A 58,343-nucleotide genomic window follows, 5' to 3' on the forward strand; every position below is an offset into this window, starting at 1 on the left:
CAGAATTTGGAAGGCCTTGAAAGCCAACTTAGGGAATTCAGGCAACACGAAGCAGAGGCATCTGAACGGATGGGGAACAAGATCAGAATGAATTGGGGGGCCCAATACTCTGAGGTCAGGTGGAGGGAAAGCAGAGAGAGGTGAGGGACAAATGTCAGGCCCGCGGCAGGAAAAGGAGCCAGATACAACAGCTCTGTCCTTATGGGGTTTGGAGCTCACTGGAGAAATAGGGCAAGTGTGTCAACCTCTAAGATCACAGAACAAAGCCACAACTACCTTCAGGTCAGTGCTAGGGAAATGAGTTTTCATTTCCTCAACTGGAAGATGTGACAATGGCAATCCATTTGCCCTTCTGGGTTTATAAGGATGTGATCATGCCAGGACAATGATATGTGGAAAGCCATTTGCAGAATGCCAAACAAGTTCTGTTCAGTATTACCCAGGTGCAGGTTTCAGGTCTGGTTGGGCCCAGGAGTGGAGGAAATTAACTGCATGCTGGTTTTATTGCAGGAGGACTGAGGAGGATGTGAGCCTGGGAAGCAGGTTGGGGACTGAGCTAAAGCTGATGCTTGGGTGTCTTTTCTTCCAACTCCTCTACTTCTGTCTCCATGACATAGCTCTTCTGTCCCTGCCAGGGGACCTGAGACTTTCCAAACTGTGAGACACAGGTGTATGGATGAGAATAACATTGAGAAAGGGTTTGGAGCAGCCTGTTAAAACAGTAGCTGGAGGGATAGACTATTTCTAGAACCTTCTTTGTTTGCATGTTACATGCATGAGGATGTTGTCTGAGCTCTCTGGGCCTCAGCGCTTCTTCCTGTGGGTGAAGAAGACTTCGGGCCCAGTGACCCCTAACATAGGCGAGCCTTAGGCTTTGTCCAAATGTGAGCTGTAGGAATTCCAGGACACTGCGCACATAGCTCTGTTTCATCTGAGAAGAGGGCAGGTGACAGCAGACTTTGTAACCTGTAATTTTGGCTTGAGATGAGTATCGCCAGTATGGAAAAGTCTCTCACCTGTCACTCCAGGGCACGGCATTTTAGGCTCTTATGACCCTAGACTCGGGCTTGTAGGAGGAAATGAATACTTCTGGAACAAAGCAGAGATTGCGGCGTCTCTTCTGTGGATGCAAAACAAATCCACGAACTGAGCCCCCCACTCCAACTCCAACGGGATTCTGTGGGTTGAGCTTTATTTTATAGAGGAAGAGACTGGGTTATAGAGGTTAAGACCAGAATATACCACCACCAAGCCAGAGGATAAAATTCTGGACTGACTCAATCCAAGATAGAACTCCCCATCTGCTGTGATAGACAATGTCTCAAAACAATACTTTTCCCCAAATCTTTGTGGTGTGTGTGTGTGTGTGTGTGTGTGTGTGTGTGTGTGTGTCTGCTCAAGTTCTAGCACATGCATGTCACAGAGTGTATATGGAGGCTAAAGGACAGTCTTGGATGTCAAACCTCACCCTCTATCTTGAGACAGAATTTTCACTGTGGAATGATCCCCATAGGCTCACTGACCCTCAAATTTCTGGGGATTTTCTTGTCTTGACCTCTCAGTTTGATCTAGAAGTTCTTTTGATTACAGAGTGATGCTACTGCACCCAGCATTACATGTTCTTGTTTGTTTGTTCGTTTGCTTGTTTTTATTTTTGGCGTGTGGGGAAGGGGGATGGAGAGATTTGAACTCAGGTCCTTTCCCCCTGAGCCATCTCCTCAGCCCTCAACTCCAAACCTTTAGCAATGACGTTCTTCAGCTTACGATGAATCTCACTGTCTGTGCTTCTTCTAGCTTCTCCTTTTAAGCTACCTCCTTCTGCCTAGATCACATCGACCAAAGTTTCTCTGATTTTAAGATTACACAGCTCATAAGCCTTTCCTTGACTCCACATTCTGCGTCACTCCCCACCCCACATCTACGTAGTCCTTACTTCCTGTCCTCAGTTCAACCCCTCCCTGCCAATTCATTCTACTTAATGGGAACCACACTGGCTATTGCATTGCCAGATTCTGTCAGTGAGTCTCAGCACTTACAGCAGGTGACTTGGATGACTCCTCCCTCCCCCCCCCTCCATTTTTTTTGTTTTTGTTTTTTGGCTTAGTAGCTCAGGAGTGCATTCTCCTCAGCCCCTCCCCGCTTCTGCAGTCCAGCTGTGAAAGTGGATCTTTTACAGGCTCTGCCTCAGTCTTTTCCAGTCTCCTCTGAAACTCTCCCGAGTACATCCCCATCAGTCCTGCCTCAACTCCACCTGTACCCTGAGGACCCTCCTATGCCTGCTCTTGGTCCTGACCTCTGTCTGAGCTCCAGTGTCACAAATGGGACCTTTAGATATGACTCTGAGTGTGTCACAAGTCCTTAGCAGCATATCTTGTGACTAGACATTTCTTCTCCCAAATCTGCTTTTTTTTTTTCCTTATCTCCTCTATTTCAGGAATGCTATCACTCTTCCCGCCCCTAACAACCTTTGCCCTCAGATAGCCCACCTAGTAACCAGCAGATATCTAGAACTCAGTCCTGCCTTTATGCCACAGTGCTCCAGACACTGCCACTACACCATGCCTACATCCTATGCTCCCCAGATACCTCCTGTTTACAACCTTCACCTCATTCCTGTCTCTAGTGTTTGAATTCAAGGCCTTCTGGACCACTGAACTGGATTCACGTTATGCTGTGGTCCCCTTGAGGTTACATCTGCTCACCCATTCTAAGTATGCTGGCGATAGGATGATTGTTTTTATATGGAAAGCTGGTCGTTGTCTCAAAGATATTAGCTGTAGTCAGCTCTCTACTATCAGGCCCTAACACTCTGCAAAATTGCTTTCTGCTTGGGAGTTGAGGGGGAGGAGATCCCTGCAGATCTCAGCTCCCAGGCTCACCAGGACCTCTCTCCTCTGTCTCCCAAAATGCTCTACCTTTCCTTCTCTTGGAAACCTAGCCAGAGTCTCACATCCCTCCTCCTGGAGCCTGCCCTAACCTCTGAGCTGTGTGCCTTGGTCTCTGCTGCCCACATAGATTTTACCACCGCTACCCATGTTTGTGTACAGGTATCACTTCTCCCTGAAGAGAGAGGATGCTATGCCACCAGTGTTTGCATTCTCAGCACAGTGCATAATGTCTGGCACACCGCCTGTTACAGTAGACACGGTCAAATAATAACACACTGGGCATGACTTTGGAGTGAGGTTCGTAATTTAAGCCCCAGAGAGAAATTCATAGAATTAGAAAACTTGGCAGTCAAGAATAAAGTGCAGCTTGTATGATAAAATTCAAGCACATCTTTGTCTGTTTATCTGTGTGCATTTTCTTTGGATAAGGCACTATCTTCTGGGTCCTGCATTTCAAGATAAATGGAACACCACTCTGGCCCAGGATCAGAAAGCCCATGTAAGCTATGATATGGTCCTTTACACAGGCATCCCTGGTCCTTTATGCAGGTACAGAGAATTGAGGTGCCACGTGAGTGTATTACATCTTAGTAGGAGATGTAATGAGACAGGGTCTGTCCTACCTCAATAGACGTTGTGAATAAGGATCAAAGTCTTTCAGGAAGAGGATCAAGAGGGTTTACCAGGTTTGCATTTAGGGAGGTGGTCAGTTGCATTGTCAAATTGCTCCTAACAGGGAGGAACTGACAGGGACAAGAACACAATTTTAAGCCTCATGCCATAGGTTCCTCATGTTATGGTTGCAAGCTGGCATGCATGTCTGCATCAGTAGGTTAGCAAATATAACAAATATATATATATATCTTGTGCTGCTGTTCTGGCTGCTCTGAGGAAGTAAAAAATAGACATGGAAGATCATGTTAAGAGGTTTAAATCTACTAGGGGCATGGGCTGGAGTGTACCTCAATGATAGACTGCTTGCTTAGCATGCACAAGACCATGGGTTTGGTCTCACAGACACACAGAGAGAGAGAGAGAGAGAGAGAGAGAGAGAGAGAGAGAGAGAGAGAGAGAGCGCGCGCATGGATACTAGTAGCTAACATATGGGGAACAAGCATCTGTAAAGGGCATTGCATTGCAGTTACAATCTTGTATTCCAGACCAGAGAGCTCACTGTGCAGACGGGGCCAGGGCTTCAGTTCAGCTGAGAAGAACACTTTCTGTTGGCCTCATTCTGGAAGGTCCATGCTAAGTAAACTGGGGGTCCTAACATACTGGAGATGGGAAACCACAATTCTGACTTTGCAGTTTTTACTGCAAGTTTGCTTGGTTTGAGAAGCAAGCCTTTTCTTGGCATTAATGTTGAGGAGAACAGCGCTAAAAAAGACCATCAAAGACACACACACACACACACACACACACACACACCATCCCAGCGTATTCACAGGGAACACCCTCTGTCTTTCTCATACGCAGCGTGGAAAACCACGCCAGAACGATCATGCAGAAACTTCCTAGTGAAAACAGCCAGAAAGGTCTTCCCAAACTTGAGGCCCACTACAAAGACACCCCAACCCCGCTCCCGCGCTTCCTAAGTAACTTCACGATGATGCTGAGCGCAGCCCACTTGAGAGGTTCACAAGGTCCACCGCCCTTGGGATCCGGGAACAATCTCTCCACTTAGACTCATCTGACAGAAAGACTCCGGATTAGCAACCCAGGAGTCACGTGTGACAAATTTTCGCCATCTCCCTTTGGTGTTAGCCTCCCCTCCCCCTTCAGTCTGTATCCCGGCGCCGATGATGTGCCACCTTTGCAGCGGACTCCATAGAGTCTGCAGCCCTCAAAGGCCCCCAAGCTGGGGTGAATAGGATGCGAGCTTCTTTGTCCTTTCACAGAGTAAACTCGGTTTGATGAGATTCTCCAATTCCGATCTCCCACCTCAGGTCTACTCATTTCTCACGAGCGGAAGACTGCTTCTTTCATCAAGGCTGTCCAAGATCCTGGCCCTACGCTAAGTGCTTCACCCAAGCAAGTGTTGTTAGAAGTGTTGTTAGCAGTTGTTGGAAGCGTTTAGTCCTGTTTCTCGTATGAAAAGAATCGAAGCATGTAGAGTGATATTTAGCACAACTAGGTTTTGAGCCCAGGTTGGGTTTCCAAGGCCCTTAAATCTCCATTGCTGCTTTTTATTCAGTAATATTAATTCTTATGAAGCAATTGCGGTATTACGGGCAGTGTGCACAGTATTTTTCCAGATTAGTCTTAGAGGCAGCGCTGCTATTTACCACCTAATGAATCTTAAACAACTTTTTAAACCTTTTTTAAAAAACTCGATTTTCCTGTCTGCAAAACGAGGCTTAAAAATATGACTGCAAGCGAATTGATACGTGCAAATCACTTAGAACACAGACGCGCACGAATTAAGCGCTGAAAATTTTGCCTTAAGAGTTACGTCCATTTGTACATCGGTGGGAGAGGTTAAGAAAAACTCTGTCCAGATGGTACGGTGCTCATCCCAGAGCACAGACTTGCTTGGGGATTGCACGAGATCCAGACACCTGCTAGGTAGGGGACCTGCTTCCTTGGCTCTGCGGCAGAAGGCGCTGAGGTCTGGAGGCCTGGAAGGATCGGTTCTTAGCGGAACTTCCAGGCTGGGGATCTGTGCCTGCGTGTAAGGGCCGCAGCATTATGGAGGATCCCGACTGATCCCATGCAAAAGCAATGCGTAGGACATCGGCGGCAGGGACTGATTGTCTGACAGGGTCCCTGGCGCGCGCACAGCATGAGCACAGATCCACAGGCGAGCACAGCATGAGCACAGATCCACAGTGCGCGCGCGCGCGCGCGCGCACACGCACACGCACACACACACACACACACACACACACACACACACACACACACACACACACACACACACACACACACACACGAACGGCCGGGGACCGCCAGCCCCTGCTCCCCCGCCCGCCGCGCTCCAGGGCGGAGTTTCCTCCTCTGCTTATTGTTCGCAGCCCAGCGCCCGCCCAGCCGCCGCCCCGCCCGACCCCGCCGCCGCTGTGGGCGAGCTCCTGGGGGAGGGGGCGGAGGCCAGCGCGGACGGGACGGGGCGGGAGTCATCGCAGCAACGTGCACGAGGCTGCAGCCGCGCAGACACCGCCCGGGCCACAGCCACCTTCGCTCCTCGCTGCTGGCTCCGCGTCCCAGACCAGCTCTGCGGCAGGCAGGAGGAGCCACCGGATCGCGACTCCGGAGTTCGCGGCTGTCGCCAGGCGTCCCCGAGCGGCGCCGACGCTCCCGCCGTCCAGGCGCGCGACCCTGCGCCAGCGCCGCAGCCACCTGCTCTGAGTCCCCGGGCGAGGCCAACCATGCGCTCCACTCTGGCGCTCTCCGCGCTGCTACTGCAGCTGGTGCTGCTACTGTCTCCTCCATCTCTCTCCCAGTCTGCCGGTGAGTGAACAAACACGGCTCTGCCGGGACCCTTGGTCGTTCCCCTCCGCCCCAAGCCTGGTGGGGTTCCTGGGAAGCCGGCTGCACCGCGTGGTCCGACCGCTAGTAGCCTCTCCCGCGTGGCCGCACGCAGAGTCCTGACCTTGGCACCATCCACGCCCCCTCTAAATTGGAGAACGCCGCAGGTGCGGGGCCAGATCGTGGATTTACCCCTAGTCTTCACTGGTGTAGAGTGAGCCGGAGCGTGTGAGGTTGTAAAGGGGCCACTTGGTGGGTTCTCTGGAAAAAGGGGGAAAACTTTGGGTTGTTGGGAGGTCCTAGATTGCCTCGGGACCACCGGAATGCGACTTCTCTTTCTCGTGTTTGAGGCGACCAGGGACCGAATTGAGAGGTCGTTGAAACTAAGCAAAGCGACGGACAGGGATCACAAGAAGGAGCCCCTGGAGCAGACCGTAAACCTCTAAGTGCCCAGGAGCGCAGCGTGTTTCTCGTCCAGGCGCTTTTTCTTAAGCCTGTCCCGGCACAGGTGGACTAAGTGCTCCTTCTACGGTCCCAGAGCCTGGTTCAGTGGGGACTTTGCCTTCCTGTTGCCACGGGACCTGATCCTTTTTCAGACCGTGGCCAGGATGGTGGGCCCCTCCCACCCCTTTGTGTAAACAAGAAACTCCTTTCACAAATGAGGTTTGAACTGTGTCTTAGGAATACCTCAGGCACCCATCTCCCATCAGACCCAGCTTGGAGACAGTCCCACTATCTTTTTTTCTGAAGGTGGAATGTTACTTTCTGTTTAAGAGGTCAGGCAGTGTCTGCAAACGTAACCAGAGCAGGTGTCCCAAAGTCCCTGCCAAACAGCTGAGAGACTCAGCCCAGGAGAGAGGGACATTTCGTAAACCGAGTAACCTATTCTTCCTGAGCAGGTAGCTACCGGGAGAAAGTATCGAGAGGAGGCTTTCCAGGGTCAGAAGTACTGTGGTGACCGCCCAGACGAGGAAGGGACTCTGTCGATTGTGGGAGTTAGTGTTGGGGGAACAATGAGAAGAGGCAGGGTGGTGAGGGAATGGAGATTTAACCTTCAGCGGGTGGCCTGGGGGAAGGGCTGTGTCCCTTGAGGAGGGGTGCAATTCGAGGAAGATGGGAAGAGCTTGGAGGGCCACAGTCTACCGTTGACATGATCAGAAGGGACAGCAAGTTTGTGGAGTGCCTTGGCAACTTTTTGGTGCGTCTTCACACGCAGTCTTTTGGAGGGCGAGCCCCTAGTACCATTCAAAAGCCAGATGGGCTAGCTAGCCCGCAGTGATTCTGATTGTATAGAAGCCAAGCTTGGAGAAGATACAGGCTAAAGGGAGATGCCTCGAAGCCATCAGTGAACTGCTCCCAGCCTGGTCCCTGGACATCAAGCATCACTGAGCCCCGGATACCCGAACCCCAAAATATCATACTTACAGTATGTGGCAATATAGAGATGTTCTTTGACAGTGTTTGGTGGCAAGGAGGAACGGTCACATTGATGACGAGGACAGCAAACTGATTATGATGTTGGTGAATTATATCCAGGGCAAAATGGCTTAGAGAGCAAACCTGGGATGGGTTGTGGTGATTTTACACACCTTCCTCTAGGCCAGCTCCCTTACTGGCTGATGACAGCCTTCCTCAGCCCCATTTCTGTGGAATTCTGTGATGAGATGCAAAACTGTAAGCTTACTGTGCAGGTCTCTGTAACAAAGGAATATCCGGACAGGGACAGGTCTCCAGCGTTCCTCCTTGTGACTTGAGCACACCCTGGAGGTAAACAACCTTTACCCTGGGATCCTTTCTGGGCTTTTCCTTTGCCACAGGGCAAGTCAGACCTTTGCACTCCACTTTCCTATCTGTAAAGTAGAATGGAGGAACAGAAGGGGACCTCTGTTTCCGCTGTTGTAGATGTCTTGGCTTCCATGTTCCTTGGCTGATGAAAAGAGAGACTGATTTAGTCCTCTCCAGCTGATGGCCATTTGATGGATAAATTCCTGGCAGGAGACAGGTGGGTTGACACCATCTCAGACTGGGCCCCACACTTGTGTGCCTGTGGATGAGGCAGTGTGCTTTCCCAAGCCTCAACTTCCTACTGAAGTGATCACAAACCTGCTTCGAGGGTTGTCTTCATCTGATGAAGCAACAGTAAGGGTAACAGGTTTAACACAGTAGCCAACTCACCAGTATCAGCAGCGGCTTGGTACTGCTGTGAATTGGATGGGTGTATTGGGCACTTGATGGGCTTGAGACAGCCAGAGCATCGGGATGCTGCTGACGTTGGCGAGTGGCAGTCGTTGTGTGACTGCTTCCTACAGGCAAAGGGAGGCTGTCTTAATGAGCCCAGTGTGGGCTGTGAAGAGCTTCCTGGAGTGTTTTCGTATGGAGATTTTTAAAGTAAAAAAGGATCCGCAGGGGGTGGGAGAGCTCCTCCTAGGGTCTCTAAGCTAGGATGAATTGTAAGGTGTAGGGGGAATGCAGGCTGGGGGATGGGAGCCAACTCTAGGGAGTTTGAGGTGGGCTATGTGAGGAATTCTATAAGGGGAGGGAACCAGCCCCTAGGTTGAAGGGAAGGTTCCAGAAGTGGGGACGGGGGCAGGGGTTTTCTGACAGGATTCACTCTGAGGTATGCATCAACAGAGGTAGCCAGACTGCTGCTCTCAGTCTGTGCTAAAGGCACAGAGGCTTCAGAGGGGTTGTGGCCTCCCGGGGTGGTTCAGAGACCAGCAGTTTAAAGTCTTCTGGAGGTCACACTGCCTGTGTGGAGTGTTAGACTCAAGTGAAGACCTCCTGAGAGTCTGCCTCTCTTCCTGGGGGCCCCTATCCACAAGGAGGAGACTACCTTTAGAAGCTGAGGGGGGAAGGCATCATGGGGTTAGAGTCCCTGGGGAGGAGGCTGCTGAATGAGTTATCTCTTGAGCCTGTGGAGCCCTGTTGGGCTCCATAGCCTGCTGTGCCTCTCCACGAGTAGAGCCCTTAGAGAACTCGAATCTTGTGCGAGCATGTGCTTCTTGGCTGTTGACCTGAAAGGGAATCCCGGCAGCTCGGCTCCTAGGCATAGATGTCTATAGTGGACCCCTTTTCCAGCTGTGTACAGTCTCTGCTCCAGCCAGTGCTGCTCTCCACAGCTGGAGACAGGATGAAGTTGTACTGCTCACCCGCCTAAGCTGGCCTGGAGACCCAGCAGACCTAGGGCAGGGGTGACTTTCAGCTCTGGGCTCTATTCTTATTTGTGCCCAGAATGTCTGAGGCAGGGCAAGCAGCTCAGCTGGTAGGGTTTCCTGTCACAGCCTGTTCCCAGAAACATTGTGGGACAAATCTTTCTGTCGTGTGTCTCGTCCACTTGTGAGGCTGTGAAAGATCCAAGGAAGTGTCAGATCTGGGACTGTGACTCTCAGGCCCACAGAAGCCTAAGAATGTTCTTTAAGTAAAGACTTAAAAGCTGGATATGGTGGAACATGTCCTCAGGCCTAGCATTCAGAAGTGAGGGGATCTCTGAGTCCCAGGCCAGCTACACAGTGGGACCATGTCTCCAAAACAAACAAACAAACAAAACAAAACAAAACAAAACAAAATAAACCTTTCAAGAAAATAATCTACTCAAAAGATACGTTATGGGATGAGGACATGCTTGAACTCTCAGTTCATCTCCTAGCACTGAGTAAACCCAGCATAGCGGCACAAGTCAAGCACCTGGGAGGCTGACACAGGGCTATCAGAAGTTGAAAGTCATTGGTTTCATAGGAAACTGGAGGTCAGCCTGAGATACGTGAGACCCTGTCTCAAAAAGCAAAGCATTGTAAGGAGCGTCTCACTGGCAGTAATACTTGAGATAAGGCTTCTGTAGGCCGCAGCCCACTACTTACTCAAAGTGGGATCCAGGACCTGGGGACGGAGTTCAACTTGTAGAACTAAAATACACAAAGTCCTGCGTCTGATCGCCAGTACCACAGGGAGTGAGCATAGCTGCACACCTGTAATTCTAGTATTTGGGATGTGGAGGGAGGGAGAATAGAAAGTTCTAGGCCAGCCTAGGCTACAGGAGACCACATCTCAAAGTAAAAGAAAAAAAAATGTGAATAACGGACTCCAGTTGCCCAAGGATAGTTTCTATACCATCTCTGTATAACTGTTCTAAGACTCTCAGGGCTGAGAGACACCTGGGACTCACCTGCTAGAACTCGCTTACTTTCCAGATGAGAGGTGTAGACCAAGAAGGGACATTGCCTCTTTCTGGGTGTTCCCAAGGGCTTGGCAAGAGACAACAGGTGTGTGTAGCTGTAGAACTGAATTCTGCCTGTTTGGTGCCGTTTCTCTTCTGGGGACTGGAGGAATTTGGTGAAGGTTGACAAATGTAGCCTTTAACCAAATCTGTCCCTTCCTGTCTGCCATTAAGGTGACTGAAGCTTGGCGTGATCTGGCCGGACAGAACCTCCGAGTACAGTCACAAAGCTGGCAGCTTGAGTTGTGATTGTGTGTGTCAACGGGCCTGAGAGTTCCTGTGGCATCCACAACATCCAGCCAGTACCTGGAATAAACAGTTGGTCAAAGGAGGGATCATGGGAAGAGTGGCCTCATCCATAACTTTCTAACCCTCACCTCCCCGAGTCTGAGACACAGGCCCACCAATATAGTCATCGCGTTGGCCTCTGGGCCACCAGCTCGTCCCTTCCTTCTCTGGCCCCTACCCTCTCAGCACATACCACCACCACCACCCTCTCTCTTCCTTTGTACCCTCATCCCCCTCAGGTCAGCCACCTCGCATTTCCCTAGGGCCAGGGTGCAGGGTGGCACCCCGTCCGCCAATTGTCATAGCCGGAAAGCTACATGCCTCAACCCAAGGGTAGAGAATTGTGAGGAGTGGCTGACCTAGGATGGCATACAGCCCCACGTTGGGGTGCGGGAGGCCCCCCTCAAGAACCAGGCCCCTGGGGGGTTTTGGGACAACTAGGGGCCTACAGCTGTGTGAGTTCAAGCCTTGAACTGACTGGTCAGGGTAGACAGGGCAATACTGTGACAAGTCCCAGGCATTCTGTGATCCCTAAGTACTTAGCCAATGTCTGAGGCCTCCATCATGGAGCTCAAACCCACAGAACTTAGCCTGAGCTGCAAGTCTCTTGAGACTCTGTCTGAATGGATGCCCCTGCTGCTCTCTGAGAGCGCCCCACTAGTGTCACAGAGGCTAAAGCTGGCGAAGCACAGAGTTGTCACTGGGTAGCCTCTATTTCTGTCCATTCCAGAGAAGGGAAGTTGAGGCACAAGGAATTACAGTTGGTCACCTAACCATGTCGTTCCTCAAACATTCTCAAGGCTCCTGCTTCCCACTTCAAAACTTCTTTTATTTTTTAGACAGTTTCACAGAACTCCAGCTGGCCTGAAATTCCCCTATGTAAGCTTGATTCTTATTCTCCTGCCTCCACCTCTGGGTGTGTATCACGGTGACCAACAGTTTACACAGTGCTGGAGATTGAGTGGCCAGGCTTCATACATGCTAAACAAGAATTCTTCCAACTCACCCACACCCTGCCCAAGTGTTACCTTCTTGAGAGAGCTTTCCAGGACACATAACCCAACCCCATTCCTTGCCTTCAATACTTTCTCCCATTCTCTCTCTCTCTCTCTCTCTCTCTCTCTCTCTCTCTCTCTCTCTTACTAGACCAGCGGTTTCCAGCCTGCCAGTCATGACCCTTTAAAAGGGGTTGCATATCAGATATCCTACATATCAGGTATTTACATTATGATCCATAACAATCGCACATTACACTTATGAAGTAACAACAAAAATAATTTTTTGGTGGAAGAGGTCACCACAACGTGAGAAACTGGACTAAGGGGTTGCTGCCTTAGGAAGGTTGAGAAACACTATATCATGAGGTCAGAAACTTTAGTTAGTACTGTAGCCACGGCCTCTAGAGAAGTCCCTAACCCATAGTAGATGTTCAGTAAATCCTTGCTGAGTGAGTGAGTCTTACGTACCAGCTCTGTACCCTCCACTCCTGACCTGAGTCCAGAACGGTGGAGGTGGCAGGCAGGAGCTGGCCAGGGAGTTTGGAGAAATAGACAAGTGAGCATGATCCAGAACACGGAGTCTCCCAGGAGGAGAACCACAGGAGCTCAGCAGCCTCAGGTCTCCGGTGTGGCTGTGTGGTCCTCGCTCTAAATGTCCTTCAGTGGAGACAACATCTACGGCAAGTTAAATTGTTCTCCTATTGGAAGTTCAGAGTACTGCAGTGTCGGTTCTGCCCTCATTCGCTCACAGACCTATGGCTTGTGATAGGATTCCACCTGTCAGGACAAAAGGAAGAAATAAGAACATTGTAGCTCCTCCTTGAAGGTATCTACCCAAAACTATGCATGACTTTCCCAAGAGCATTTTGCTGAACTGAACTTAATCACACTCTGATGTCTAACAGCAAGAGAATCAGGAAAGAGTGCTTTACTTCAGAAAGAATAACTTTTATTTGACCAAAAATAGTTAGTTACGTTATAAAGAAGTAGAGGTGGGTACCGGGATAGGTCCTGGGCAAGGTTCCTCTGGAGTGCTTGTTTGTGGCCGCCTCAGGCTGCTTGTGGCTTTAGTCATCCTCCTTTCCCTGACACGTCAGGGTCCAGTCGTCAGGGTCCAACCCTGCAGAAGGGAAAGAGAGTTAATTGGTTTCTCCATGGCCTTAGGCTTTGATGCCTCTGACCTCAGTGCAGTCTGAAATCTGGAGAACCTAGGTGTGGGCTATTGAAGGAGAAGTACCTTTGAAGGCAGAGAAACCAGTTTTCCCATCCAGGCTCCTCTGCCCCCAGCTAGGCCACTTGAGCCAGTTGCCCTGAAGTTTCCCATGAGCTGTAGAGCAGGCATAGGGGAGAACCTGGGTTCCTGCACTGGCCTCGGGATAAGACTGGAATATCTCTGCACGCATGTGCATGAATACACACTCGGACACACACCACACCACACACACACACCATTTCCCCTCATGTTTCCATGGATACATGTATAGGCAAAGGACAACATCCTCTTAGGAGTCCCATGCCGAACTGCACCTAGGTAGGCACACCTGTGGCTTCAGAATAACCCGGATTGACAAAATGCCAAAAGATGAGAAGAGTGCCCCCTAGGGTCTTTGTGTTGGGAGATGAGAAACATCTGGGACCAACGACTTACAAGCCTGGTAGAGGTGCTTTGGGGAGCTACTGAGGGGCTACCAAGAGCTTAGGGAATATACTTGAAAGAAAACTAAGAGTTTTCTTATCGTTTTCATCTGGGGGCTAGGTTTGTGTCTATCCATTGAGTGTAACTGCATTTGTCTGTTCTGCATGGGAGTTCCTTTGAGAAAGATGTTTTACTGCCAGAGAAAGGTAAATGGAGACATCCTGATACAATGTCCGGATGTTGGAGTTACAGGCTTGGGATTTAGCCTCCATTTTGCCTCTCACTTGCTAACCCGTGACCTTGGATTTGCTCCTTGGCCTTGTTTTCCAGTCAGTGTAATGAACCCATTCCCCAACAGCGCTGGTCAAATAGAGTCACAGAAGTGGTGTATCCGCTGCGTGGCAAAACATAAGTATGTCCCTTTTCTCAGGGACAGTCCTAGCTTGTTGTGGGATGTGATTAAATAGATCCCACTCCTGGCGTCTTCCACCCATGGTAACTTCATAAGGTCAAGCTTTGTCCTTCAAGGTCATGGTGACTATCTCATGGCCAGGTTATGTAGGGCCACCGCTTGAGGGTTAGTTACAACCCCAGGTGAGAATGTTCAGAGGAAGTTGGCTTAGTAGGTGCTCTGGATTCTAGCCCCCACCTTCGTGGTCCCCACCCAAATGTTTCTCACCCCAGCCCTGGGCAGTGGGTGCTCTTCTCACCTTTAGGTGTTAATTGTCAGTGCAGGTTTTCCTGAAGCCACAGGCGTGCTGACCCTGGGAGCCCTCAAGGGTTGTGGTCTGGTCTCTCATGGCCCCTTTTCTACCAGGATAAATGTCCATGTGATTGGCTGATGGTTTCCTTGGCCAGTCCTGCCGCATATCTATCTGCCAGCTCCCTTTCCAGTTTCGCCAAGCAGCTTCCTTCCTGGTGTCAGCCCACCCTACCCAGAATCCAGCTTCCCTTTCCAGTGATATCTTCCATCTAATCTAAGCATGGTGCAGTGTTGGGCTTGTGGGCTTCCGGCTCCACATTTTCCTTCTCTGGAGATGGGGCGGGGCAGATAGAGGCTGGAAAGGGAGATTTAAGAAGCTGCAGACCTCCAGCTGGAAGCCTGAGGAGATGGGGGAGGGGATATTTTCCTACGAAGCAGAGAAGAGGGAGAAAGGGAGAAAGACAGTTTAATGTTCTCATAGATCCGTGTGCCCCAGCATTGCAGTCGGGGCACCATTGCATGCCTCAGTTTACCCAAATGGTAAGTCAGAGCAAGCATCATAGGGGACTGTGTACTCTCACAGTGCATAAGGCAAGCTGCTTACCAAACTGTTTGCAAAGAACACTAGTGGCCCCTCAAGATTTAATAGGATGGCTCTCAGTGAATGCTTGGTCAGTGAGCTAAATACATGTCCTATGATTAAAAGGGAAGCCACGACGCAAAGTTGGAGAAATGTCACTCATTCTTTCCCTTCATTGAGGCTCAGTGCCAATCAATCAATTGATCAATCAATCTCCCTTCCTCCCTTCATCACCCCCCCCTCTAGTTTTTTGAGACAGGGTCTCTCTTTTTGGGCTGTCCTGGAACTTGCTGTGTAGACCAGGCTGGCCTCAAACTCAGAGATTCATATGCCTTTGCTGGAACTAAAGGCGTACACCCCTGTCCCTGGCTCTAAATACAGTCTCATGTTTTCATTCGTACTGACCTGACTGTAGCCCAGTACCCCTCATATACTGTAGCACTGAATAGAAATTATGTTTTTCTTTTTAAGAGAACATATATATTGCTGGGGCATGGTGGCACGTGTCTTTAATCCCAGCATTTGGGAGGCAGAGGCAGGCAGATCTCTATAAATTTGAGGCCAATCTGATCTTTATAGCCAGTTCTAAGCTAGCCAAGGTTATATGTATGTGTACACACACACACACACACACACACACACACTTTTCTAGGAAATCATGTGGGAGACTGAGTTCATGAAGGTGCTTGAACCAGGCACATGGGAACAAGTTAAGTCTTGCAGCACTCTCTGGGTGTTAGCCAGGCTGGCTCCTTAGCAGACTTGGGAAGTGCTAAGTGCTATTAAAAGGAGTAGGGGTGGGGGCAGGGATGCCTTCAGTTGGTAGAGAGCTTGCTGGGTGCACAGGGCCCTAGGTTTGACCTTCAATGTCACATTAAGCCCAGCATTGCATCAACCTGGCAGTGAGAGGCATGTACCTGTAATCCCAGCACTGGGGAGGTGGAGGCAGGAGGCTCAGAAGTTTAAAGTCAGCCTTAACTACATAAGAGTTTGAAGATAGCCAAATCTGCATGAGACCTTGTCAAACAAACAAATAAACACTGGGTTTGTGGACTCTTGTTTCCGGTGTTTGATCTTTTGAGCTCCTTGCCTGCCAACACTTCTCTGGTTGCTATTGGCTCCTCTTTCCCTCCCTTGCCTCCTACCCCAATTCCTGTAAACTCTCCCCCCCCTCGGGGCATCTCAGGTCCTAGGTGTCAGAGGGGAGGAGACATTCTGGAGCATGGAGACTTGCTGTAAAGCTGGTTAAGCCAAACAGTAGCCACAGGCTGGCATTAGCTTTCCTAGCTGCTGCTGTCCCGTATGCCACTTCCCCAACTGAGGCAGTGACAAGGAGTACCCCTTGCTTAAGCAGGTTCAGTTCCCACCCAAGCCTGAGCACAAACAAAGTGCAGTGTGTCCCCTGTCTCCCTGCCTTGCACTGTTGGGTAACAGTGCAACTAGGAGCACCCCACCCACTTGCTTCTTGTAAGACCACCCTGGTTCTGGCTTTGTGGCTTCAGAGGGCTAAGGCTTCGGAGGACCAGGGCTGTGTGCTCGGGAGATGCAGGAGATGGGACCCCCATGGTCTGTTCTCCTTCCCCTGGGCTTCCTGGGGGTGGGGTGGGGGTAGGCACTTAGGCAGGACATTTTCTGAATTTATTCCCTTAAGCTCTGGCAGAACCTGAGAGTGCTGTCCTGTATGCTCACAGAACATGCACGATGATGGATTCCAGGACACCTTAGGACAATCACAACGACATGCCAGCCACAGCTCTTCCCGGGCCTTCTGTAACTATAGCTATGGCTGTTCATGTGTGCAGTTCTGGGATGCTGCCAACCACTGGATCACAGTGGAGTGCCTGATCATATAGTGTCATAGAAGCCTCCCTCCTTCTCACTGTGGGTCAGATGAATCCCTTCCCCGACCAGTCCAAAAGCTAAAAGAGGCAGGAGCTGGGGTTGGCAGCCCAGGGCTATTCATGTTTCAAGTCAAGGATGAATAGCTGTATTGGATGGACCACAGGGTTTCTAGATGGCAAAGAAAACCAACTCTGACCATCTGTCACAGTCAGAGTCTATTTCTCAGTTGTTGGGGTGGGATCAAGTGGTACCCAGGGTCCCCTGGCTCTGATATGACTGTGAATGCAGAGGAAAAATAATGCCAAGGGTAGGACACAGAAGTTTGCATTCCTGATACTTCAACTTCCCCAGGCCCTCTGTAACTCTAACTAGGGCTGTGTTGCAGGGGTGTATGTGGTGGAGGGGCAGGGTAAGCAGGGAAAATGAGAAGAGATCAATCATCTGAACTCAGGATTGAACCACAGTCCAATGTGTGATGGATGAATGTCAAGTGCCCTGTCACTGAGCTGTATTCAGAGCTTCATTTCCTGGATTTTTACTGAGAATGAAAGTACCTAGTCACTGACTATGGAACGTTGTGGGCTTAGCCACAGCCTGCCCTGGCTGCTCAGTGTCTTCCTGCCTGTCCGTGGCTTACCCAGCCTGAAGGATGGGTACCAGTTCCTTTGCCTGGATAACTCTGGGCATATCACCCTGTCCCAGCAGGGACCAGGCTCAAAGAAATGCAGAGACAAGCTGAGGACCTCCTTGTGCTGTTGGTCACTCTGGAATGGAGGAATCTTGATGTGGAGCTGTCTCCACTTTCCAAATGGGAATGGGTAATGGTGTATGTGTGGGGGGGGGGGGGGAGGGGAGGGTTGTGACTTTCCCAGTCATAGCCCTTGGTTTTAGATTGGTCTGAGTGGCCCCACACAGGTGAGCCATTGAATAAGCTTGGCCTGGATTTCTATCTGGGCTCTGCAGCTACTTGAACGGAAGCAAACTGGAAATGTAAGAGATGCAGAGATGGAGGTGAGGGTGGGAGTGTGTGTGTGTATGTGTGTGTGTATGTGTGTGTGTGTGTGTGTGTGTGTGTGTGTGTGCGCGCACGCGAGCGGGGGCTGGGAAGGGATGGAACCTTCCCTACCCACCTCAAGCCAAACTTCAAAAGCCAGCTTAAGTGACGTGAGATGGCCTGGCCCTTCCCATGACTTGAGAAACTTCAGAAGGAACATTCAATGCAGCTTCCGATTCCTAGGAAAGGTAGAGCTGTAAACCAGCCCCCGTCCTGTGTATGCATTTGTGTGCATTTACTGTGGTCACGTCCTCTGTGATGTCATTAAACCTCGACACTCTTAAGGGAATGAGCATGTGCTGTCTGGAAATCTGGTTTCCAGTGGCTGCCCGGATTCTTGGCTCACATCCTAGGCTGAACCTGTAGAGAGCAAGCTTCCTAGACTAGCTCTGACCCTCCAATGAGTTAAGACCTGGCTTTAAAGGGAGCCAGCCCTGAGTGGCTTAGGTATAGCCATTGGCTTGGTTTGCTCACTCCTCACACACTCCCAAAGAAGGCCAGGCTTTGTGTGCTCTGGTGGGCTGTCAAACTTTCCCCTCCTGGGTCCAGCTGGGGAGTTGGGCGATGGAATGTTCGCTTTATTTTTCTGCCTCAGGATGCATTAGTTGGGGACGCTGAAGAAGCCAGGCCTTAGCAAAATTGTTTCCCCCACACCACACTGCCCCAAGTACAGGCATAGGAAAGGTGTAACGGTGAGAATTATTCTTCAGTCAGAAGCTCATGAGTGTCTTTCCTGGAAGAGGGACATCTGCAGCACAGAACACACAAAGCTGGGAAATCTGGAAAGCTACCCTTGAGGTCACTTGTGGTCACTTTTGGTCATGACCCCTGGCTTCCACCTGATGAAAGGCAGTCATTCCCAGGGAAATTCACAGGCTCCATTTCACAGACGGAACTTTCAATCTGGTTCCCAGAGGCGACTGTTCCACAGCTGGGGATGCAGGACTTCCCTCTGGCTTCATGCCTTTGTTTGTGTCAGGCCAAGAGTGGAGGCTGGTCCCTGGCAGAGGATTCCAGGGTCTACTTCAAAACTGTACACATCTGGCTATGTTCACGGGCCAGGGAGGTAGCGTGGGAATGATACCACGCCCCTTCAGGAAAATATTTACCGAGGTTGTTTTTGACCGAACTGTGAAAGGAAGAGTGGGGTGCTAAATGCGCATGCGCCTTGCCTCTGGACTTGTGAATGAGCCCCAGGTCGAGTACTAGGCGCTCTGCTGGGAAGAGCTGGCACCACAATGAGCCAATACCACAGTGCCCTGCATAGCAGTCAGAACGAGTGTTGCTGAAGGAGAGTGTAGTCCTCTGGTCCCCCTGTGTTGCCAGGGTTTCTGTCCAGCTTCCTCATCTGGCTGAGAGACCAGTCCCACCTAGCCACCCGAGTCTGTAGTCTGCTTCTCCTCATATACAAGGGAAACAAAGTAATAAAGCAATGGTTTGGTTGGTATAGAAAGGCTGTGTTTGGCCCAATATAAGAAGGCTTTAGTAAATAAAACCTTGGTGGTTAAGTTTAAGAGGTAGACTTTATGGTTTTTTTTTTTTTTTTTTTCAAGACAAGATTTTTTTTTTCCCTGCATAGCCCTGGCTGTCCTAGAACTTGTTTTGTAGACCAGGTTGGCTTCGAAGTCTGAAATCTGCCTACCTCTGCCCACTGAGTGCTGGGACTAAAGATGTGTGCCACCACTGCCTGGCAAGAGGTAGGCAGGCTTTATGATAGGGGAATGAAAAGAAAATTACACTGAGAGAGAGAGAGAGAGACAGAGAGACAGAGAGAGAGAGAGAGACAGAGAGACCCTCACCTGTGCCTTGGCGTCTCTGTGTCATAGGTATATCAAGACACACACTGTGGTTTCCCCGGTCCACAGTAGGGTGTTGGATCCTGAATACCTGTCTGGCTCCTCTTGCCTCCAGTCTCTGTGGATCTGAGAGTCTTTTGTTGCTTTATTCAAAGTGTATTCTCTCTCTCTCTCTCTCTCTCTCTCTCTCTCTCTCTCTCTCTCTCTCTCTCATGTTCGTTTTGACCCATGGTTACCAGACAGGAAATCCAGGCTCTGGGAGATCCCTGCTCATATAAATCTCAGGCCTCCCTTGCTTTCTCTGTGGTGCCCATTGAAACTGTGCTATGACAGGGTGAAGGGATCCTTTGGGAAACACTTTTCCAGGTGCTGTCTTCTGCTGTGGCTTTGTCCAGCAACCTGTGTTGGCAGATGGGAGGCCAGGGGAGGCAGCTGGGCCTCACCTCTGTCCCTGCCCACCACTGGCAGTAGGCAGGCTGCTCCTGGGCACCTTGCCCAGACCGACTGACTGGGATTCACATGGTCAGCCACAGGCCAAGGGATTAGGAGGCCCTGTGAGGGTGCTGTTGAAGGACGCTAATGGCTCACTCATTCCTCCTCAGGAAGAGCCCAGCCCCTTCCCTTCTCTGGGTAGCTGGACAGGCTGGCATCCTTAGATGAAGCTTCCAGTAGAGATGGAACAGCTGTGACTGGCAGAGAAGCAAAGGCAGGGGCGGGGGGGGGGGGGGGGGGGAGAGCTAGAGGGAGCAGCTTTGGGGCAGCCTCACAGGTAGCAGCAGGACAGAGCTGGGCACAGGATGGCGTTCCAGGTTCTCTTCTTACCCTCCTCTCTGAGTCACAGAATGTTCCTAAGATTCCTGCTGAGGGCTAAAGGGTAGAGCTGGGGTGAGATCTGGGCCTTGACCTCCCTGGAGAAGCACCAAATGGGTGGGATATTGCTCACCCTGGGCCTCTCTGAGTTTTATCAGAAGAGACAGGAGAGATCACTGAGCTGTGACCCTAGCTAGCTAGCCTTACCCTCAGTGCCTTATGTGGAAATGGGGTTGCTCAGCTTCCGAGTCAGTCTTAGAGCAGGTGGCTGGCTCCACAGAGCTCTTCCTCTGTCCCTAACACTGAGTGACAGCCAGAGGGTGTTGGGCAGAGCTGAGAGTGGCCAGGTAGAGAAGACCTGACTCCGCTGGGGCCCAGTGTGCTTGGGAATGGGAGGCTCTGGTATGGATCTTCTATCTCTGCTCTGCAGGACCTCACCAGCCCTGTCACTGGACCGCCTGAAGTGCACACAGATGTTCATGGGACACAGCCTGTGGTGTGCATTGCACTGCTGTTTATAAAAGCCTAAAGTAAGCTGGAAATGATGGGGCAGTCAGCAGCAGTAGGAGTGGTCCAAGCCAGGTCCACTCACCTGTTCTTAATAAGCCAATTAAAAGTGGAAGGCAGAAAAAGACTTTATTGTGACCACACTGGAAGGGGTGGGGGACAAAGAAATTCAGCAAACCCCCAAGTCCATCTTTGGGGTTCTGAAGTGAAGGGCCAAAGACGTACACATCTAAGTGGTGCTGGTCACTACTGATCCATCACTGGGCTTCAGTCATCCCGCAAGAGGCTCTGACAAGTTACTGAACTATGAGAAACCTCTCTGGAAGACAAGTTTTCCCTCTGGCTGGTGCCTTGTCCTCCTCTCAGCCCGAGCTCCCCGGGGGAAATCCCCATTTCTTTGGGGTCTATTGTTTGAACAGTTTGATGGATTGAGACACAAGAATGTCTTTAGACTATCTTAATTTCTGTCAGACTGGGTACAGGATACATACAAATAAGGGGTGGGTGTACTTTCCCAGTGAAACACTGCAAGGGGAGTTAACGATCACAAACCATGAAGTGCCAAGTGGTGGTGGTGATAATGGTAATGGTGGTGGTGGAATTTCAAAAAGGCACAATGGGGCTGCAGATATAGTTTGGTCACAAAGTGCTTTACTAACTAGCATGTGTCCTGGGTTCAGTTACCAGCATCTCCTGCTTCGGGAGATGGAGAGGGAAGACAGTGCAGGCTTAAATGTATGTCCAATTTTATAGTCTTTGTGAGATGTGATGTGTCTGTCCTTTTTAATCTCCCCTCTTGTTTGTGTTTGTGTGTACGCATGTTCATGTGTGTGAATGTCTATGCCAAGGTATGAACCCTCATCTATTCCAGTTACATCATGTTGTTAGGCAGTGTGGTACATCACTACTGCACACTCACCTGCACACTTTCTGTGCTGGGGGCAGTGGACCTAGAGACAGAGGTCTCTTAGAGGCAGCTCCTCCACCATCAGGAGAGCAAATGCTGTCACTTGCCTATTGTAAGATAGCCAGGCCAAGTGGATTCTTGGTCCGTCAAGCCTCTCTTTCCCAAATTGTCCACTGGAGTCAAATCCCCATCTTGGTCACCCTAATGTGTCTTGGTTGGGGTTCTCATGAACATGGGAGAAATGAGAATCTGGCCTGGTAAGAAATTGTGGCACATAGGAGGACTCTGCTTGTGGTGGGAGATTAGTGTGCGGAGGGAGCCTTCTGACTGGTGGGTTCAAGAGCGCACGAGGGTTGGGAAAGCTGCCGCAGATGTGAGGATGACACTCCTGAACCAGCCAGGTCTACATGACTGGAGTTAGCTGACAGTTCCTATTAGAGGTCTTGCCTGCCAGTTAACGTGACATAGGACACCAGGAAGTCAGGCACCTCAATGGGACAGCTTTATTTATTTATTTATTTATTCTCTCATACATCACATCTTGAGCATAGCCTCCCCCCACTCCACTCCTCCAAGTTCTTTCCCCTATCGTGCCTCTCCAAGCCCAGAGCCACTGCTCCTCCATTTCCCTTCAGAAAGGAGCAGGCCTTGCAAACATTAGGTGGAGCTTGGTGAACCCCTCCAGATAGAGAGAGGAAGGGACTGTAGAAGGCAGAGGGGTCGAGGACCCCAAGAGAACACAGTCCACAGAATCAACAAAGCAGGGCTCATAGAGGCTCACAGAGACAGACTCGACAGTCACAGTCACGGCGCCTGCATGGGTCTGCACTAGGTCCTCTGCACACATGCTATGGTTGTTTAGCTTGGGGTGTTTGTGAGACTCCTAACAGTGGGAGTGAGGGTGTCTCTGACTCTTTTGCCTGCTCTGAGGACTTTTCTTACTGGGTTGCCTTGTCCAGCCTTGATATGAGTGGGGCAGTTTTTTAAATTAAGGAGGAAGAGGCTATTGTGAAGCCGCCCTGGGACCCACAGCCCAGGGCTCCAGTCACCTATTCTGGAGGGAAGGGAAGCAGAAAGCTAGTTAGGTGCAGTGACCTGGTGGAGCACTGGCTGTACCCATCCCTGGTGCCAGACGGCACTGATAGTCCCTTGAGAGTCAGGAGGTATGGTCCCTGTTGGCACCTTCCCTGGAATACACTAGGTGTCTACTGGGACAGACACCTTGCAGGTGGCAGGGCTGCAAGGTGAACGGGCACAGTCCCTCCCAGCTAAGCAGTGGGGAGTATTGCTGTTGGCAACAGCCATACAGAGGGAAAGAATCTTACAAAGTCCCATCACGACACAAGTCTAGGTCTGTCGCTGAGCTGTAGAACTTTTCCTCTTTGGGGGGTTAGGTAACAGGTTGGTTGTTTTCTCAGGGGTTGAGTGTATTTTCTCTGTTTGTATGCGAGGCTTTGGCTCTACTTCTAACAGCAGGCATACGAGTGACACAGTGCGGCTCTAGGGAATTCATAGAACAGGATTTGTGGCTGGATGAAAACACAAGCTTCAGTCCCCAGACCCAGGAGAAAAATCACATCAAAGGTCTGCCAATAAACGCTTGGCTGTATGCAGTTGTAAATAAAGTTTTATTGGAACACATTCATGCTTAATTGATTTACACTATCATCTCCGATTGTGTTTGGGCTCACCCTGGGCAGAGTTAAGTGTTTGTAAGAAAGACTTTGGGACTCACAGAAACCTTTGCTCTCCTCTTTGGCATATTATTGTGTCACAGTGGCTTAGTCCCTCCTCTAGGACCCTCCTTGACAGCAAACACCACCCCTTGCAGTGCTAACAAGTTGGCTCCTCCCAGAAGCACAGGAAAGGAGAACACTGTGGGTCTATGCAAGCCAGAGCCTCCCTCCACGTGCTAAGGATGTTGAAAATGTGAGGGATGAAGGCAAGAGTGGTCTCCACAGCTCTATAGCAGGAAATATGTAGGGACCAAACTGAGGTCTGGACATTGGAGGTGCCTCTGGGCATGGGGACACAGCATGGTAGTTGAGCCTTGTGAGTCCACTGTTCTGGGTACTTAAAGCTAAAGAGTTATCATTCTGCCCTTCCTGCCCACTGCTCACTTAGATACAATGGGAAAAATGGAAAGTGGACAATTGCCTGGCCACACAGCTACTGTGGAGACTTAAGTCAGATGCCTGGGCTCCTACCTACCCTCTTTCTCTGCCTTAGTGTCGGTGGGACTAAGTACGGTTGTGTGGCGTATGGGAGCTGGGGTATCCAGCAAAGGAAAAACTGAGCAGGCCCATGTGGGAAGCTAAATAGACCAGTGGAGAAACCCTCCCAGGGGATGTCCTATGTTTTCCGTGGTAGAGTGTCCCCTCAAAAGACAAAAGAATATAATTGCTGCTTGATTTGGACAAAGAGCCTTAGCTGCTGTGACAGTTAAGGTTTTTGAGATGGGATGGATTGTGCCTGGGTGGGCTCTGCATCCAGCCACAGTTGTCTTTTTCAAGAACCAGAGAAGGTGGCCCTCAAGGCCGAGCTGAGGATGGTGTTGCTAGGAGCTGCAGGGAATGGATGATGCTGTAGCGCTTTCAGAGTTCATGCAGACACTGATTTCAGACTATCCTCTTCCAGACTGAATATGCTCCAAGGCTGCGTCAATGTTTTTGTGCCTCTAAGAACCTGGCTGTAAATCAGGGGCCCAGGGAAAAATGGGCCCTGGAGACGGGGAGGACTCAGACAGACCTCACTTGCCTGAGCCTCGAGCTGCTTCCCCCTAGGTCCTTCCTGGGGACCAGCAGCTTCTCCTGGGAAGCTAGGATCTCACGGAGTGGGTGTCGCTTGAGCATAGAAGCAGGCAGCTCAGAGCAAGCCTTCCTTAGAGGCTGCATAAGTCCCAGGAAAAGCTGACTTACCTGTGTATGGCACAGCGCTACACAGTACCATACAAGGGCATTGCTCATATTCTGAGGGACCTTGGAAACTATCTGTATGTTTCACTGTGCCTGGGTCTCAGGGTCAGAGGCGGGGGGGGGGGGGTGGTCTGTGTCCCCATCTGCGTGTGCTCTTTGATCCCACCAAGCCCAAGGAAGACTGCCTCAGGTTCAGCTTGGTCTCTGTCCTCTGTCCTTTCATTTCCCTGGACATATTGGACAGCTTGGTGAGCTGTGGGTGAAGGAAGGAGAGGCCAGGCGAGTGTCCGGGTGGAGTCCAGTCTTGCTGCCTTCCTGCCTGCCTTCCACACGCCCTCTTCCTGGGGCATTCTTTCCAGTTTCCTTTCCTGCTATTAATAGTGGAGTCAGTCCCAGGTCTGGGAGCAGCCAGGAACAGGAGGAAGCCAGCCCTTATGGAAGGTTGAAGCAGCACCCACCTCTCCCTGGGGAGGAGGCTGAAAGGGCCTTCTCCTGCTTGTCCTCCACCCTGCTGGGGCAGCTAACCCAGGCTGAGGTAACCTTTCCTCCCAGCAGGCATCTGCCCTGTTCTCCATCCCCTCTCTCTCAGGGCGTCTTCTCGGATAGGCAGAGAAACAGTCTGGCCCATTTGCAGAGCCTTTTCCCTCTGCACCTCATTCAGCCATTTCCTTTCCACACCTCGAATCTCACCACCAGCCCTGAGTAGAATGCCCATGTTCTAGCTACAGACTGCTGTCCCTCTGTCCCAACTCGTTTGCAGAGCCATCCTTTGGTACTTGCAGGAGGCTGGTGCTAGGACCCTTCCCTTTCCCCACTTGGTGGAATCGCTTAGTACACAGCATAGTGTTTGCGTAGTCTGCATAGACCTTTCTGTATGCTTCAAGTCACTGAGACCCAGGGCTCCTTATGGTGCATCATTCACTGGGGTTGCAAGTCTGCCTTTTTTTTTTTTTTTTCCTTTAGATTTATTTTATGTGCCTGCTTGTGTGAGCACCGTGTGCATTTCTGGTGCCTGTGGAGGTTTGAACTGGAGTTGTAGATGGTTGTGAAGCTCCTATGAGTGCCGAGAACTGAACCCAGGTCCATTGCAAGGCCAACAAGAGCTCTTAACCACCGAGCCATCTCCATCCCACTTTGGCTCCAGAGGGCTGACCACACACCCACATCACTCACAGAGACTGAATTCTACAGTCTGTCTTTCTCTTTAGCCACCTGGGTTTCACTGGTCCTCCATCATAGCCCCCTGTTCTCCCTTTTCCAGGTGGTCCTTCCCTTCCACTTACCCTTCTAGCTTCTAAGCAACTGACCACTGCCGGAGCAGAGGCACACGGCTGACTCTGTTCATCTTACACTCACGAATTGTGCTTTACTTTGCCACCAAATGCTACCCAACAATCAATCACATCTTATTTGTCTAGTATAACGTTTCTGAAAGTGGTCCTTTGACCAGCAGCATCCGAGAGTGGGAACCCAAGAAACAGGGAGGTTGTCACACTACAGTCTATTTCTCCCAGAGCCCTTGTTCCCACTGGGATCTTGCAAACCCTCCTGGAGGTTTGATGCTGCTTGGGGCTTGAGAAACCACTCTTGTAGTAGGTTCTTGTTTGCTATTTTCAATGGGAATTTCTTATTTATTTTTATTTATTTATGTACTTGTTAACTTATTTATTTAGAGACAGGGTTTCTCTATGTACCTGTTCTGGAACCTCACCCTGTAGATCAGCCTGGCTTCAAACTCAGATCTGCCTGCCAATGCCTCCTGAGTGCTGAGATTGAAGGTGTGCACCACCATCACCCAGGGCATTTTTAACCCCTCCCCTCCTCACAGCCTCCTCCCCTCCCCTCCCCTCCCCTCCCCTCATAGCCTCCCCACCTCCTTCACTTTCTCAGCATCACCTGCCCCAGCAGCTGCTGTCATTAGATAGAGGACCACTTGGAGAGCTCTAAATGTCAACACCTGAACTGCCAGGTGTAAAATCTCCCCGTCCCCAAATCACAAATGAACACACATCTGTATTTGTCATCCTCTTCCATTTCAAAGATGGAGTTGCCCCATATCCAGGGACCAATGTAGCTCTCTTTATATCTCAAAGACCTGGTGAAACAGTAGGAGGAGACCAGTCATCAGTGCAAAAGAGGGTCCTTGCCTGAGCTGGCTCTTCCCACCTCCATAGAAATCCCAGCTGTGCTCTCTGTATCGGCTCCCTCATCAACTGCTCTGTGCCTCTGCATGCTGTCTGTTGAGCTTTCCAGGACCCCATACACCCAGATGTTGCTAGGCCCATGGCTCAGCAGCTATTTTTACTTGAAAAATAGATGGCAAAACCCCTTGGTGTCTCTGTTTCCCACTATAGGTAATGATTACCCAGAATTCAGTGTTGGGATCTCTGTAAAGTTAACCAAGTGTTTTCTAGTTTCTATCCCTCAGATACATTTTGGCAATTTTGGAATTGTATAATCAAGTGTTGTTTTTTTGCCTGCCTTTGAGCATGATTTCTCTATGTACCCTAAGTGCATCTTAACTTCAGCCCTACTGTTGCAGCCTGTTGCTGCTGGCTGGGACATGGGGTGCTTGCTCTTTCGAATAAGAAGTCTTCTTGACCTTTTATTTCTCAACGAATTAATGCTTGTAAATGTAAACATAAGTCACCCATGTTTCTGTTTTATAGTATTCAGCTATGTGAATACAATCACATCTTATTACAACCTCCGTTGATAGAGGTGTTTCTGGGACTCCTTAGGGTAAGCACACTGAGTGGGACAATCAAAAACTATAGATTGAGAGGCTTGCACATGCCTAGCCTTACTTGACGACAGTGTATTGTTTTGCAAAGTATTTGTGCAGATTTTCACTTATCCATATGCTTTTAAAAAGAGATCACTCCTTGAACTAACCTCATCAGCACTACCGTCAGCATACCATATGGAGCTGACTTTGTACCACATTCCTTTGTACATGTGTCAGAAATGCAGTGACAGTGGCTCTGGGTGGCAAAGTGGACTTACCTTTGCACTTGTCTTCTCACCTTTACTCCATATTCTTGCTACCTACCCCTTGTCTGGATTTATAAGTTTTGTTGACTAGGGAGATATGAAGTGACAAACCCTCCTTTTATTTTTCATTTCTTTAGCTAGTGACATTTCTGGATGTTTCTGGCTTATATGTGCCGTTTCCTTTTTTTTTTTTTTTTTCTTTCTGTGAAATGTCTTGTGTTAGTGGCTTTCCATTGTAACAAAATAAGAAAAAACGAAGGAAGACATGTTTATTTTGGCTCATGGTTTCAGAGGGGTTCGTGGTCCCTTGGCTCTGAGTCTGAGCTGGTGGTGAGGCAGAGCTTCAGGGAGGGGAGGGGAGAGAGGGGACTCAACAGGGCAAAGATACACCCCTCCAAAGACACACCCTTAGTCATCTTCTGACCTACTTCATCTGGGGACCAAATATCTGGCACAAGCCTTTGGGAGAGATTGTCGCCAGCAGAGCATCTGCAGTGTGTCTGTTTTCTCCTGGGTTTGCTTTTACAGACTTCTTGGAGGAGGATAACTGGATCCTTTGGGATCCTGTAAGATTTTATCTTTGTTTATGGTCTCCCCCCACCACCCCCCACCCCACCCTCCAAGTACTCATCCTGACGCAGTACACTGTTGTTTTCAAATGGCCTATGTCTGGCTTTTCCAGGTGTATCCCTCATTTGGCTGGTTTCTGTCTTTTGGATTTGCTCATTGTCTGTTTCTTATTTTCTTTCTCACTCGTACCCTACAAGATGTTCTGGGCTCAGCTTGCACCCCACTTCATCAGCAGTAGAAGCGCAGACCATTTCCCCAGGAGCTCTGGTTGGTGCGTGTTCCTGGAGGATGACATCAGGCACAGTCTGGACCCGGGTCAGGTGCTACTGCTTTGTCAGACCTAGGTGCTGCCACAGAACAGAGCAGGAAAATGCACAGTCATTTATAGTCATCCCTCTAACTGTACATAACAGCAAAACAGAGCTCCTGTGCTGGCAAGATGCTTCGGAGGGTAAAGGCACTTGCTGCCAAGACTGACAAGCTGCTTGATTCCCGGAACCACAAAGTGGAAGGAGAGAAATGGTACCTGCAAGTTGTCTTCTGACCTCCAAACTCATGCCCTAGCACTCCTTGCCACACAATGAGTGAATGAATGAATGAATTAGGTGTAAAAACTTGATTATACTGACATCTCTGGACTTACAGACTCGTTTAGCTTTTTCCTTCCAAATCTCCAAATTTCTTACTTGTCTGCAACCTGTTTGAACAGTAGCTTTTTGACTAAAATCTATAGAAAACTGTGGACTTTGTGTTTTTTTGTTTGTTTGTTTTGTTTTTCGAGACAGGGTTTCTCTGTGCAGTCCTGACTGTCCTGAAACTCACTCTGTAGACCAGGCTGGTTTTGAACTCAGAAATCCACCTGCCTCTGCCTCTGCCTCCCAAGTGCGCCACATTAAAGGTGTGCGCCACCACTGCCCGGCCGGACTTTGTGTTTTTAAGTGGTAAGTGTGTGTTTCACCCACAGGCATGGGTTATGAATTTCAAAACTAATTTTACTTGTAAAGTTGAACTGAGCAGATAATTAAACATAACACAGAAAGCTCAGGCCAGTTCCTCTTACTGCGGAGGGAAAGTCTTCCCTACACCATGCAGCGAGGCTGTGTAACTTTATTTTTGTGGACTTCGTTGGTCCTGGGGTTTCCTCAGCATCCATCCCACTTGGCTTAGTCTCACAATTTGCACCACAGAAAGCCACGCCTTTCAGGTGCTTGGTTCTGCTTCTCTTCATCCATCACTACAGTGCTCCAGTTGCCCCAAATAACCTCGCATAGCCCCTCCCCTTCTTCAGCCTCTCAAATCACCCTTCTGCTCCCCAGCCCAATGGCTTTGCCTTTCTCATTATATCACATAGGTGGATGCAAACACTATTTAACCTTTTGGCTTCTTTCCCACACATACGAGTGTATATCTTAAGTTGCTATGTTGATGCATGCCTGCAATCCCAGCACTCTGAATGTGAAGAAAGGGGGTTTATAGGATTGTGGAAAGCCTAGATCATGTAGTGAGGCACTGTCTCAAAAAAAAAAAAAAAAAAAAAAAAAAAAAAAAAAAAAAAAAAAATCAAGGGCTGGATCAGCGAGGTGGCTTGGTGGGGAAAGGTGCTTGCTGTTAAGCTGAGTTCAGTCTCTAGAACCAAGAAGGAGGAGAGCTCAGATTCTGAGAGTTGCCTCTGACCTCCACATGTGCTATGTGGTGCACACATGCCCTTGCACACTCGTATGCACACAAATAAGTAATTAAAAATGTTAAAACCCATAGGTCTATGGAAACAGCTCAGTGGGGGAGTGCTTGCCTGGCATATGCAGGGCCCTGGGTTCAACTGTCAGTCCTGCAAAAAATATTAAAATCAATGGCTAACCTGTTTTCCAAAGTGCTAACCTAATTTGCATTTCTACTGTGTATGGAGTCCGCTCCTAACCTTTGCTTTCAGCAATTCTAGTAGATCTGCAATGGTGCGTTGTCATTTTAATTTGGATTTGCTTAAGGACTAAGGTTGAACATCTTATCTGTTTATTTTCTGCTGATATATCTTTGGCATTTTTTTTTTCTTTTGGAGGGATGGGGTCTCACTCTGTAGCCCACATTGGCCTCAAAGTCCCAGTAGTCTCCTGCCTCAGCCTACTGAGTGTTGGGGTCATAGGTATGCCTCTCCTGCTGAACTTTTATTGTTTTGCTCCCCTTCCCCCATGGGTTTGGTTGGTCTTGCATTCAGTAAACATGGCGAGAAAGGACAGCTCTGTTTCCCCCAAAGCATTCAGCCAGTCTCTCCTAGTTTCTGCACACCACAAACTTATATGGAGACATCATTTGTTCATGTATTAGGTAAGGAACGTTTTCTTCTATTCCCAGTTCACTTGCATACTGTTGCCCCACCCTTCCTCCTCCTCCTTTTGTTTTAATTGGTAATAAGAGGGGCCTAAGGGGGCTGGGGAGATGGCTCAGTGGTTAAGAACACTGACTACTCTTCCAGAGGTCCTGAGTTCAATTCCCCACAACCACATGGAGACTCACAACCATCTGTAATGGGATCTGATGCCCTCTTCTGGTGTGTCTGAAGACAGATACAGTGTATTCATAAAAAAATAAATAAGAGGGGTCTGGAGAGATGGATGAGTCAGTGGTTAAGAGCGCGTGCTGCAGAGGACCCGAGTGCAGTTCCCACCTCACATCAGGCTGCTCACAAAGCCTGCCTCAGGGGAGCCGGTGTCTTCTTCTGGACTCAAGGCACCTGCACTTATATGTGTATATGCTTGCAAACATGTACACATAATTGAAAACAAAAATAAATCTTCAAATATAAATTGGGGATAAGATTAATATAGGTTTTTATTTTATCTTGTTAGTACAGTGATTTATATTTTGTAAATTCTGAGCTGCGCGTGAGAAATCCCACTTGGTCATTGAGCGTTGTACTTTGTAGGTGTCCTGGGTTTGGCTAATCAATAGGCCCTGAGATACGACTCCCTAACTGTTGAAGTGTCAATCATGACAGAGGCAGATGAACTCCGTGAGGCTACATAGAAAGGGGAGTTTCATGAACAACTCCTGCTTCTGCAACACTGGCAGCCACATTGGAAAATGGTTTGGCAGTTGATCAAGATGCTAAATACAGAGTTTCCATACAGCTTGGCATTTCTACTCTTAGAGAAATAGGAATATACCTCCCACATAACATACATACACACAAACTGTAGCAGAGGTAGGGGATAAATACAGGGTAGCAGGAGTTAATGGATAAAGAACAGGATAAAGAGGGAAGGAGGTGATTGGATAGAGAACGGCTTGAAAGCCAAACTGAGGGGAGCCACATCACAGAACATGTCCTGAAGAGGCAGCTCGGTGCACAGTAGATGAGTGGCTGCCGTAGGCAAAGGCAGAGCCTTTTCTCTGCTATATCTTAAGTGTGAAAGGTGTGTTGGTCCAGCAGGGTTGAGTTTAAATTCTGTTGTTGCTATGGATACCTTTAGTTCACTAGAGGCTGGGGTGTACTTCAGAAATGCCTGTTTGTCTCCCTGCATGGCTGTAGTTCTTTTTTTTTTTTTTTTTGGTTTTTCTAGACAGGGTTTCTCTGCGTAGTTCTGGCTGTCCTGGAACTCACTCTGTAGACCAAGCTGGCCTCGAACTCAGAAATCCGCCTGCCTCTGCCTCCCAAGTGCTGGGATTAAAGGCGTGCACCACCACTGCCCAGCTTGTGGCTGTAGTTCTTTAGAAACAACAACATTATTTTAGATTTAGATTTATAGCATGCCTGATGCCCACAGAGCCCAGAATAGATCCTTGGATCCCCCAGAATTGATGTTACAGATGGATGTTAGCTACCATGTGTGTCCTGGGAATTGAACCCAGGTCCTCTGCAAGAGCAGCCACTGCTCTAATCTGCCGAAGCCATCTCTCTAGCGCCTGTAGTATTTTGTTTTGTTTTCTTCTGCTCCTAGGAGCCTGCCTTTTTTCAACTTACCCAGCTCATTCCATTGTTAAAGCCCTTGCTGGCATTGTGGGGCAGGGGCGGGGATCTTCTCTGATGTTCTGATTAAGCCCCACTCAGGAAACTGGATTGGGGGGTGTGACTTCCCTCCCCCCCCACCTCATCCCTTCCTCTCCCTAGATGTTAGCTAGGCTCAGTCCCTGAGAGTCTGTGTAGCAACGTCATTACTTTGTAGTTATCTTTTACTCGTTGTGCACTGTGTTGTCCACTTGCAGTCCCAGTTACGAGGGAGAAGGCAAGAATGTGGTAGGTTTGAGGCTAGCCTGAGCTATATAGTGATACCCTTTCCCCCTCACCCCTCCCATCAAAACAAAAACTATTCTGTGTGCTTGGTGTTGCTGTTGAATTTTAGTTTCAGTTTCATTGATTTTCATCAATACTAGTTTATTCCATTGTTCAGTTTTCATGACCAAATCGCAGGCCCCAGATGCCACCCATGACAGCACAAAATTCAAACAAGAATTCACTCAGTCCTAAGGAAAGACCAGGATAATGGCAGTGAGGACCCCCTTCTCAGCATGCTTGATCCCACCTACTACATGGCGGATTCCCCTAAGCCCAAACCTGATGCTTCCTAGGATGGATGGTCCTTCATCTTCCCCTTCTTCATCTTCATGAGTTGGATGCTCATGTCTAGCCTGCTTCTAGATGATGTCAGGCTGGTACCCAGGGGTAGAATGCTACAGGATCATAGCCTATTAGGGGAGAGCCTAGAGGAGAAGCTGGAAGAGAACATTCTTTCAGTGGCCAAAGCTTTCCCCAGTGCCTTTCACGCTCTTACCCTGTAAGCCCTGTGAACAGCTAGGGCAGTATCTGAAGGGTTAAAGCCAGTGGTTTAGAAGGAGCAGGAAAGAAGGAAGAACCCAGCATGCATGGGCACTGAGGGACGAGGCTATGGCTGTCCTAGAGGGATGTGGCTTCGGCAGGGCTGCCTGTCTGACTCCATTGGTCCCCAGGGCTCATGTGTGTCAGTTCTGTCTCTTTCACCTCATAGCTGCTCCGTGGGCTGCAGTACAGGCAGGTGACTAAAGCCACGTGTGTGTGTGTGTGTGTGTTCCCTACAGCCGAATTTTCATTAGCAACAGCCTTCAGATGCCTTCCTCGGAGCTGTGAGATGTACAGAACATGCTTGCTGTGAGCACAGTATGGAACGTGGAGCTCCTGGGATGCATTCACCGCCATCAACTCTCCATGCTACTAAATAATAAAGCAGGAGGAAGATGGATGGGACCCAAGGGATTCCCTGTCAGGCCCAGCCCTAAAAGTTAATGTAGAGTGTCCCCAAAGACTGCAATTCTCAGAAATGAATCTGGTTTCTAGCACTCATAGAATTAGTGGTGTGAAATGGTGGCGGTGGACCACTGGCTTTCCCAGGTTACCTCAGAGGAGGATGTGACACTTGACACCAGTGACAGCCTCACTTCTTGTTTGCTGTTGCTAGCTAGCTTTCTATCCTGTGCTATATAGCTTGGGATTCCCCTGTCTAGGGAATGGTGCTGCCCACAGTGGGCTGAATCTTCCTATATCAAGACAATATCGCTTTCAGTTGAGGCTTTCTTAGAGGGTTCTGGGTTGTGGCAAGTTGATATTTCAAACAAGCTGTCACAAGTTTGATATGGGGGAATCTATTAGGAGGTAGTTATCCCAGAAAGATACATACATTCAAGTCTTTATCAAGAAGATTGTGAATGTGACCCAAGTCATCCACAGTCATCAAAAGTGTAATCAGGTTACTGTGAAATCGCACTGGTATTATTATATATTTTTTTTTATTTGCCTGGTATTATTGTCACCTTTAAGGCTTACTCAGTATGCTAACCTATGCCTAGTCCTGGAAGTTTCTAGCCTGTGTACAATCTAATCTAGGTCTACAATGTTTTCAGCCTGAGACTTACTGCTAAAGAAGCGCCCCCTTTCTAGTTCTGTCCTAATCTGTGTCTAGTTTTTTCTCTCTCTCTCTGCAACCTCTCTCTATACAACTGTCACAGCAAAACTGCCTTCTCCCTTTCTTTCTCCACTCTCTGCATTTCTCTCTCAAGTAGCTTCTCTCTCTTCTCGTTAGAGGCGGGCAGATCCTATTCTGTCAAGTCTTTCTCTGACTCATCACTTTGCCCCTCAATTAGACATCACTTTCAAAAGTGGCTGCTTCCTTCTACAAACTGACTTCACCTTCTTTCTAAGGGATTAAAGGTGTGTACTAAGGGCTGAGCCACACCACAACTAGAAACAATTTTCTTTTTCAGTAAAGAAGCAATCGCAGGGTTCAGAGCGTGATCAAATATCCTGTTACATACTGGAGTAGGGCAGACTCTAAAGTAGTAGACCCAGGAGTAGAGTGTTCGCTTGGTATCCTTGAGGACTTGGGTTGGGACTCCAGGTTCCCCTCCCTTGACCAGAGGCACACAAGGGAAAAAAGCCATGTGTTGATGAGTCAGAGAGCATAGTGACACAGCTATTAGGCAAGCAGTGCCAGGAACTGAGGAAGAAGCAAGGGAAGAGGAAAGGTGGTACTGCCGGCTTCCGACCTCTGGAGCTGGGGACAGTATAGTCATACTCCTGTGAATCTGTGCTCCATTAGAGGGACTTGTCTGTGGGTGCACTGACTCCTGGGAAATAGATAAGTGGTAGTGTTCTCCAACATCACTCAACATAGCTCTTTGCGTAGGAGCACTGGCTGCTGCTCTTCTAGAAGTCCTGAGTTCAATTCCCAGCAACTAACTACATGGTGGCTCACAATCGTCTGTAATGGGATCCGATGCCCTCTTTTGGTGTGCCTGAAGACAGTTACAGTGTACTTATATACATTAAATAAACAATAAATAAATCTTTAAAAAACAAATAATAATTCTAAATCCCCTTTGGCCAGACTGTGCTGATTGCCAAACTGGTCTTCCTGACTAGAGTATGGAGTCGTATGTATCTTTTTCCTCTGGAAGTTCTACTCCACTCGGTCTCTACACTCACCCTAGACTAGCTGGAGTTGGTGTGGGATTAACATATCTGACTAAGGATGGAGAAGCACAGTAAAACTCTACACTGTGCCAACAGCGCTCTCAGTTCTATGAAAGCCAAGCCACCATCAGTTATAAAATGCACAATTCACCAAGCATGATAGCTCATGCTTGGAATCCTAGCATTTAGGAGGCTGAGGCAGGAGAAGGGTCACCAGAAGTTAGCAGCCAATTTGGGCTGCAGAATAAAACTCGACCTCCCAAGAATAAACATTGAAAAATAGAAAGTCAAAGAAAGAATAGCTATTTTATAAACCACTAAAAACAAAACAAAACAAAAACAACTCTGAAAACACGACCAACAGATATTTATAACATGTGTTCATTAGAGAGACATATTGAGATGTTCATCTTAGAACGTGTGGTAAGCATTGCTGAAAGCCTTGTCAGGAGCTGTGTTATGTGAGCTAAGGGAACAGAGTTAGAGTGCACGTGGACAGGGCATACACGATAGTGCTCGTCACTGCCTGTATATGGTGCTGGGGGTCAAACTAATACTTTAAAAAAACTTTGTTTATGGTGTGTTTGTGTTTGTGGTGTGTTTGTGTTTGTGGTGTGTGTGTGTGTGTACAACCTCAGGGGTAGTTCTTACCTTGCAGTCTCTCCCACCTCCCATCTCACTGCAGGGATGCTGTGATTACAGATACATGATACCTAAGCCAGCCTTCCCGGGATTCTAGAAATCCAAAGTCAGGTCCTTGTGCCTGCTTGGCGTCTCTAGCCCCCTCAAACGGATACTCTTGATTAACACTGCCATCTCTCTCCAAGACTTTGGACTTCTTCTTGCACCACTATTGTTGGACATTCTGACAATGTAATCATCCATTCAGTTTTGTCTTTCTATAACAAGGTATCCGAGGCTGGGTACCTTGAGCCAGCATATGGAGTGCCGGCTATCTGATTGTGTACCTACATTGATAAATTTATCCTAATTCAAAAGTTATTTTTGTGTTTTGAGAGCTATAATTTTCGGGAGTCCTAAGCAAGATAGGATTTACCAGATAGAAACATGGCTGACACTACTGACAAGGGAATGCCATCAGAGGTGGAGGCTTATGGGTAGTTTGGTTCATTTGTATGTATCCCCATGTGTCAACGTCCATTTCTATTACTAGAGACCTAATGAAGTGATCAATTAAATTAAGTCTGGGATTTGGCAACCCCCCAAAACAGTCTTTTGTCTTTCATCCGTCTCAGCCTTTCAGCTGCCAAAGAGAAATTCCTTTGGTCTCAGAAGACCTGTGGTTTCTATTCTGTGCTGGTTGGGGCTTTATGGAATGAATTTGGTCCTCTCTCCTGTTAGTTGGTTTTCACTGGGGAGTCACTGATGCCTCCAAGGGGCATATGGCAGTATCAGGGGCATTCTGGAGGTGGATATGTGTGTCTGTTACTTATATCTAGTGGACGGAGTCCAGAGATGTTGCTAGAACACTCTAATGCACAGGGCAACTGCCTACAACAGAGAAGATTCCAGTTCAAAATGTCCACAGCTCCAGATTGGGAAGCTGTTTTCCTCTGTTCACCATTGTAAGAAACCTGTCTTAGTCACCATTCTATTGTTATGAGGAGATACCATGACCATGACAACTCTTCTATTTTTTCTTTCCCGGATAGGGTTTCTCTGTGTAACTTTGTCTGTCCTAGAATGCACTATGTATATGAAGCTTGAACTCAGAGATCTCCTGCCTCTGCCTCCTGAGTGCTAGGATTAAAGGTGTGTTCTACCTACCACCCAGCTGGTCATGGTAACTCTTATGAAAAAGAAAGCATTTAATGGGGTGCTTTCTTACAGTTTTAGAGGTTAGTCCACTGTCATCATGTCAGAGAGACATACAGACATACAGACATACATGCAGACATACAGATGTGGTGCTAGAGCAGTAGATGAGAACAATATCCTGACCCAAAAGCAGAGATAGGTAGATAGGTAGATAGGTAGACAGACAAACGGATGGACAGACAGACAGATAGGCAGTCAGACACAGACAGGAACTGGCATGGGCTTTTAACCCTAAAGCCCACCCTCAGGGACACACTTTCTCCAACAAGGCCACATGCACTCCAGTGAGGCCACACCTCCTAATTCTTTTCACATAGTGTCACTCCCTGATGACTAAGCATTCAAATATATGAGCCTGGGGGGGGGGGGGTCATTCTTATTCAAATCATCACAGAATTACTAACTTACTCTGTATCTCTTAAATTCCACCGATGCTGACACCTCCTTGGCCATATCAGGGTGACAAGAAATTATGATGTAATCAGTTGGGAAATCCCCAAAGTATAGCCCCTAGAGGGTTGGGAAGATGTCCTTCAGTGATAAAGCACTGGCCAGGCAAACATGAAAAACTGATGTTCAATCCCCACAACCTTGCTTATAATTCAGGGCTGGGACAGGGGGAACAACCTCTTCACCCTACCTCTCGGCACACTGGCCAGCCTAGTCTAACCAGTGATTTCCAGGCCAGTGAGAGACCTTGTCCCAAAAAAGAAGGTGTATGGCTCCTGAGGAACGATGCCTGAGGTTGTCAGTTTCCACATGTATTCACATGTTACTGCACATACCAACATACATGTACATGCCATCTCGCCCTGTCCCTTACCCCTGCAATATGACTCTAGATTTGTTTGTGTGTGGCAGGAGAGAGTTGAAACAGGGTCTCAAGTGGTCCAAACTCCCTGAACTCACTGTGTAGCGGGACAAGAGATACACACCACTACATCTGGGTAGATTGATTTTTTTTTAAAATGACATTCTATTATGTGTGCCCTTCAGTCATAAATAGCAGTCAATCCCACAAGTGCCACTTCGAGAACCAGAATACTGTCCCCTTAATAGATTTTTGACTGCCGTTGTCTCCCATAAAGCTTGATGGTGTCACACCATGTATGAGAGAGACTGGGATCTTGCCTATTTATGGAGAAACACATCCCCTCTTCAGGCTGTGGTTCAAGATGCCCAGCAGAGCACTGGATGCTCACTGGCGTCACCTGTCAGGACTGTTTGTGCTTGATCACAATCTCCTACTGCTGCCATTGTCATTTCTTCCCTTCCTGGCTAGATGCATGTCCCATGCAACTGACACCTGCTTGTGGATCGATCCAAAGAAAACTGGGCAAACGAATGCAATTTCAGTCTGAGTCTGGCCAGTCTCACGGGGTGAGAGGTTGTCCACACAGAAACATAGCTGACCACAGCACCCCTTCCCCGCACTTCAGCCTCCCTTCTGATGAAGGAGAAAACCAGGAATCACCAGCACCCTCTCACAGTCTGATTTTCCTTCTTCTCCACACTGTCTTGATCAAAATGCAGTCCTGAATCCAACCTCTGCTTGTCTCTAGTATCTAGTATCTCCACCTCCAGCCAGCAGCCCTTCCTCTGGGTGACTGATAGACACCCTAAAGGTCTTATTTGTAGGCTTTCTCCCTTTAGATCACATTCTACAAAGGTGAAAGCATGGGTTTCTCATCCTGTGCAATAGCTTTTTCTCCTTTACATGGAAATAAGGCCTTATTTTGACCTCTGAACTTAGGTATCATTTGATCTAGGATATCTCTATATCTCCCCTTTATGTATATATTATATATTTATATATGTATATATTACACATCTACATATATATATGTATTATGTAATGTGGGGTGGTGGGCTGTAAGAAGCAGCTGGGTGCTTGGTTGAACATAAGTCTGGAATCCTGGTACCTTATTGGATGTCAGGAGTTCTGGCTCTGCTCCTGGGCCCTGGTTCTTTTCATTTAGCTTCAGCCCTCCAACAACCCCTCCCACAGAGAGGTCTATGGCCAACAGGAACAGGCCTCAGGCCCTAGAGAGATTTACATACTAATGAGGTACCTGAAGGCCAAAGGGGGAAGCCAATTAAGCATTCCTCCCCAGCCCCGCCCCCTCTTTCCTTCCCTATTTAACTCGGGTCTGCCCTGGGTTTTTTTTTTTTTTTTGGGGGGGGGTGTGCACATCTGGATCCATCCACCATCCGCCATGACATTAAAGCCTGTAAAAACCCATGGATTTTCTCATGTCATTGGGGCCACGCAGTGAGGAACTGTGGAGCCACAGTTGCTGTGTCTAATTTCCGGGTGGAGGAACCCTCAGCGTTCCCAGCCACCCTACCCACAGCTGGCACCTCAGCAATTTCCCAGCTGCTCTACCCACAGCCCGGTGTGAGGAACCCCCAGTGTTCCCAGCCACACTACCTACAATGTAATTTTCTTTCTTTTCTTTTTTTTTTTTTTTTTTGAGATGGGGTCCCACTATGTTGCTCTTCCTGAACTATGTAGACCAGCCTGGCCTGGAATTTACAGAGACCCACCTGCTTTTGCCTCCCAAGCACGCCTGGGCTAGGATATACTTTTAAGAGAACCTTGTTCTATGCTCACAGCTGTTCAGTTTGGAAGGCTCCCTCTCTAAGGCCTGCAGTCTCTGTTGCCCTTCCCTGACTCTCTAAGCTCCCTGCCGACATCCATGGCTTCCCTTAGTCCCTTTCCCCGGGCTTGAGACCTTCACATTTTGTTCTGTTTTTCTCTGTTGGAGCTGCTTCTTGTTCACATAGCGTTCCTCTTAGCTTAATGAGCATTCGGGGGCTGCTGTTAATGACTTAAAGTGATGAATTTGTGTGTCAAGTTGACAAGGGCTGAGTTACGTTGGTGACTTTTAACTGCCAACTTGATAACAACCTGGCACCATCTGGGAAGAGAGTATTAATGGAGTAAATTAATTATCTAGATCAAGCTGGCCTGCTGGGCATGTCTGTGGAAGATTAGCCTGATGGTTAATTGGTGTAGGAAGACCCAGCCCATTGTGGTATCCTCCTGCACAAAGGGGATATAAACAGTTTAAGAGAGCAGGCTAGTAGTTGAGCAAGCGGGGACCACATGGTTATTCTCCTTGCTTGTGACTGGATATGATGCTTTAAGTTCTTATTTTTTGTTTTTAAGATTTATTTATTTATTTACTTTTTATATGTAAGTACACTGTAGCTGTCTTCAGACACACCAGAAGAGGGCATCAGATCTCATTACAGATGGTTGTGAGCTACCATGTGGTTGCTAGGATTTGAACTCATGACCTCTAGAAGAACAGTCAGTGCTCTTAACCGCTGAGCCATCTCACCAGCCCCTTAAGTTCTTATTTTAACTTGCTGATATAATGGACCAGGACCCCTTCTTTATCCATAACAAACCCAGTTTTATCCACGGAGTTGCTGGTGGTCAAGGTGTCTTATCACAGCAAGAAACTCAGGACAGCTGCCTCTCCCGCCCTGCCCAACCCCTCTCCATTTTCTTTCCATATTCATTCTTCCTGGAGTCTGTTATTCAGTTGTCCTGTCTTCATGTCATCTCCCTAGGGTTGTAAGTTCTGGCTTTTGTTCCACATAAGTCACCACAAGTCCTGTCTTGTAGCAATGCCCTCAACACATATTCTTTTAAACCAATAAAAAGCCTCTCTTTCTTGACCCGTTGACCACTTAGGTTAAGCCACCAAGCTAAACCCAGCCCAAGCACAATGACTTTCCTTAGCACAGTCCACAGAGGGTCCTTGTGAACATTTGGATAACTGCAGTCTGTCCTTGTTGGCTCTATCATCCCGGGAAAGGCTATGTGGCTCTTGTCAGTACTTGCTGTAATGTTTTGGAAGGCAGGGCATCTGGGAGCTGGAGGTGGGTGTGTGGTGGGCGTGGGACAGCAGAGCCCCATGGCAGAGTTGAGGGGCTATGTAACTGTAGTCTCATGAAGGATGCAGGCTTCAGCAAGGCAAATGCCAGAGATAGGTGGGAGGCTAACACAGTGGGGACGAGCTAGAAAAGTCCACAAACACTCTGGCTAACACCTGGCTTGTTGTCTTTATCAACAGGAAGTGGGGCTAGCACATCTATTATCAATTCTACCATTGTCCGGAGCCATCAAAACCTCTCGACAGCAGTGACTAAAACAGCATCCGAAAATGTCACAGCTGGTCACCTAGTGGCAACTACACTTTTTCAAGTTCAGCAAAGCAGCTCTACATTATCCAAAACCTCAGTCCAATCTCCGACAACTGTGCCAACCACCACAAACTCCAGGGACAATCAAAGCGGTGGCAGTGTGACTACAACTTCCAGTGGCTCCGAGGATGACAAGACTAAAACAAGCTCCCCTAGTAACAATGCCTCCACTAGTAGCAGTGGACAGACAGTCTCCTCTGGAGGCAAAAGCACTGACAATATTACCAAAGCCCCACCGACCACTTGGCTAACCAACAACATCTCTTCTCAGCCTACTGACCTGACTACCTCCCCAAAGTTTCCTTCTACTCCCACAACAGACAGCATAACAAGCCCTTACCAGCTTGTGGCTTCTTCTTCACAGAGCACAGAGAGCCATCCTGAGGGACAGCAGACCCCTACTGCTGTTCCTGGCAGCTCTGTCTCTGTGTCCAGCACTGACAACTCTACGCTGACAGAGAAGCCTACTACTATACACAGTAAGTCATTTCTTGGCATTTTGCTTTTCTTCTTTCTTTCTTTCTTTCTTTCTTTCTTTCTTTCTTTCTCTTTCTTTCTTTCTTTTCTTTTCTTTTTTTTCTCTTTTGGTTTTTGGAGACAGGGTTTCACTGTGTAGTCCTGGCTGTCATGGAACTCACTCTGTAGACCAAGGTTGGCCTTGGTCAGAGATTTACCTTCCTCTACCTTCTGAATACTGGGATTAAAGATGTGCACCCTGCCATGTCAGGTTGGTCTTGTTTTTCTTAAGAAATGAGAAGGGCTGGAGAAATGGCTCAGTTGGTAAGAGCACTGGCTGCTCCCACAGAGGACCTAGATCCAATTCTCAACATACACAAGGCAATTGACAACCATTTGTAATCATCTCACACCCTCTTCTGGATTACTTGGGCACTGCATACATTTGGTCCATAGACAAAAATGCAGGTAAAGAGTGTTTGTGTGTGTGTGTGTGTGTGTGTGTGTGTGTGTGTGAGAGAGAGAGAGAGAGAGAGAGAGAGAGAGAGAGAGAGAGAGAGAGACAGACAGACAGACAGACAGACAGACAGACAGACTTGGCAGTGCATTTTCTTATACTGTCATTCAGTTGGAAGATAATGGTGTATGTTGAGTTTTAACCATTCTACATGTCTTCTGCCTTCATCAGACCTAGCCTTGGATACCCCTTTTAGCAGTGATAAGGCTAGCAGTGCATAAATTCAACCTCCAGAATCTATGCCCAGCCTTGTGCCACATGTTGTGGCAGCAGGGTGCTAGAAAATTCTAAAACAGTGCTTCTCAGACTTGTGTGATAGCAAACCACCGTAATAAATACACTTTTAAATAAGTAAAAATAAAGGAATAAACGTCAGTGTGTGGCGCTTGCTGCCAAGTCTGATGACCTGAGTTGGACCCCAGGGACTCAAATAATGGAGCAGGAGGGTGGCTAACTCCTGCAAGCTTTCGTTCTTTCTTTTAGGACTTGTGGTATGCTATGCATACTGCTGTTTTCTGTCTCCCCTTCTTTCTCCCTCCCTTCCTCCGCCCTTCCCTTCCTTCCTTTCCTGAGACTGGCTGGCCTGGAAGGAACTCACTATGTAGACCAGCCTGGCTTCAAACTCACAGAGATCTGCCTGCCTCAGCCTCCCGGATGCTGGGATTAAAGCTGTGCACCGTCACATCCAGTCTTGTTTCTGTTTCTACTTACTTAGTTTTTAAAGTGCCAGTCTTAACTGGGTGCTTAAATTAGTGTCAGGATCTATGGCCGGCTCAGGAACCTTAAAATCCTGAGTCAGGGTTTCTGAGCATGAGCCTACGCCCTGGGAGACAGGGCCACACCCTGTAGCAGGTGCACAGGTTCAGAGTGGTCTGTTCAAATCCTCCAGTCTTCCAGTGTGCCCTGTGACCTTGAACAAGTCACCAAGTTTCAGTTTTCCTGTTGAGAAGCATCCAAAAGGAGCAAGTGCCTTTGAAACACAAAGCACAGCCCCTCCTACAAATCACCACAGTGGGCTAGCTGTGGCTCACCTTCCACAGGCCCCACCTGTGCCTCAGAGGTGACTGCAGCATCATTTCTGGGACTTCTGCTTAGCTCTTAGTTCATCCAAGTCTAACTCATTCTGTCCCATGGCCCAGGACCCCACTTCCTCATTCCTCCCTCTTTTTCCTCTTCATAGCTACTGGTTTCTGCTTGTGAGAATCATGAAGCCAGAAGACTGTGCTCCCTTGGCAGGTACAGCTGGTCTCTTCAGCCTTTGCTTTGTCTGTTACAGAGCCGCTGGGCACCTCTGAAACCATTCAGCCAACCCCCAGCCAGATGGCAGGCAACACAACATTCTCCGTCTCCACACCGCTACAGCCTACAAGGTTTCCAGTGGGAACTAATGTCGTGCCTAGAACTGAGGAATTCACACATCCCAGCTCTAATTCTACCACCATGGCCCCTCAAGGCCCCAGCATACCCTCTCCCACCTGGACTTCTGGGAATTACAAGGTATTTCTAGCAGAGGATGGGATGGAAAAGCCCAGACCCAAGGGAAGTCTTTTCCTTTGGCCTTCTCAGGGCCCCCGGCTGGTCGCTTTAAGGAAAAGTTGTCTTGTTTTCCTGGTTCCTCTGTTCTGAAACAGCTGGACAGCCAGGTACTTTGAAACTGACTGGCCAAGCCTGAGCTTACCATGTGCCCTTTCCCTGCCACCCACCTTCACCAAGGGGAGAATACAAGATCAGATGACTCTGTGCCTAAACCTTCATCTTTTGACCTCCTCCAGCTCAAATGTGATCCTCCCATAATGCCAGACGAGGAACTCCTCATTCTGAATCTCACGAGAGCCCGCCTTTGCGTGAGTACACAAGCCTGAGCCCCAGTTCATCCTACATCCCGCCCCGTCCATGAGCCCCGTCCATGAGCTCCCCAAAGAGAGACTTTTCCCATCCACACTTCAGACTTCTCTTAAGTCAGCACACGGGCCTGCTCCAGGCCCAGGGCATGTGCAGAGCATGCGCAGAGCATGTGCAGAACCCGTGCAGCTCCTCAGCTCTTACTGTTCTGGTTGGTCTGGTTGCAGTTCAGTGGCCCTGTGTGTGTGTGTGTGTGTGTGTGTGTGTGTGTGTGTGTGTGTGTAGTATTGGTAGGTTTTGGCGGGTCGTGTGGCTCAGGCCTCTAGTTCCAGCTGGTTAGGACGTTGAGGCAGGAGGACTGAAGTCTACAGAGTGTATTTGAGGCTAGCCCTGGCAACTTAATGAGACTTTCTCATTAAAAGTAACAGGAGTGCTAGAGAAAGCTTTTGACCAGCACCCGAGATCCCCAGTTCACTCTCCAGGGCCTCAGAAAAGAGTTAGGATAGTGAAGTCATAGTTCCTGGTCCTCAGCCTAGTTCCATATGTATGCGGCTTCCTTCACACCACCAGTGTTCTGGGAGCAAGGGCTTGGTGGGGCTGCACAGCGCGCAGCCATTGACCTCCGTGGTGCAGGAGGTGGCTGGTTTGTTGCTGCCCTCTACTGGCCACTGCCATTTTGCAGCCACTTCTGGGACTAGAAGAGAACCCAGGGGTTTTATTTTGCTGTAACTCACTGAGTGAGTTGCAGAACTACAGAAGCGTGAGCTTGGCCATCAGAGGTTTAGAGGAAGCAATGTTGTTCTGGGATTGAGTTTTGGCGAGAAGGCAGGAAATTGCCCCCAAGATGACGTTTAGGTTGAAGTCTATCGGCTGTGTTTTGTTAGTGGGAAGCGTTTTTAACCTTTTCTAGAAAAGAAAGATGGAAAGTGCTGGATCCACTCCTGGTGATGGAGTAAAGTGCTGCTGGGCCAAAGGAAACGGCACGTGGGAAGTGTCGGGGGTGGCAGTGTGGGAGACCTAAAGGATGCAGGGGTCAAGAGCTCATGTTTTCAGTCTCAGCCCCTCATCCAGAATCAGGGAGGGAAACGTTAGCGAGTGATCCCTGCACTGGCAGTACCGAGTAAAAGCTCCTAGCTTACGCCTCAGCCTCAGCCCTAAAGCCCTGTGTCTGGGCTTAGGTCTATGAAAGTAACCCTGTGGACATCCCCGGAACCCCCTTCTGCCCATTCAGCGTGCCTCACTTCCCCTCTCATTCTGAGGTGGCAAAAAGAGGCTGGAGAATGGCAGGCTCCAATCCCTGAATTGCCTCCCTCCCCTGGCAGTGGAGGAGTGCTGCACCCTGTTTTATTCTGCTCCCAGCTGAGGCATGATAATGCAGCCACTGGTTTCAGAGCCCCAGGGACCTAGCAGGGAGGACAGGGCTGGGAGTGACATGCAGACAAGATCTTCAGGCTGAGGAGATGGGAAAAGACCTGGGAATGAGACTGAGAGGATAAGGACTAGCCTGTGAGAAAAATGCAAACTTAATCTAGGAGTGGCACCAGTGAAGTATGAAGAAGGGACTCTGGCAGGCTGAGCAGTCAGGGGGCAGCCTCACAAACCCGAGCTGTTGTGGCAAAGCCTGAAAATCACCTGTGCTCTCTGTACACTAGGAAGGGAGCCCTCCGGATGAAAGACTCGTGGAACTGCTATGTCACTCAGTCAAAGACTCCTTCAAGCAAGCTCAGGATTCGTGTACTCTACAGCTGGCCCCTATTCTAGAGAACCAGGCGGTGGCAGTGAAAAGAATTACTATTGAGAGTGAGTTGAGGGTGAGGGGACCCAAGCCTGTGTGGGCAGAGTGCCACAGAAGGATGATTGGGGGTGGAGGCACTTAAGAATATACAAGCCAGCAACCATCCCAGGAGACCTGAGGGACTGGGACAGATACAGGACACCCTCCTCTTGGGTACCCACCATACCCCAGCCATTCCACTCTGGGCTGGACCCTAGAGACATTGGTCTCCGTCTCTCCCGCAGCAAAGCTTTCTCCTAAGGCCGTGTTCGAGCTCCTGAAGGACAAATGGGATGACCTGACAGAGGTAAGAAGCTTTGCCCTGTACTGTCCTCTGGTTATCCTTTGATAGTATAAGCCTGCAGGAGAGGCACACACGAGTGGACAGGGTAAGTGGTAGGATAGGGGCAGCAGACCCACACAGAAGGGCTCCCATTAGACTGGAGTGGAGACAAGAGGTCCGGACTCTGTTTTCTGCCACTTAAGTTCTGTGTCTCGGCCAGGCCGGAGTCAGTGACATGAAGCTGGGGAAGGAAGGCCCTCCAGAAGTCAATGAGGACCGCTTCAGCCTGCCCCTCATCATCACCATTGTCTGCATGGCATCCTTCCTGCTCCTCGTCGCTGCCCTCTACGGCTGCTGTCACCAGCGGATCTCCCAGAGGAAGGACCAGGTGGGTATTGTCTTATTCTAGGTAGCCCAGTTACCCAGAGTACCTTTCACTAGGCCCGTCCACATGAGTGGGCCTGGACCCTTTGAACAGGCTCTTGTCCGAATTATCAAGCTAGCTTGTCTCTAACACTAGAGATTCAATGAGCAGAAACACTGGGTGTAAGCCCTGGCTCTGTCCGTCTGTAAGTCGGTCATAAGTCTGCAGCCTTGTCACCTGTATAGTGGGCATGGTACCTTGCAGAACTGTTCTGGAGATTTAGGGATATGATCCCTAAATATATCATATATCATATATGGCCTTAGGCAAGTGATCCTCTAACCAAAGCTTCTTTCACCCAACCTACTAGAATCACATCATCATCTGTCATGACAGCACTTGGGAAGCTGAGGCAGGAGGATCACAAGTTTGAGGTCAGCCTGGGCTACACAGCAGGACCCTGTCTCATCTTTACAGTGCTGTTCTGCTGTGGGTCTGCACCCTAGCTGCAAACTACTGAGAGCATTAAGACAGTCCCCACTCCTAGTGACCTTGTACACTGAGGCGTGAGTGATGGCAATGTGAATTCATAGCCAGATCTCAGAGCACAAACTACTGCCTGGACATCCATAAGGACCACCCTGTTCACCTTGACTATTTGAAAAGTCCTGTCAAGCTGGTCTGAAGGAACACCCCCCCCCTTTTTTTTTTTGTCTTCTCTGTTATTTATCATGGAATGAGGTAGAAAAACAGAGGTTTTTATGGGGAACGATGGAGAAGGGAAAAAAGAACTTAAGGACAAAATGTCTTCAGAAATCTTTGTCCACGATGTCACAGATTGCCACTGGAATGAAGGGAGAGGACAGCTAGTAGTTTTAGGAGATGGGGGAGTACTCATGAAGTGGTCAGGCTAATAGCCAGGGTGGTCTCTGCCTCTACAAGGGAACCACCAGAATTTAATCAAGCTAACTTGAGGTCCTTGGGTTGAATGGGGAAATAGGTTTCATATTAAAGCTCACAGCACTCCAAAATTGCCTTCTTCCTGGTGTTATTGTCCCTATTTTAGCAACGACTCACAGAGGAGCTACAGACAGTAGAGAATGGTTACCATGACAACCCAACCTTGGAAGTGATGGAGACTCCTTCTGAGATGCAGGAGAAGAAGGTGGTCAACCTTAATGGGGAGCTGGGGGACAGTTGGATCGTCCCTCTGGACAACTTGACCAAGGATGACCTAGATGAGGAGGAAGACACACACCTCTGATCAGTCTACCAGACACCCCGACTGCACTGCAGAGCTCCAGACCACCCAAAGTGCCATTTGGACAAGGGGGGGGGCACTTCCCACCTGAAGACAGAAAGACAGGGGAGGGAGAATGGACTCCGAGGGTTTTCTCCCTCCTTCCCATCCCCACAGGGCCTTAATTTTCCCTTTCAAGTTCAATGAAGTCACTTTCTGTCCAGTTCCCTCATGTAAAATAACCTACTTGTGCCTGAGCCCAGAGCCGCTGGAAGGCAGGAGGAAGATGGAGAACGCCATGCGAGAGGCCCTGGAGCTCCTCTTGGAATGGCACCCTCTCATCTCATAAGTAAGATGACCGAGGCCTTAAGAGGTCAGGTGACTTGCACAGGTCCATACAGCCATTTGGTGACAAAGGTTGTTTCCCTCAGTCTGGTGCTTAATTGCATCAAGACACAGTACTGTGTTCATCTGTGCTCATTCCCCAAGGCACAGGACACTTGCAAGTGGGCAGGCTGGAAAGAAAACCAAGCTCCTATGGTCTGGTCTTAAGGATAGGTCCCAAATTTCCATCTCCTATAATATGGCCTCGGCTTGCTTGTTGTATCCCGCCTCTCATGAGTTAGTCATAAGTCCCATTATTTCCCAGGGCATGGCTTTGGACTTCTTGTTCTGCATTCTGATTTCCTTGCCTTTGCTTAGTGGGACTGGGACCTAACTCACAGGCCTCACTAATGGAGTCTGCCTAAGGGGTGGGTGGGCAAGCAGAAAGAAAGGAAGTTCATGCTCAGATGGCTTCCTCATGGCAGCTGATTCTGTACTGACACTGGCCTAGCATTCAAGGCACTCCCTAGAAGACACTCCCCAAAATCTCCTCTGGCCTTCTGCTCCCACTAGGAACAAATCTGCAGTAGCTACTGAAAGCAAGATGTTCCTTTTTCGTTGTTCACCGCTCAGAGGAGAGGGTGACTCCTCAAAACTGCGTGTCACAGAGCAGTTGTCTAGGGACAGACATGTGACAGACATGTCCTGGGGTCCTAACTGGTCCGTGATTGGCAAATGTGTCTCAGTAGACAATCCATCTAACCTACCAGGCATTATTGCTCCATAGGAAGCTCAGGGACTTTTCAAGTTACTGAGAACTTGGGTTGTTGTGTTATGGTGTAGTGTGTGTGTGTGTGTGTGTGTGTGTGTGTGTGTGTGTGTGTGTGTTTAATCCAGCTCCTCACTGCCAAAGGCCAGAGCTCAGATCCTGGAGACTGTTAGCTGATTCCATTGGTTTGCACCCTCCTTTGTCATGGAGAAAGGCCCAGAACAAGCAGTTTTAAGATACCATTGCCTACTCTCCCAGCATGGAGCCAGGCTTTTTGTTTCTGATGCTCTTTGAAGCACTCCAGCTGTCCCACTTTTTTCTGGTGGAATCTCAGGGAAACATAAAACCAGGCCTAGTACCTAACGTAGGATTTACAGGCTCAGCAGTGTCAAGTAGTCTTGTAAAGGCCGTCAAGGGCCCAGCATAGTGATGTTTTATCTGGTTTTCTGAGAAAGGGGTAGGGGGACCCTGTGTGGAGCTTTGAATTAGGTCCATGGTCTGTATTGTTCTTGGTCATAAGTTCCCATGACTAACTCTCTGGTTTGGAGCAGCTTATTTAAAAGGGGAGCTAGGAGAGCAGACAGGTGCCCTCAGTCTAATCGCATCTTTACAGCTGTCTCTTTGAGACACAGGCTAGGGAGAAAAGGCTGACAGAAGTCAAGGAAGGCTCAAAGTGAATTTCACAGGAGCTTGAAAAGATGCTAACAAGAACTCACAATCCTCTTGGCCTGCTTCTCTCAGATTTGCAGGGGAGGGTGGAGAGCAGTGCCAACTTGGGGGGGGGCAGGTCTGTTTGTCCCTGCATTAGGCTCTGTCACCCAGTAGGTTCATTCTGTCATGGCCTGAGAGGCAGACAGGATTTCTTCTCCTTTGCTCCAGTCAATGGGGCAAGGTCATTTGACAGACGGCAAATGCTCTTTCTGCCAACTGGTCACAGATTGCAACCCTACAGCCTGTCAGATATGACTACAATATTAGACAACAGATATTGTGTCTGGGCTAAGGAATAGCCATGGCTCTGCCCAGGCTGGCCCAGTGTTTCTTCTTGTGCACTCAAATTGTGTAGCCTTTTAGTACAGCTTGAGAGTCTGATACCTGGCCTTCGATTGCTCTTACCACTGGGACATGCTGCTAGCATTTGTAAAAGTCACCTTCCTGTGTTTATTACTGGGTTTTTAGAGCTGTCTGTTAAGGGAAACCAGCTGTACCAAAGAGAAATCAGAACTCTTCATTTCAGTGGCAAAACGGTTTTCCTCAGCTGCAAACCTCAAGGGCCTGATGGCTGTGACTGAACAAAGCCAGCAGTTCTTGTGCTGCCATGTGCACGGAGAGAGAAGTAACTGACATAAGGCACTGAGCAGTCTGCCTGGCAGACCAGATCCAGACTCATCTAGGACACCCACACTTTCTGTCTTCCCTGAGAGAGAAAGCTAGCAGGTGTTTGAGTTTTATTGTTTTTTTTTTTGGTTTTTGTTTTATTTTGTTTGCCTATTTCTTTCTTTTTCTTTTTTTTTTTCTTTCTTTTTTTTTTTGACAATACACTGGTGAAACTTTGAAGAGAAAGTTCAAGTTGACAAGATCTATGCATGTTTTTGACAATGTAAATATAAAAGCCACATGTTTATTTACCCTCTACTACTTTCAGAGAGTAAACTTTGGGGAAAGACTTGATAGCTAAGATAGTTAAGCCTCCCCTCCCCCCTTGCAGAACAAAAATGTAAATGTCTATTTAGTAGAAATGATTTAAAAAAAAAATGAACATAACAAGACAGACTGGTGACAAATGTATTTGTCTTGTGGATAGGGGATTTAAAACTTTAAAATACTGTTCTGGTTCCTCCCCAGCCAAATCTCAATCCTGCTGCAGTACGGGCTGGAGTTGAGCATGGTCTGTGATGGTCACAGGGAAAGTTTTGGAGATACAGTTCAGTCTTTCTACAGGAAAACACATCTGAAGCCACAAAGAATCTCCCCAGGGACAGAGACAAGATGAAAACATGCATCCCAGACTGCCCACCCTGTGCTGTGTGTTTCTTAAGAACAGGGAATTAAGGACTGCAACTCCCAGGTACAAGGTTAATACAGGATACCACCACTCCTTCCCTATGATAACCCTAGAGGGGCTGAGTGGACACAAGGGACACACACAGCCATGTGCTGGGCTCTGGAGTCACATGGTCCAAGGTGTAAATAAACATTTTGGGGGCTTGGTGTTTTTTTTTTTTTGTTGTTGTTGTTGTTTTGTCTTTGTTTTTTTTCCTGTCAGGAAATAATTTTGAAAAGTCCTTGAAGAACGTCCAGGAGACCAGGATCAAAGGGACTAGCATAAGATGAAGGCAGGGAGAGAGAGAGAAGCCCTGTAGTGCAGCCTGTGTTACTGTCAGGCATCTGATGCTTCCCTTAGGACTGAGGAAAACCCACCACTGGCCGAGATCACTGTTTCATGGGGCCTTTCTGTTTCTTTGTGAATGTCAACCAGCTTGCCCAGGAGATTGGGGGAGTGTATGTTGTAGTGGACAGGGGTCTAAAGTACACTGGAATTTATCGAGAGACTATAGTTAACTATTGCATTTTCTTATAAAGTATATTTTGGAAAATTGTACACTGTCAATTAAAATGCTTTTGTGTAAGCTGGTTCAGGCCCTAGTGTTTTGCTCTGGCTTAAAATCTTCATCCATGCACCTGAGAGGTACTCCATGCATCTCATTTGGGCAGCATCCTCTGCTCTGATCAGCACCTACTGCATTCTGCCAGCAGAGGGGGAAAGAGGAGATGCTGGAACGAGTGGAGGGCTCCAAGGCCAGAGCCTGAGAGGACCACTCCTTGCTGTGCACTGTTTACAAATTTGTCACTATCCAACTCCCCTCTACTTCTGCCTGAAGTGTTATGATAAATGACCACCGCCAAAGAAAGATGCCATGCCAATCGGGTGTGAAAACACCACTAGGAGATAAAAACAAGCACACTAGACACCAGCTCTGTTACTACAAGGGGCATTGTGCTTGTCTTCTCACACAGTGAAGGATGGAGCTAATGGGCGTGAACACGATACATCCCTTGGCCACATTACCAACAGCTACATTTCCTCAGGGCAAGGGAACCCTAGATTAGCAGCTTGAAGCAGGGAAAGGTTGGCCCTGCAGATCTGGCCCATCTCTGCCTCCACCTCAGCAGTCATATGACATTTTCACCTCATTTATAGGAAACTCACCACGGTACATGATAAACTGCAGACTTCCTCTCTTTGGCATAGGCCCTGACTCGATCTTTTCTCTCTTCAGGGCCAGATTCTTTTCTCCATACCACCATCATGCTTGAATTCTAAAAACAAACTTCATTTCTGGATTATATCCACAGTTACCATGGATTTTTTTTCCCCTTAATCTTTTGTGCACTGGTAGGCAAGTGACACCAAGAGGGGCGGACCAGAGTTAGGGCTATTTTTTTCAACCTATAAGCTCCCTCCCAAACCATCTCTGGTTTTCCTCTTCCCTGTTAACTGGAGTGTCTCTGGCAAGGGTGTATTTGACTGCCTTGCTTCTCCTGGCTGAGTGCACAGAACAGTTTCTGTGGATATCAAAGGCACTGTAGAAAGGGCTGGGTAAGCTGAAGCATCATACTCAGAGTTGCCTCACATCTCTGCTCTTCTAAAACCAAAACTGCAGAGGAGGGTACAGCATAATAAAGCAGAGGGAAGAGCGGACAGCAATGCTGCAGCAGAGCCACCGTTTCTGTTTGTTGCTGTGGACACAACCATCGCTCCACCCCCTCACCCCACCCACTTCCATGACCTCTGGCTGTCACAGTTGAGAAAGTACAAGTGTGTGGCCATAGTGGCCACAAAGCTGCAACTTCGGATCTGTAGGCCTGAACGCACTGGACAGAAGCAGCTGGCATCTTAAATGTACTTTGTTTATTTCCATCTTCCTGACGGCAGATAGTGACAAATGTGTCAGCATGGTCCTCGTTTTGATCCCTTTAATTCTCAGGAGGATTAACCAAGGGAAGGGCAATTTCTTACCTTATCAGTGTACCTCATGTCTTCCTGTTTTGAGAACACAAAGAAATATTACTTCTGAGCCATATTAAAGTACACCATAGCAATGAAAGCTATGCAGGAAGAGGTTGATTTTAAGTCCTACTTTGATTACATACTTGATAATGCAGGTTCATGAAGCCTGGAGCACTTGAACCCTATCAGATGACAGGTGGAGAGACCTTTCTTTAGAGCCCACCCACACAACTTTCTTAGCCCTAACACTGCACTTGCTATATTTCTGAATGTACTTTTTAGTTCTGGCCTGTAATGATTCTCCTCCATGGCTGGGACAGAAACCTAGACTTCTGAACTAGGGAGAGCAGCAGCCATCTCTCCCTTTACTACTTTCCCTACAATTAATTTTGTTTCTGGCTAGTTTTCCTTGTACTTTTAAACCAGTATGACTAAAGCCCAGGAAACAAGTTCAAACACATGAAAAGATACATTGCAGGCAGCCGATCATTTTTCCCCATGAAACAATTTGCCAGTGTTTCTCAAAAATGGAAACTTCCCCAGAACTCTGAACATGGTTTTGTTTCCATTCCTTTACCTGAACAGTCTCAGGAGAAAGCACGGAAGGCCTGCAGCTCATCACTGTCCATCTCTGAAAGCCTGCCTCACACACTTGAGGGGGTCATGTATCTGAGCTTAGCCTCAAAATCTCTTATGTAGATAAGGGTGACCTTGAGTTCCTTATCCTGCTCGGCTTCTATATATTGAGATTATAGACATGTGCACCCCACCCTGTAGTTTATGAGTGGGGAACAAATCTAAAACCTCCTGCATGCTAGGCAAACATTCTACTGACTTCCCCCCATAAATGTAATTTTTTTAAATTTTGAAGTAATTTTGGCAAACACATGTTCATATATAACTTTTTATTAAGAAAAACAAAATACACTCTCCGTATGAACATTATTACATACAACATAATTCTACAACTGCAGTTGTTTAGAAGAGGTCACTTATTTATTTATTTATTTATTTATTCACAAAGTAGTGATAACATGTACCAAACCTGGGGTCAAAAAATTACTTTTACCAAAAAGAAATCTTAGAAAGTCCACAGGATTAGACAACAGACAAACCAGAGAGGATCACGCTACCCTGGGGATGGGGAAGAGCGCAGAACTCAACAGAGCTGGAAGAGATGAGGTCAGACCCGAGAGCGCTGTCTAGATGCTTCAGTTCATGCATGCTGGCCTTCTAGGTACCACATAGAACCGTCTGTGATGCTACCGTCTTGTTCTAGCACTACCACAGAAGGGGGGAGGGGGCGGAAGGCAGAACACAACAAGGTGATTTTTTTCCTCCACACACCAAGAGGAAGACTCTACCTGGAAAACTGAGGTGTCAACCTTGTAATACTCTTGGTTCCCTGTTAGTGTTTATACACTGTTTTTAAAGCATTTAACATGCTAAGAAGCTCAAGCTCCAGGGAAACAGACTTCTATTCTGTTTATATTGTACTTACTTTGCTTTGCCTTTTGAGTGTGGCCATATAAAAAGTTCATCCTCAACAGAAGTCTGCGACTGCGCTCCATATGCTGGTGATGCTGTCTAAAGGCCATACATACACTTCAGTCTTAGGGACAGAGTCTCCAATAACCTCAACGAGTAACCCTCCAGAGCGGTTGGGGGGGGGGGTCTTTCTCCCAAGTTCATCACTAGAGATACACAAAGAGAGTACGCTTCAAATTATTTATGGCAATGCTTGCGGAACATAAGCAGGGAGGAGCTATACACCTGCAACCTGGTCCTCCCTGCACACTGGGAGCAAAAGACAGAAAGGCTATTAATTAGCATTAGCTCAACTAACTCAAAAGCCTTTGTTGGCTTTGGCCATTTTGATAAGAAAAAAATAAGAAAAACAATGTCTTAAAAAAGGGGGGTGGCTAGCCAGGCCTGGTGGCCCACACCTTTAATGTCAGTGCTTGGGAGGCAGAGACAGGACCTCTGTGAGTTCCAGGCCAGCCTGGTCTACACAATTCCAAGACAGTCAGAGCTACAAAGTGAGACCCTGGCTCAAAAAAAGGGGTCAGGAGATTTTGTCAGTTAAAAAAAAAGAAAAGAAAAAGAGCCTTTCTTCCTTCTACTTAGTTATTTCCAAGTTTTCTGTAATAGGCATAGTTCTATAATTGCAAAATGTTATTAAAATTCACAAAGGCTACTTAATGCCCTAGCTTGCAAATATAATGATGGAAGGTTGTGTCCAGGCCAGATGTCCTCACCCAGAAGGGCTAAGTGCAGACTGAGGTAGGCCTGGGAAAAGGGATTGTACTCTACAGGCAAGCGGTTATCTTTCTTAATTTCCACCCATGCTGTGGATCGGAAATCTGACAATCTAAAGCTCTTTATCAGACGGCATCTTCATCTCTGGTCACTAAGTACTTCCAACTCACAAAAGCTGACTTTAAAAAATTCTAACACTTTTTCTTGTGTGGATTACAAATATGTCTTTTTCAGAGATGGAACACTGCTAAGTCCTCAAAACTAAAGATAAAAAATGGTCCTCGGCTTCTCTGTCCTCTTGTGAGGCTGAAGGCTCAGCCATGCGTGACTTTAGAGTGGTGGTAAAGAGGAAACTTTCTACTTCTAAAAGAGAGGGCATACACAGACCCCAAACAAGAGCTGCTCAAAGACAACACATGAGTTTGCAACCTCTAAATTAAGAAGCAGGCATAAAGGGTAATTAATACTATACAATCTCGTTGGTTTAAAGACACAGCACGTCAAAGGGCAGACCACCTTAAAACCACAAGTGCGGCAGTCTGTCCAGGGAAGGGGAGGGCTAGGAAAAGGAACAAGACTGTTCATCAGTGACCTGAGGAAGCATGTCAAACACACAGTCTTTTTCTCTCATGAAACAAAGAAGCAAAAAATTACATATTTGTGGCTTCAGCCTCCTGAGTCCCCTCTGCTTTTCTGTGAGTCTTCCTCACTGTGTGCTTGCTGCATGTGTGTTTCCTCACTCCCATTTAAAAAAAAAATCTCTCCCCATAGAAATTCACTCACACATCACCTATTTTGGAGTTTAACATTTACCATTAACTGGGCTGGGCTGACAACTACTTTTCCATGTGTTCTCACAAGGATGACTGATGTGTCGATTGAAAAAAAAAACCAAAACAACAACAACAACAAAAAAAACAAGCCAAGACTTTGCAAAGGTCCAAGTGCTCTGTGACTTCAGAAATAGGCACATTAAAAAATGAGAAGCTGCACAAAGCTTTGTTGTCGGTGTTCACTTTGTTGTCGGGACCCACTGAGTTCAGAGGCTAAACGCAGCAATTACACAGCAATATGCTTGAAGGTCACTTGGAAATACAGGCCTGCTTGCCTGCATGGTTTCTAGTCTTTGGCTGCAACTAAATCTGAAAAGCTTTGCCAGCTATTAAGGGAACTGTCACGAACTCTAGGTTCTTTCTCCAATCTGACTCATCACTATACAGATGTGTAGAACACCTAAAAGCGTGACATCACCAGATGCTCGCAACAGTGTGACTAATAAGTAGGAGCCAAAAGGACCATATAGGAGTAATTCATTTTTACGCATAAAAATGGTCACTTTAGCTCTGAATGGTTTTGAAGTACACAATAACCACTTTCTTCCTCTTCTAGGTTTAGTAAATGAACACTAACCTAGTAACATGAGCTAAGCGGTTGGACTTTCTTGAGACTTGCTAACACAGGAGAGAGAGGAAGTTCCCAAGAGGCTCCCTGAGCAACCCTTACTCACACACACTGGCATGCTGCACATGGAACACACTGTATTTCTTTTTTGCCAGCTGACTTGGCATCCACTAAGTAGTAACTGAAAATGAAGATTGATGATATCTTTGGACTGATTTCCTGTGTGGCAGCCAGTTCAAGTACCAAAACTCTCTGCTGGGCTGGAGGCTAGCATGCAAGACAGTTCAGGGCCATGCTGTAGCAAGAGCTCGGAAGTGATGACTGAGCAAATTCTCTGGGCACCTCCAAATTGTATGTTCAAATGTTTCATTTATAGTTCCTTCCTAACGGCTTATCAGGGAACTGGCCATACGTAGAAAACTACTTACCAAGTTTTAAAATTTAAAGATAACACTGGGCTTTGTATTAAGGCTTGTATTTTCAAAAAGAATGTTAACTACCTAAAAAATGTTACTTTCCCAAGAATATTCAGAAGAACACAAGCTTTGACCTCCCTTGATAACTTTTTTTCTAGTACTGAATCCATAGAATTATTCTAGATTAACAATAGAGACCTTTTTGCCTTGCTTAGCTTTGGAACATTCAGACTCCAGGTTTTTTCTTTTACTAGCACATATTCACTCTTCTTATAGCTCTCTTCCTGAGGTTTAGCACAGCCAAGTCAATCCTTGGGACAGTGCACATGCACAGAGAGCAGCCCACAGGCTCTCTGAGTAGCAGAGGAAAGAAAGACACACAATTTCATAACCCTTGGAACTGGCTCCCTTCCTTATTAAAAAATATCTATCACCGCCACCTTTTCTGTTGTTGATGCCATAGTTGTCAGACAACATCCACATGGAGTTCTGTTTCCAAGCAAGCCTGGCAGTGTTTGGGGACAAGACTGCACATTTGCAGATATGATTTAGAAAGATCTTGAATGCAGAAAGGAAATTAGAACCATCCTTTGCTTTCTGTGTTGTGAACGGGATTTCACTTCATGATCTGTGGCTTTTGAAAAAGACAGTCAACAGCAGGAATTTTTCCAGAAGGTATTTCTCCCTGAGTACTAGAAAGACTAACTTTCTGTACTGTCTAAGGACTCCCTGGGTTAAAAGGTATACATGTTACTGTCCAACAATTTTATCATAAACAATTTATACTTTATGATCAAGATGCATTCTTCACTTGGAATTGAGTCTTAAGTTCATATTTAAAATTTTTAAAAAGTTCATTTACTTACTCATTTAATGTGTGTGTGCATGTGTAGAGGTCAGAGGACAACTTTGGGAAGCAGGTTCTCTGTCAGGTCCTGACAACACTGGTTGTCAGCTCTGTCAATAAGCCACTTTACATGATTGAGCCATCTCATCTACCTAAATTCATATTCTTGAAGGCAACAGATACCTATATTACTACATTATTTTTAATTATGAAAATAAGAAATATCAATTAGTGGCAATAAAAGCCATTTCTAATATTCAAACTGCATCATAAATTAAGCCTCCTTTCCCCCAACCCACCCCAGACAAGGTCTCACTAACGCAGCCCTGGTTGGCCTGGAACTCGCTATGTAGACAGGTTGGCCTTGAACTTACACATATGTCCTTTTGTTTCTACCTCCCAAATGCTGGGATTAAAAGCACGCACAACACTAAAAGTCAACTATTAGCACAAATTTCAACTTCAACTAAAAGTTAATGCTATTGATGGAGGTAGGAACAGAAAAGGCTTGGCTAAAATACAATAAAAAGAGAGGCTGATGGCGGACGTAAGGTGTGGTAGCATACTGATCTCCATGAGCTGGCTCTCTGTCAGAACCTGTCGACTGCTAAGAGTTCTATGACAGTAGTTTCTAGAACCAGGAAAAGAAACTAAATCAGGCTTCTCAGTCAAAGCT

General features: G+C 47.9%; 1 protein-coding gene across 1 annotated transcript; it reads left to right on the forward strand.

The window, feature by feature from the left end:
• The first annotated feature begins 5,811 nt into the window (after positions 1-5,811).
• Positions 5,812-51,367, forward strand: Podxl (podocalyxin like). The gene is made up of 8 exons (XM_034519420.2): positions 5,812-6,338; positions 41,034-41,642; positions 43,413-43,633; positions 43,909-43,980; positions 45,631-45,778; positions 45,998-46,059; positions 46,256-46,423; positions 47,466-51,367. Exons 1-8 carry the CDS (start codon positions 6,257-6,259, stop codon positions 47,661-47,663), a joined length of 1,560 nt encoding a protein of 519 aa, XP_034375311.1. The 5' UTR covers positions 5,812-6,256; the 3' UTR covers positions 47,664-51,367.
• Positions 51,368-58,343: the final 6,976 nt, after the last annotated feature.

Source organism: Arvicanthis niloticus, chromosome 15, assembly GCF_011762505.2.
Source record: "Arvicanthis niloticus isolate mArvNil1 chromosome 15, mArvNil1.pat.X, whole genome shotgun sequence".
Classification (NCBI taxonomy): Eukaryota; Metazoa; Chordata; class Mammalia; order Rodentia; family Muridae; genus Arvicanthis; species Arvicanthis niloticus.

Excerpts from the sequence above, each read along its gene's own strand:
- Podxl (XM_034519420.2), top strand. The coding sequence starts at position 6,257 with ATGCGCTCCACTCTGGCGCTCTCCGCGCTGCTACTGCAGCTGGTGCTG. Across the intron at positions 6,339-41,033 it reads ATCTCTCTCCCAGTCTGCCG|GAAGTGGGGCTAGCACATCT; the intron begins GTGAGTGAACAA and ends CTTTATCAACAG. Across the intron at positions 46,424-47,465 it reads TCTCCCAGAGGAAGGACCAG|CAACGACTCACAGAGGAGCT; the intron begins GTGGGTATTGTC and ends TCCCTATTTTAG.